Source organism: Lepisma saccharinum, chromosome 22 (assembly GCF_977018435.1).
Source record: "Lepisma saccharinum chromosome 22, izLepSacc3.1, whole genome shotgun sequence".
Taxonomy (NCBI): Eukaryota; Metazoa; Arthropoda; class Insecta; order Zygentoma; family Lepismatidae; genus Lepisma; species Lepisma saccharinum.
The window spans coordinates 8023889-8095977 of NC_139250.1; positions in this window are offsets into that span (position 1 = coordinate 8023889).

Here is a 72089-nt window from a genome sequence, read left to right on the forward strand (position 1 = left end):
ATAGATTACGTAATCTATGTAAACAACATGGCGAAAGGTGATAACTTATCAAAGGGCGCCGTGGAATTAAAAGAAAATTATACTGCGTATCAGTTGCTCATGTGTGAGTAGAACTTTTCGTACTCTTTCTTCCAAATTCGAACAATATCTCACCTAGAAAGAAACCTAATATAGGAAATATTCTAGTGTTTTATGTTAAAAAGACCATTCTTGCCTCACTACTGCCATCTGTTGTTGTTTCTTGCATACAATTTATCTTCTTCCATAGTTGATAATGGAAGAGAAGAGAAATTTTGTTGTAAATATGATTCTTTTCATTTCGTTAGGGACCAATATAGTTGAAAGTGTCACTTTCATTTCATGAAACCCTTGAAAATGCACTTTAGATTGTCTACGTAGTTTATGTAAACTACAACCCAATGTAATTAATGTATGCGTAGACTACGTATAGGCAACGCATGTAGACGTAAACTTATAGTCTAGGACACATCACTGGTGTGTAGTGATACATTGATTTTGACGTCAGTACGCCATTGAGAAAAACGAACTTATAACTGTCACGTTGGAGACAGTCCGGGATTGATCACCACATGAGAGCCACCTCGGTGGCCTAAGGCGTTCCATGCAGTGGCGTATACTGAGTCCAAGATCTGGGCTATCTCACTATGTCACGTGGTCCTAGGCTATAAATAGAAATACATGTACCAACTCCTAAGAAATCAGGTTGACAACTCATAATAAATCAGGTTGCCAACTCATAAGAAATCAGGTTGCCAACTCATAAGAAATCAGGTTGCAAACTCCTAAGAATTCAGGTTGCCAACTCCTAAGAAATCAGGTTGCCAACTCATAAGAAATCAGGTTGCCAACCCATAAGAAATCAGGTTGCCAACTCATAGGAAATCAGGTTACCTACTCATAAGAAATCACGTTTGCCAACTTCAGAATTAGCATCATCATCTCACTGATATGAATAATATTATTTACAATTTCTGATCGATTTTTCTTCTGTATTTTATTCTCTAGACTTCAGGCTTCGCAGATAGCTTAGCTAGCTAGCCCTGGTTCCATGGTCGACTCACGATCTCGACACCGAAGGGAATCGAACCCGGTACCACTCGTTTACAAGGTAGAGCGGGGAAATTTCTTAAAATTTCTCAGTAAGCTGATGTGGAACCTCGAACCAGTTCCACCATGTTCCCTTTCATCAAAACGACATTCGAGGGGGTCAGGGGGGGGGGGAGGTCAAGACAATCGATCAAAATGTTGCCCTTTGCACGGTCACCTCTTGTCCGGCGAGACCTCTAGCGGGAAGAAAAGAAAAGAGTGTGTTGTCGTTCACAACATAGTTTCTGCATTCCCATTCACGACTCTTTGAAAGCCAGTTGTGACAAAACACCACGATCCACTCACGAACCCACCAATCATATCCGACCGAAAATTATGTTCACAACTTTTCAACAAGAGAGGCGATCACGAAAGAGCGTCGCCTGTCAACAAGGTATTCGGGAAAGGGACGTGCTGTCTCTTTGGTATCTATCAACAGCCTTTTCTTCATCTTTCCACCGCTGGACGCTGTGAAATCTGTAACTAAATGCTATCGCGCTTTTGTTATCAAATGACAATGAATTTGTAGCGTGTGTAAGCGGTGAAATTATTTTCCCTCAAAATTGGGATTGATTATAAGGAAACAAATGCGATAAAAGAGGCTTCTGTTGTGGAAAATTTGATTGATTGATTGATTTAGTTTATTTTACTTCGCGTTTTGTGCCTCTTGGCTAATTTGCGAAGATGGGGATGAGTGATGAAATGATGAAATTGATGAATGGACATTCACAAACAACCAGGATTCGAACCCGGGACCCTTGGTGTTGTGAAAAATGGTAGCCTTGGTGTCACCTGAGGTGATGCTCCTATGGTATAACATGGTGCCAATGAAACAGCTGGGGGATGTTTTCCAATCTGGGGGGATACCATCCCCCCGCATCCCCCTCACTTCGAGCACTGCCATCAAACATTAGACTAGTGAAGGGATGATAGGGGCCCCAGTTGGAAGACCTTCGATATTGATGATTTTTCAACGTACGTACACGTTCCATAAGGTAGTCCTGGGGTGTAAGGGGTACCTTCCACGTAGGCGCCCAACAGTCAACCTCACTTCCACGTAGTGCACCCTGGACTAAAGACTAACGAGGCTCTGGCGACTGGTCCCATGGCCAGTATAATTTTGTTTGTGTTGTCCTGTGTTTTGTCCTTATTTGTGCAGAGTGTTCTTTGCAGGCTCGGCTTTTAACGAAAGTCAGAACATTTTAATATTTTATGATTTTAATTAAGCAACGTTAGAGTTGTTATGGGAAACGGTAAGGGGCTGGACCCCGTATAGTGTGACGGGTGCAAAATAGCCTTAATGCTGACGCACCCATAATTTTAAAATAAAAAAAAAATCATCATAAGGTAGTCCTGAAATGCTTCAGCTTGTATAGCTTGGTCGATGCACTAGAACCCCCTTTGTGATGATTCTGACATGAAAATAGTTGCAAAATACATACCAAGTTACTACACTCTATTCAAGAGAAATATGTTGAAACTTTATTTTCTCGTTCAGATTCTTATGCAGATTTAAAAAGAAAATGGTAGAAATCAAGCTTAGAAAGCTCATTTTTCACAATGTAACTTCAAATGGCTGGTAAATTTCGCCGCGACAAATTTTTCCCATACTTCAACCCCATGCAAAGAGAAATCAATGGATTCAGATCGTGGATGGTGTTGGTCTCACAGCATTCCATACATATCTTTCCTGCTTATGTAGTGCACTATCACTCCCGAAAATGTACCCAAAATGAAAACATTTTTTCAGAACCTTACATCTCACAATTGACTTCAGATTTCATTGCCTTTAGCATCAGTCTGAACTTGTCTTTTACGTGTCTAGCAAGTTTAGAAGATGACGCACTCAGACTCCATTCAGAAATGAGAATTTGTGTTTCTGAAGCAAACAAGACGTTAATATTTATACTACGCAATTCTTATTATTGATTCTTGAAATAATGACCAGACTGTGCGCGACCTAGAATGGTCAGAAATGAGCATGAAGACGCGACGTTGCAAAAGCTTTGCATCAAGAGATCACTGTAAGCTTCTGTAGTATGAAGCTGCTGAAAATATCTCCTGAAGTTACGGGTAGCTCGACGTTTGGAAATAAAATATCAAATCGTGGATACCTAGAAACCCTCTTTTTCAGTGCTCAGGTAAAATATGAAAACTTTTTGTCGACCGATTCTCGAGATAATCATGACCAATAGTTATCCCGTAAGCTTACGCAGGCTTGAGAAAAACACTCAAATTATCGCCAAGATCGCCTTAAGAGCAGCAGAAATTACTAGGAAGTCGGTACTTTGCATTGTTGGCAATGTTGCCATGGCTTTCTCTGTAGATCTGCACGAGAAAAAAGAAAACTGCAACAATACCCAAGTAGGTTGTCATGTTGGAGAATTGGTACATCGGTCTACATGCACGCCTCGCCGTATGCTGGGATATTTTTCGAAGTGATTGAGAGTTGACGCAATCATGGTGATTCCACTCTGTGTGGAATTTCTCTCTCTCTCTTCGAGATCCTTGCAGGCACTGATCCAAGACATTCCGGCCATCAATCAATACCTGACTTCCCAGCTGGAGAAAAGATTCCAAGAGATCCGCAATAATAAGCTTCGGAGTCGTGAATAATCATCGGATGACTTTTGGAGTCTGCAGAACAGATGTGCTTTCCGAAGCCAAGGTTACAGCAATTAAACTCTTCGACATCGAGTTAGTGAAAGCTACATTTTGGAGTTAATTGGAAGAGATGTTTTGAATTTGAGAAGTTGAAAACCAAGAATAAAACAAAAATGAAGCAGCTAAATGTAGGCCTAATACAATCGGATATTTTTACAGAAACCTTAGCTTAAGAAGCTCCATAACAAATTCTTTGTAGTTATCGTCCTTGTGATTTCCGAGGAAATTCTTTACAATTTCTTGGAGTGATCCCCCATGCAGCCACCTCAGCTTGATTCAAACATGCAAAGGGCTGGACTGTGAGGCACAGGTCTTCTAGCTGAAGGGATATCATAGTATTTAACAATAGATGCCTAGTTTTCGCAGTTATTCCAGAGATTTCTGTAATGCAAAAAGTAGTACTCCCTTAAGTCAGTGGTTCCAAAAGTGTGCGCCGCGAAATGTTCTAATATTTTAACTGAAATGATATGATTGTTCCAAATATGTGCATATTTAGTACTTTTACATATGACATGTTTCTGAATTTGAAGTGCGTGTGTATTTTTTAACTTAAGACAAGCAACCAAACCACATTAACTGCGCGTTACAAGTTTTAGATAGGCCTACATTCTGACTGGGGCGGCGCGAAAAAATATTGAAACACTAAGGGAGAATTCACACCGAAGAAACACGCGACATGCAACATGCGACATGCAACACGCGACTCGAGTGTTTCACACCGAAGAGACAAGATGCACGCGGCAAGCGACACTGGTTTCTTTGCTCAGTTTGCATGATGGTACCGATATAATTGCATTAATCAGTTTATTAGTCACCCGAAAATAACGTAACAAGAGACATTGTTACATGTAAATTGCGTTAAAACGAAAACTCACAACTCAAATATGATATTGGGATTATGATAGTTGTCAACCAGTTTCAACAGAACATTTCGGTGCTCAGTATAGTTGATACGAGGGCACGGTATCGGGTCGCGGCCCGGCGGTTGAAAAACAATGCACTAGAGTACTTTACCATGTTGACTAATATATTTTGGACTAAAGTGCCTCCATAAGCTGACTTTTTCAAGTAAAAGCAGTCAGGTAAATGGCCAAAACACGGCCTCTTTTCACGATGTTGAAGGCAAATTACAGCCGATAGAAAACTGCATCAAAAAACTTGATAAAGCGAAATGAACGTTGTGTTTAAATCTTAAAACACTGTACATATCGATACTTTATTATATCAACAAATTAGAGGATCAAACATATAATGCCGGTTGGGCTCTCTTCTAGAGTCTAAATACAGATCGTTGGAATGAAGCATTCGCTGCGCATGCTCGAACCACAAACTGAAGCAACACGATACACGGTATTGAGAAAACGGCACAGTCCGAGAGACACGTAAGCGACCCGCGACACGTGCATCTTGCCGTGTCTCTTCGGTTCGAAAGGTTGCATTGATTACTGAGTGTTGGCTTCCAAGCAACACGTGTTTCGTGTCACGTGTTTCTTCGGTGTGAATTGTCCCTTAGGGTGCCGTGAAACGAAAACGTTTGGGACCCCTGCCATAAGTGCTTGAACGGTTCTCTCCAAACCATTGGCACTCCGAATGGCATGTGACAAACCCGTTCAGCCACGCATAACAGCGTCTCACAAGAAGCACAGCAAATATGATGGGCCCAAGATTTATCCTGGTCACCTATTTTACAGCCAAAATGAAGTTCATATGGTTTCCTAATCAATTCAGTTATGTTTCTTTATGGAGATTTCGAAGTTGACTCACCGTAGACATAAGAAAAATTGTTTGGGTGGTTAACACACTTGAGGCATTTCTAAATACATACATACTAGAGTACTGCAATGAGCGTTTCTAGCTCGAGCGGCAAATAGTTTGCACGGGCAACGCTAGATGGCAACCAGAATGGATAGTTCTTCCGGTCGAGCGAAAAACGACCGCTCGAACCCTATTAGTAAACGTATTTCCTTCATTTGTCTATGGTAGTAGGCTCTCAAACATGGATCGTGAAAATGAAAAATAAGTGAACATGGTCTTCATCATAGATGATTATGGGCTGAAACTACCAAGGCTGACATTTTATGTTTGTACGATTATTATCACATTGAAATGATGTTCGATTGAATGTTATAACTGCACTTTACTTTCAGGCAGAATATGATTATCCTTTTCGGTAAGTGAACAATGATGTATACGTACTTCTTGCATTGTGATACGATTTGTAATTGCTTAGGCACGTCTGTCAGCATGTGTATCCATTTTACGTTTCGGTCTGTAGATATTGCGTACTTTCATATGTGCTGTATTTGAGTCTTACATAATATTAGGTTAGTCAAAAAGTAAATGCAATGTTTTTCTTTTCTTCCGTAGGTTGGCTGTACAGCTTTCTGCGCTCGCAAGCCGATAGATAGTATCGTTGTCTTCGCCTGTGGCAGGTTACAGCGTCATCACTTCAGTTCGCTCTGCAGTGTTGCCAAGTAAACATGGCTGCGCCACTGTCCGTGTGCACCACAGAAGAACAGCGTTCTGTAATCCGTTTTTTGTGGTCTGAAGATGTACAAGGAGCTGAAATCCATAGAAGACTTCTAGCCCAATACGGTGACAATGTTTTACCGCTGCGAAGTGTTTACCAGTGGATTGAAAAGTTCAAAAGCTGTCACACAAGTGTGAAGGACGATGAAAGAGCAGGTCATACAGCCACATCCACTAGTGATGACAACATTGAACAAGTCCGTGAGCGGGTTCTGAATAACCGACGAGTGACTGTTGGTGAAGTGGCAAACCATATGCACGTTAGTCATGGTTCTGCATATGAAATTATCCATAACAGGCTCAACTTTCATAAAGTCTGTGCGAGATGGGTCCCTAAAGAACTCACTGACGAGAACAAGCGAAATCGTGTGAGAATCTGTCAGCAATTATTGGACAGACATGCTAACGAAGGTGAAGCCTTTTTGAACGAATCATCACTGGAGATGAAACATGGATCCATCACTTCGAACCTGAGAGCAAACGCCAGAGCATGGAATGGAAACACCCTGAATCTCCATTGAAAAAAAGTCAAGCGTCAACACTCTGCAGGAAAAGTGATGCTCACACTTTTTTGGGACTCAGAAGGGGTAATTATGGAACATTATGTGGAAAAGTGGACAACAATAAACAGTGAACGATACAGTGATATGCTTTCGAACAAGTTGAAGTCTGCAATTCGAAGCAAACGACGAGGTCGATTGTCGGAAGGCATTCTTTTGTTGCATGACAACGCGCATCTCCATACCGCCGCCAACACCGCTCAAACTCTTCGGAATCTGGGCTTCGAGGTGTTAGAGCATCCTGCATACAGTCCCGATCTCGCCCCATCGGATTACCATCTGTTCGGTCCACTTAAAGATGCCTTAAGAGGCCATCGATTCGACACAGATCAACCGGTGAAGGAAGCGGTGCATACGTGGCTTGCTGCTCAACCGAAAACCTTTTTTTCTCAGGGTATCGGAAAGCATGTGGAACGTTGGACCAAGTGTATTGAAGTGCAGGGGGACTATGTTGGAAAATGATATCATTGTAAATTTTCTATTGTTGCTGTGAAAAATAAAAATAAAATGATTGCATTTACTTTTTGACTGACCTAATAATATACGGAATTATTATTTAGAATTGTAATTGCATAGAGCGGTTTCCTTCCATGTATAGGTTTTAGGTTGACAGTGAAGCTTATTAGGCTCTGAAATACGGGACGTTGTCAATCATTCCACTACGAGTGCGGTACGTTCGAGCGTGGAAGATTCGAACGAGTTTGAGCGAGCGAAAGTGGTCTGATGCAGTACTCTAATACCCACTGTATATAACACAAAATATGTAGAAATTAGTCCAACAAACTTATTTATGTCACAAATGTAAGAGAACTGGATTTCAACTGAAGTGTTACCATTGCTGCTTAGTCTGATGGTAATAATCCAGTGTTTTATCATTGTTGTCAACAATGCCAATGTTGTCCACAATGATAGGCTTGCGTAGAAACGTTTAAGCAAAGCAAGTCACTTTCTTATGTTTTGGATTCATAATGCTTATACTTTTGCCACAATAATAGTAAAGGTAAAGTGCTCCCCTGTGCTTAGCACCATGCCATGCAGGCGTATAGGGGGTGTGGGAGTAACGCCCCACACTTTCTTGATCCGGTCGTGAGTGGGGGTGATGTGATCAGCATCACGCCCCTGACCGCCTTTGCCCCCCAGGGTTTCCCACAGGTACCCATGTTATTCGACGCTGGGTGGGCGCCGGGGTAGCTCCCAAAATTAGAAAAGTTTCCGGATTTGAAGCGGCCGGGGATCGAACCCGGGACCTTTAGCATGGTAGTCAGACGCGTTACCGACTGTATAATAATAGTGCTTAATGATAAAAATGTGGTAGAAAAAATGTAAACCCATTACAAAAAAATGAAACCCAATAGAGAAACACTGATTTCATATTCAGAATCAGCATACCAAAAATCATAAGAATCAGTGGAAATTATTCATTTAACAAATTCAGTGTTGGCCAATGTTATAAGATAACGCCCACTGCGTGTATTGAAAGACATAGTTTGTTTCTTAGTTAATAGACAGGATATGGCTTGACGTTGGGGCAGTTACAAAAACAAACGAGCAGAGTCTTACTCGATCCTATCCTGTTCGGGACAGAATGACAAACCGATATGAACCATCATTGCTGACGAACTGCGACCACACATGGGGGGATCTGCTTACGATGTTAAAAGTCCGATACATTATTTGCATTGCAAACAATGTGCAACGGAACAATGGCATGAGAACATGCATGTGCGGAGTTCACATGTGTGCATATGTAAGAAACGGAGCAAGGGAACTGTGTGTGTGTTCAACAGATGCTCATCCTGGTCGTGACGTCCGACTCCTCGACAAACATTCCAGAGCAATTAGAACTATTTTGTTCCTCCTTCTTATCCTTTTCTAAATCTTTCGTTCTCTCTCTTTTTATCTTTTTCTTTTACCGACATGCGGTCGATGTCCCCTTCAGCACATTGTCACTGTCGCCTTAAAAGTTTAGCGCATGCGTGTGACAACCATTGCCCTGGACTCCTTTTCTCCATTCATCGCCTCTGTCGCTGTTGCAGTGTTGCCATCCCTTGAGGACATATATCCCCCATCAGCGTGCATTTCTTTCGTCTAACTCTTGAATGACGAATATTATTGCCCAAACTACCTAGTTCTAGCCTCGCTGTGGCTTTTCTGATTGACTTGATTTATATTGCTTCGCTTTTTGTACCACTTTCGGCTAATGAGGACGAATGCACACTCACAAACATCCATGGCTAGGCCAGGATTCGAACTCGGGACCCCTGGCGTCGTAGCGCCACGGGGCTTTTCTGAGTGGCTACTTCCCGTTTCAGTGAATGGCACATTAGCACAAGATTTCAGGCTTGACAGCTGTTGGTTTGACAGGTTGGTTTTTATTTATCCTTGGCTTCTCCTATTTCTTCTATTTGTCCTATTTTTCAATTTTGTTTTTCCTGTAATATATTTAGTCAAAATGTATTTGCTAAGGTAGGGTTCCGCTCATTCTCAATCTCGATCTTACTTGGAGACGAAGTAATAAGCACCATGCTATAGCCTCCCTTACCCCCTTGATTAGAGGATGTGTGGACTCCAGAGTCGCAACTCCGAAAATCGAACCCGGATATTTCGCTTGACAGACAGACGCACATCGACCAGACCAGCGCGGTTCCTAACATCTTTAGTGTAGTATGAAATCATCGTGTTTCATAGCCATACAACACCAGAGGTTCCTGATTCGAATTCTGGCCAGGGCATGGATGTTCTTTGTGAGTGTCAATTTCAAATCATTAATCATCTTGATGGTCACGATTAACCAAAAGTGGCAGAAAGCGACGTCAAATGACCTAAATCAATAAATTCATTCAATCAATGTAGTATGAAATCTCTTGTACATACAGGATGTCCCGTTAGTCTGGAACCATTGGAGAAGAACAAAACAAGTTCACTTTATGAACTTATTATTGTACAAGACAGTTCAAGAATGTGTACGAAGCTCCCACCAGCAAAATAACTTGGATTCGCTCCTCCTTAGTCAGTACCATTTTTTACATGTAACAGAAAAAGGGTAAAATAAACAATACCTATGGTTCCAGACTTTTGGGACACCCGGTATAATACAATTCGAAAATTAAATGATTTGGAAATAAAGTTAAAAATTTCGGATTTTTTGTCTCCTTGAAAAATTCTAACCGAATTTCCACTATTTTAGGTTAATTTCTGTTGATATGGAAACACTTAGTCGGAAGATGAAAATGAATGGATTTTATTTTTTTAACAGAAACGACTGGAGAAACAAAGGAAAAAAAAAAAGATCTCAAGGCATATCCTTCTGCACTGATCTACATCAAACCTCGGACAATGTCGATTCATAAATATTCATATCTATCGTCTTTTTACTTTTATAACCGGGTTTATCCACACGTGCTCTGTCAATGAGAAAAGGGGGGAATTCCCTACTCTTGGCTGTGGACCAACCTCACTGAAATCGCCCTGCTAACAGTTTCTGTCAACATCCTTGAATATTCCTTTGTGTACACTCTTCCGAGTATTGCGAGAATTGTTCCCCACACCCAAAGGTTTAAGACGCGGCAAAGATCATAAATGGAAAAAAAGAAAGATGGGCAATGGAGAGCTTGGAGTACTTGCGTCCATCTGGATGTGTACCGTTCGTACTGGGTCATAAACTAAACATTCCTTGACAAATGTCTAGCTTTGTTCCCTGTAAGGACATTCAATAGATAGAGCCAGGAGTTCTATGTGATATTAGCTTTCAAAAGTGTGTGCGTGTATGTATATTGATTGAGTTGGCGTTTTAAGTCAACTTTATGCACAGATAGGCTAATCGGGGATCCGAACCACAATGGGCCTCAACCGGGGATCGACCCAGAACCCCTTGATTACAAGACGACGACGCTACCACTGCGCCATCGGGGAGGCTGTATGTATCAAAATATGGAGTACTAATGCAAAGTGGTATGAGAAAGTAGTTTTTAAAAAAATGGTAATATTATTTACTGAACAGTTCCACGCACCAGGAGCATCGTTACCCTGTGGGTTCTAGCCTTCTGTGAATAGGGATGGCCGCAGGATCCGGATAACGGATATCCGGATTTCAAATTATCCGATATCCGTTTCGTATACAACGGATAATTCGGGTCTGGATAATCCGAATATCCGGATACTTTCTATGTGTTTGGAAAATATTTGCTACGCACCCAAATGCCATGATCAGTTGTATATAGCGGACGATAGATGGCAGTGCGCGGCAAACGTCGGAAGGACATTGATTAAAGCAACAATGCGAAAGGGACTCATACGAATGTGATTGTAAATATTGAAATTAATTACGAATGTTCAATTTGTGAACTTATAACAACAATGAATTTGATTAAGTCGGCAGAGATAAAAGATCGCTATACATGTCATATATGGCCATGTAAGGAAAGGAAAGAAGCCAAATAACGATTACGATTTCGTGTCTAATGTTTAGCAGGAACGAGTTTTTCTGTTAGACCTTTGGTTGTTTGTCCCGTGGTGGCGCCCAAGCAGTCTCGAGTTGCGCATACATTGCAGCACCGAATCAAGGTTGAGCGCGGGATCGGCGGCACCCTTTTATTACCCTCTTTGGATTGGTTTAGGCAGTGTGTCAAGCAGCGAGTCGAAGGCGGGATAATAGAGCTTTGGGAGCAGATGCCTAAGCAAAGAGGCAAGGGAGGCGGGAAAAAGACACGTGAAGACCATCTATGTAGAAGAAATACATCTGTACATAGAAGAAGTTTACTGTAGAAGAAGAAGCCTATAGCTAGAAGAATAAGTCCATATATGTAGAAAGAAGAAGCCTATAGATAGAAGAAATACATTTGTAGATAGAAGAAGTCTGCTGTAGAAGAAGAACCCTATAGCTAGAAGAATAAGTCCATATATGTAGAAGAAGACGCCTATAGCTAGAAGAAATACATTTGTAGATAGAAGAAGTCTGCTGTAGAAGAAGAACCCTATAGCTAGAAGAATAAGTCCATATATGTAGAAGAAGACGCCTATAGCTAGAAGAAATACATTTGTAGATAGAAGAAGTCTGCTGTAGAAGAATAAGCCAATAGCTAGAAGAATAAGCCTATAGCTAGAAGAATAAGCCCATACATGTAGAAGAAGAAGTTTGCTGTAGAAGAAGAAGCCTATAGCTAGAAGAAATACATTTGTAGATAGAAGAAGTCTGCTGTAGAAGATTAACCTTATAGCTAGAAGAATAAGTCCATATATGTAGAAGAAGACGCCTATAGCTAGAAGAAATACATTTGTAGATAGAAGAAGTCTGCTGTAGAAGAAGAACCCTATAGCTAGAAGAATAAGTCCATATATGTAGAAGACGCCTATAGCTAGAAGAAATACATTTGTAGATAGAAGAAGTCTGCTGTAGAAGAATAAGCCAATAGCTAGAAGAATAAGCCTATAGCTAGAAGAATAAGCCCATACATGTAGAAGAAGAAGTTTGCTGTAGAAGAAGAAGCCTATAGATAGAAGAATAAGCCCATATATGGAAGAAGATCGTACATAAGAGGAAAGAGGAAGAATTCGGAAATATAAAACATTCGATGGAGATTGTATAAAATTAATCATGTGTATGGAATGTATTCATAACCTGTTTTAAGAATATATGTCGGTTTATTTCCTTTCGTAGTGGATAAACATTGTGTTTCCTTTTATCAACCTCTAACGTTTGTTGCTCAGGTTTAATAGCCCCAGGTATCTCATGTATCTACCCCTGTTCTGAGCTGGCAAGTGCCACGAAGAGACGTGGCAAGTAGTAGTAGTACAAGTAGTAGTAGTAGTAATAATTGTTGTTGTTGTATTAGTAGTTGTTGTAGTAGTAGTAGTAGTTGTTGTTGTACTAGTAGTAGTAGTTGATTGATTTGGTGTTTTAAGTCCACTTTATGCACAGAAAGGCTAATCGGGACTGGACGTACAGTTTAAAGTGAGATCCGAACCAATATGTGCCTCCACCGGGTATCGGACCTGGGACTCCTTGATTACAAGGCGACGACGTTAGTACTATAGTAGTAGTAGTAATACAGTAATTACATTGCTATGTATAATGAAATCGTCTAGATTTTCTGTCTCTTTAGTTAAATTACGACGTTGATTGGGCATTGGCCTGTTGGGTTCAATAAATAAATAGATGAAACAACTGAAAGCAATGCTATGTTCTCCTTGCGACCCACGTGGTGAGTATGCTGTAGCTATTAAACCTCTGAACCTTGCTCTCAGATAACAAGACGAATTCGGTCTGCAAAGATGATATGGTACAGCCATCGTGCCGTCAATGCCCTGTACGGGAATCAAATCTGGCACCCTTGGAGGCTAGCTCCAGTCATTGCCGACCTTCTTCGGTCACCGAGGCGGCCTGCAGGCACTCATTGTAATGGAGTTACTGATTCCCTGGAACCTCATTGTTGACGTGTTACCTGCATTCTTTTAGTCCAGGCGCTAGTATGTCTCTGGGTGTTGCTGGAATGTAGAAGGGCGCTGTTGTAGGGCTCACATGACATAGCACTCTGAGGACAGGGCTGACTTACGACCGCCTTTTACTAAAGGGTTGTACACCGCGCTTGGGAACTCGATGGAGAGTGATTCGCCAGGATAGGTATCTGGGGGACACAATGGGTGGATGATAATGTGTCCATTTGTCTTTCAACTGCGTTCTGTTCTCCACACGACGGTCATTTCGTCACCTGTCCAGGGAGGACCAAACCGATAAGATTTCTTGTATTGAAGTTCCGGTGCGGCCCCTCGGGGAAAGCTTATGGGGGTGTGAACAAAAGTGGAGTGAAGATGTGTGGAGAAAGGTTCTTCAATTTGGGAACTGTTGTGAAGTTCCTATTCTACGAATCTACTCCTTTACATACAGAAAATAACATGCATCATATTTAAGGTGTGGACTTGCTTGATTTTGTCTTGAAGTCCACTTTACGCACAGAAAGACTAATCGGGACTGGCCCTACACTTTAAAGTGGGATCCAAAGCACTGTGCAATATGCCTACCCAGGTATCGAATCCGGTATTCTAATGTGTGAAATTGAAATACATCGATACAACTGTGCGTATCATTTTGGTTCGTGGTTCAACAAAAATGAAGTGTTATGATGTATGATGACATATGATGTATGTTCTTGTACTATAATAAAAACTTATTGCATTGTCTTGCATTTATGCATTTAATCTAAAAGGGATGAGGAGACAGGTGAGTGGAGAAGGTTACATAATTTAGAACTGCACAATTTGTATTCAGGTCCAGATATTATTAGAATAATTAATTCAAGAAGACTTAGATGGGCTGGCAATGTGGCGCGATTGGGAGTTTACAGGATTCTTGTTTGGAAACCTGATGGTAAGAGACCTGTAGGAAGGTCAAGAAGAAGATGGAGGGATAACGTTGAGATGGACCTAAAGGAAATCGGTAAGGATGGAAAATATTGAATTGATCTTGCCCAGGATAGGGCCAGTTAGAAGGCTTGTGTTGCTGCAGCCATAAACCTTCGGGTTTAAGAAGGCTAGAGAGTTAGTTAGTTACAGGATTCTTGTTTGGTAACCTGATGGTAAGAGACCTGCAGGAAGGCTAAGAAAAAGATGGAGTGATAACGTTGAGATGGACCTAAAGGAAATCGGTAAAGGATGGGAAAGATTGGATTGACCTTGCCCAAGATAGATGCACATGGAAGGCTTGTGTTGCTGCAGCCATAAACCTTCCGGCTAAACTAATCACGATTGCTAGTATAATCGTCTGTGGTGTGGTTCGTGTTGTGTCGTCGTCCATACATGTTTGTGATTCTCCCTATCTTATCTCGTCACCATTCATTATCGCGATTAGTCAGAATTAGCAGAAAAGCGACTTAAAGTAACTAAATAAATCCATCTTCCATGATTCTAGGGGCCTCCCCGATGGCGCAGTGGTAGCGTCCTCGCCTTGTAATCAAAGGGTCCCGGGTTCGATACCCGGTGGAGGCACACAGTGGTTCGGATCCCATTTTAAACTGTAGGTGCATTCCCGATTAGCCTTACTGTGCATAAAGTGGACTTAAAACACCAACTCAATCGAATCCAATCCAAATGCTACCGTCAACACCGTGGTATGGCATTGCCTAACTCACACTGAAGCGGCAAGAAAAGCAATTAGTAAATACGAGTATCAGAACACAGTGTGGGCATATATGCCATTGGTCTGTCCAGCAGTAACAAGACAGTTAAGGGTTACCGTGCGGCTTCTCGCAGAAAACCAATCCCGCTTCTCAAATTGCTCTCAACGGCAGTTTCCAGAGGGCGTCCACGTCGACACCAACCACCCCACGCAACGGAAAGACAAACGACGTGCGAATCGGCAACACCATCGAGAATGTTACATTGAGGTTCCCTATATATCACGTGATAGGAGGTATAGATTTTGCAGCGGTGGCGCCACCCATGAGTTATCTCGAAGATGAGGCAATTAGTGTTGAATTGCACGAGTTGCCAACTGCATAAAATGAGCTAGCAACTTGTAGGCTCTTCGTCATGGCTCTCGGGTTTAATGTGACTGCTTCTAGGATTGGACATTGCCAGATGGCGTTGCTTTACGACCCGTGTGGACCATTTTGAGGTACTGTTACTTTGGTACCTCCATCCGAGCACGTGTTCGTAGATAACAAGGCGAATTTGGCCTACGCGAAGATGATATGGGACATTTGTCAATGTGTTTCACATGGTGTTTCGTAAGCAGTACTCTTATTGTCGGTATAAATATCGCTGGAAGTGTTTAACATCAGGTGTTCCTCTTCTCTTAGGTCAACCACTTTGCTAGTCTTTACCGCGGAGTTTGATTTGAGTTCATATTTTGTTATTTACCGTCGTTTTCCTGCCACTTTTTGCCAATCGCGACGATGAAGATGAGTGACCATATGAGGAAATTGATGAAGAGACGCTTACAAAGAAAACCCACGCCCAGGCCTGGATTCGAACCCAGGACCCTTAGCATCGTAGCGCGCTATGCTAACCACTCCGCCACGGAGGTCGGCTATTGGGCGGAGTGATTAGTGCGACGGGTTACAGTAAGCCTTCACGATGGCGCACTGGCACTGTCGGCTCGTAAGTAAGGGACCAGAGTTCGTTTCCGGCTAAACTCACGTCTCACAGTCGTCCGAATCCCCCTGGAAACTATACACCCAAACAATTTAAATTCTGAGTTGCCATCTCATGGTGTAACGCAACACCCAATCGACTGTTAAAGATATCTGCACCTGGAGTTGTTCGACAGTCAATGCGACGCAAAAAGTCTAAATACAACTTTTAATGTTACATGGTGCCGAAACCTGGGAATATGTTCGATCTCTACTTAATATAAGTAACTAGCTTTGGGAAGAACTCAGCACTGAGCTCTTACTTTTAATGTTATAAGACAAGACACCAAAGACGGTGCTGAACGACACCAATTCCGCATTACCAGCAACGGAAGTGTTCATTTGTAACAGACATTTCACATAGAAATATAAACATTTAAGCAGAGTAAGAGAAGATAAAGAAAGCCAGAAAAAGAAACAGGAAGAAGAAGAATGGACGAATAGAAGGGGAGCGCGAGAAGATATAAAGAAATCAATAAAAGGAAAACAGAGGAAATAGAAGAATAGAAACTAGAAATGGAGAGGGAAAAGAGATAAATAAGAACAGAAGAGGAGAGTAAGATAAGAGAAAGAAAGCAAGAAAAACAGAAACAGAGGAAAAGGAGAAACGAAATATAGAAATTGCGAGCGAAGAGAAAGAAGTAAGGACAGAAAAGCAGAGTAAGAAAATAGAAAGAAAGCAATAAAAACAGAAACAGAGGAAAAAGGAGAAACGAAATATAGAAATTGAAAGGGAAGAGAGAAGTAAGGACAGAAAAGCAGAGTAAGAAAATAGAAAGAAAGCAATAAAAACAGAAACAGAGGAAAAAGGAGAAACGAAATATAGAAATTGAAAGGGAAGAGAGAAGTAAGGACAGAAAAGCAGAGTCAGAAAAGAGAAAGAAAGCAAGAAAAACAGAAACAGAGGAAAAAGGAGAAACGAAATATAGAAATTGCGAGGGAAGAGAAAGAAGTAAGTACAGAAAAGCAGAGTAAGATAAGAAAAAGAAAGCAATAAAAACAGAAACAGAGGAAAAAGGAGAAACGAAATATAGAAATTGAAAGGGAAGAGAGAGAAGTATGGACAGAAAAGCAGAGTCAGAAAAGAGAAAGAAAGCAAGAAAAACAGAAACAGAGGAAAAGGGATCAATGAAATATATAAATAGAGAGAGAGGAAAAGAGGGAAGTAAAGACAAAAAAGGGGAGTGAAAGAAGAGAAGGAAGGTAAAATAGATCAGAAGAAAGAAGAATCGAAAAATTTAATTATTTACGATAATATTATGAGACGAGAAAATGGGCAATAAAGATGACCAAACAGCCACGAGCTTCTGACAGATGGTTCAGTGTTCGAGTCCCGTCCGAGGCACGATTGTATCTTTCTGAGAGTTTCTACATCATCACTCATCGTCATCACCACGATTAGCCAAACGTGAAACACAAGGAACGTAAAATAATTTACAAATACAAAATTCTTAATTTCTTTACAAGTAGGTCAGTCCATTGCTGCAATACCAATCCCCTTGTTCGGTAGCTATTTCTTTTGAGCAACATCATAAACAGCCTACAAGCTACATTGCTCCTTTTGGAGGGGGGGAGGGGGGGAAGTGACCTGACCGACCTCTTCATACAGTGAGAAAACATATACATGTTTCCAGTTTTCCAAAAAAGCCTTAGGTTATTCTTTGCTTTGTTGAGGCTCGAGACAAACTGGACCGTGTCCCCCAGACAATTTCGGCTTTCCAGCGAGCCTGGAAAGAAAGGCTGTTCCAGATCTTCAGAGACATCTACAGGCAAAGGTGTAAATCACTCCAGGAGCAAGAATACCTGCTGCTTGATTCATGACGCGAAATGGAGGACACAGCATGACAGGAGCAAGTATCCATAGATTACGAGGATTGGAAAAGAAGAGACACAACGCTGTGACATAAGTCTCTTCTCCGAACATCTGGTACCCATGCAAGCAGTGTTGCCGAAATCTCTTGGCAAAAGTTCCCTTTTTCGACTAATATTTCCCTTCAACTAAAAAAAATCTTATATATAAGGTGTTCCGTATAGGACGCCGAATTTGAATCGAGTGCTATTGTTTCGAGGTTGGCGGACCTGTTCTTACCAATGTTGGTATCTGTTGTCATGCCGATTAATGTAGCCTCAATTGTTTTGACTCGTTTGTTGTGGTTTCCTAACGAAAATCCAGGAGCGTGGAATCCATCCATCCGCTGAGAACGACTGTGTGGTGTGGATTTTGGCAGGTGGAGTGTGATCTTACACCCTGTGATTTCTTCTTATGGGGGGTTGTGAAATCACAGGTGTACGCCAACAAACCACGAACCCTTTTGGAACTGAAGGAAGAAATCATACGGGTGATTGGAGGCATCGGGACAGACATCTGCGAGATGTCAATAATTTTGTGGAGCGTATAAATGCATGCAGACTCAGTAGGGGTGGACATATGCCTGGCATTGTCTTTCATACGTAAATGGGAGATGTTACTGCTTATGTGAAATGTAACTATTTTCATGACATTTTCCCTATTTTTATTTAATTTTCTAATTCGGCGTTCTATACGGTTATACACCCATATAATACTGATAATAGTTCATTTTAAGTGCTGATAATAAATAATTAATAATATAAATAATTAGTAACTAATATTTTCATTGGTGCATATTCGTATTTACGACAAATGTTGAACAATTTTGAATTCTTACATAATCAGAACAGATGTTCCAAGTTCGAACCTTGGCCAAGCACGAATGTACAATTGTGTTCCACCCATTTCACAAGGCTATCAACCGAAGATATAGGAAAGCGACGTAAAAAAATAGTAATTCCAATGTACAGTCACCAGCAATAAACAGGGTGTTATGTGTATTACCTAACTCTGCACGGTGGTAGAAGTTGACATTGAAAAGTTGCTATTAAAATCCATTTATCGCCGTAGGGTTAGGCAACACACATAACACCTTGCAGGGAATCAGGATGTAGGTGTCCCATTTTTAATGCCGGTGAGTGTACATAAAGGCTTTAACTCATGGGAGTGGGAATAAGAAGTGACAACAAAAAAAGGTGAATATGATTTAATTTGATTTGCTTTATTTTACTTCGCTTCTTGTGCAACTTTTGGCTAATTTGCGAAGATAGGGAGATGAAATTCATGAATGAACACTCACAAACATCCATGCACTGGCCAGGATTCGAACCCGTGACCCCTGGCGTCATTGCACTATATGCTAACCACTCCGCCACGGGAGCCGGCAAAAAAGTGAATATGGAATTAGAATCTAATATAATGTGTACTCTTCAGTCTGATGTCTTCAATTTCCATGAAATGTTGGTGTTTTTGGCTTAAAATTCGGCCAGAATTTACCTCCAAGAGGGAAATTTCCCTTCATTTGGCAACACTGCCTGCAAGATACATTATTTGTGGTTCCATGCAAGGGCTACAAATTGTCTTTCCAGTGACGTAGCAGCGTACATCATAATTGACAAGCTACACCGACGGGTATCCATACTAGTGAAGAAAAGATGTTCGCTAAACGAACATTAAATGCGTTGTTGACATTGAGCTTGGAGTAAAAACTGGTCTTTTAGATTCAATTACCGCTATCATTGACGTACAATATGTTTAACGGATAATGTTTCAGCACAGAGACCTTCTGGATTAAAGCTTGCGTTAGAACTACTTCAAACGACCCTTGATCCGTCCCGCTTTGCCATTTGCAATACTGGTTTCTATTTCGGAGAAATTCTACCATAAATTAAGATCGAACTGCCAAGTATGCCGGCATACAAATTGCGCGGTGAAACGGTCATTTGTTTGGACGGGCACGCAAGTCGTTGTTTACTGTCTGCAGGTTGGAAATTGAAAATCTAGTCCTTGCACTTATGGTGAATGTATTTGCATTTGGATGTCCAGAGCGCCGAGGTCGATTATCAGGTTGGTCCATTATGTCGCTCACGTTGAGCACAATTGCAGGTCATTATCTTAAAGCGTATAGTTCTTAGAGAGGTAAAGATACAGTAAGAAATGTCATAAAGAGACCAAAGGAGAGAGTAAACAACACACAGGAGATAGAGGTACAGGAATAAAAAACAAGTGAACATGGTCCGTCGACCCCTCTGGCGTTTGACATAGCCCATTTCAAGTTACCAGGAAAACAGAAAGTTCGCTACTTTCATTGTTAATAACAATAATAAAGTACAGTTAAAGGTCTTTTCTACTGTTACGGCGGGCTCCCTACATGTTGGCAAGGGAAGTGCGGAGCGGGGAATACGCTGCAGACAAACTAGACAGCAGCGGTGGCGCCGATAGTTACGGCGTCGAGTGAAGGAAGTTCTGCGCACACATCGTTCTACGGACTGCTGCGTTTGTGATGGCGCTGGATTGGTTGCTTTCCCGCTCCCCACTTCACTTGTCAGCATATAGGGCGCCAGCCGTAAGACTGCAAGAGAGCTATAGTTACTATAAGGACAGACAAAATGCATTAAATTGAAAGTAATTGTTTCCCAGTTTTCAAAATTCAATATATTAAGAGTTTCATATAAGGCAACACACTACATAAACACTGTGTCTAAACTTTGTCTTAACCCTTAAAGCCTTTTTTAACGGGGTGCGTAAAAGTTAATAACAAAATTGAATAATTATGCATTTCAGTGAAAACATGTAAAATAAAAATATGGAAAAACATCCAAGGATGTAATAATAATAATGGTGATGAATAATCTGGAATAAAATTTGTTTTTATTGGTTTATAAAAATTATTATGTTAAAATAATAATCATAAACATAATAATAATAGGGTAAGCGTGGGGAATTGGGAGGTAGAGTAAGGTGGGGTAAGAGTGCGCGGCGGGTAAGACTGCGCACCGGTTTTTCGAGGTGAAAATCACACACAGTTGGCACCACTGCGCCACCGTTACTTCGTCCAAGATGGTAGCTAGCTGTGGACAGTGGTGAAGATGCGTTTGAAATTCGTTGTGCTGAGAGAGGTAAGTGAAAAGATTTTGAGGGTGTTTGCTATTTATTTTGGTACTTGGTGTTTTGAGTACAACGTCACTCTGAATGTATACAATTTACGATGTTGATGGATAGAAGAAGTTGTGTTAATGCCGAATCCACCTGCTTATTAATTTCCATTGCTTTGTCCAATGGCTGGGCAGCATCACGTGATTTGTTCAGGAATGCAGCACGGGGCACGACTGCGCACCGGCGCAGTTTTACCCCACAAGTGTGTGGCTTGCAGGTGCAAGTGTGTGGCTTGTAAGGCCCAGCCATTAGATAGATCATTTTTTGGTCCACTGAAGTCGTTTCATTCATCTGAGTGTGATAAGTGGATGAGTAACAATCCGGGTCGCCCAATCACAGTTTTCCAAGTGGCAGCCTTCCAAGTGGGAAGGCAGCTACAGTTGGGAATGCCCTTTCAATCAAGACATCTTCACTGAGGACGAGTTTCTTCCCTCTACTGTGTATCAGCTCCAACTCCAGGTGAGCAGCCTTCAACAAGTGGAGTTAACAATACTGGACCATCCACCAATGACGTGCCACAGCAGGCAAATGTGGCTCATGCATCAGCTCTGGATCTTCATTCAAAGTCAACTTGGAAGCCTCGTTGGCTGAGAAGAGTAAGAAGAAAGTTCAGGAGAAACAGAAACTGAACATCGTTGTTGAAGAAGATGTAGCAAGCAGAAAACGCCAGAAGAAAGAGTACAAATGCCCAGGTTGTAATGAAAAGTACAGCGATCCTCCAGTAGAGGATTGGATCCAGTGTTCCACATGTGACGAGTGGTGGCATGAAAATTGCACCTCGTATGAAACAGGAACCTTTATTTGTGATTTGTGTTAGCGATTCCTAACCCAAGTGAAGGACGGAATTCACTGTGCCTACTGTAAGAATGCCACGAGAAATGTATCCCATATGATAGAAGAACTTCTTTTAGGTGATTTGTGTTTCTTTTTATACAAATGTGACTGTGTAGAAAGTGCGCATTCTTACCCGAACTTGATCGCAGTCTTACCCCGCGGTGCGGGTAAGACTACGCATTTGCATGGTCACAGTTTTGTAATTGTTTCATGCAGAAATATTGTTCATTCAGCTTTCGGAAATTTACTGTGAGTTAGCAAAGGATAGTGCAATGTGTATTGATTTTTTCATGCGTGTCTGTAGTTTCATTGCTTGAATATAAAATTATGAACTCAAACTGCGCAGTCTTGCCCCACCTTACTCTGTGTGTTTAAAACGAAGCTGTGTAGACTCTGATACTTGTTTCAAGAATTTGGACCCAATTTATTATCTTGAAAACCTTCAATTACCATCTCTTAAACACATTTTAATTTTTTTACCTCCTTATTTTATGCATTAACAAAATTAGAAAGTAATTTACAACACAGTTACTTCCCTGGGGTTAATTTGGAGGTATACCTAGAACTTACAAGATATTAGTGCTACAGTCTGTGGACAAAAGGGTGTTAAAAATAAAGGAAAAACTACATTTTACACTGAGTTTTAATAGGAGAATTTTTTAAAAAAAATTACAAAGGTTTTTAAGAAAACTTAGCATTGGTCTCAAAACTAAATAAAAGAATATCATCCCAGTATTCTAGGGCTTTGAAAAACCTACTGCTTACAGTTTATATATGTAGGTAAATGATAATACATACAGTAATTTTTTTGGTACAACCTAGAATTTTTAGAGTATCTCAAAACTTTGAAAAACATGTGGGTAATTGGGAGGTAGGTTTCTCCACTCCTTAACCCCCCCACTTTAAAGTGCATGTATTAAGATTTTTAAAAATGCTTCATACTCCTTGGAGTATATTTACTTGTTTTAAGGCTAAAAATCAAACAATTTCACTTGACAAAAAATTAGTGTTACATTTAGTTAAGCCAGGACAAACATATTTTTTCTCTTTTAAAGTCAGAAAAGTGCTGTAGTCGAAACAATATTTTTTTACTCGCTGGAGAATTGAAGCAAAAATGCTGAAAAAAATACAATTAGTACCCAATGAATAAAACTATCATTCCATGTACTAGTTATTGTTTTATGACAATACAGGAAATTAATAAAAATAAAATACAATTATACCACCCACCAATTCCCCCCGCTTACCCTAATTATTATTATTATCATATCTACTATTCAAGTTCTATCAATTCCCTGACACCTGCTACAAAATGTAATGTAATGTAACAGATCGAGGAGGAAGAGACAGAGAGGATCAAAATATTTGAAAGGGAATAGAAGGGAAGAGTGAGACAGAAATATGGATAGAAAGAAAATACACAGAAGTGAAGAAAGGGAAAGACGGAGTATAGAAGAAAACAGAGAGAAGGGACTCAAGAGAGGGAAAAATAACATTGAAGAAATAGAAAAAGTTACAAAAAGGAAGCAAGGAAGAGATATGAAGGGAGGACAATGTCCCCACGTCAGAAAACAAGGAAGGTTAAACGTTCCAAAGGTACAAAGAGATGGAAACTTATGCAGAAGACAACGACAAACTTAGAAATGCAAGAAAAAGAATCGCATATTAGTCAATGTCACAAAACGTCTTCCGTAAATATGCAGTAAAATAAATCAAATCAACAATGAAATGAAACCAACAATAGCACGAGAAAAAAAATAGATTTTCGTTATTTATCGTTGCTTTTCTGCAACTTTTGGCCAACCGTGACGATGAGGATGAGCGATGATGTGATGAAGATGATGAAAGGACACTCACTAGAACTCCGTTTTGGTGTTAATGCGGAATTTGTGTTGCTTAGCACCATCTTTTGTGTCTTGTTACACCATTTGCTGCCAAACCACACCAAGTATAGAAGCTTTTAACACAGTTAGGTATTGTGTTGCCCCAATTAAGGGAGGGCCTCCCCCATGGCGCAGTGGTAGCGTCATTGCCTTGTAATCAAGGGGTCCCGGGTTCGATACCCGATGGAGGCACAAGTGGTTCGGATCCCACTTTAAACTGTAGGTCCAGTCCCGATTAGCCTTACTGTGCATAAAGTGGACTTAAAACACCAACTCAAAACCAAACCCAATTAAGGGTTTACACCAGTTTTGCATATATTTTTAGAGTGTACAGAGGTCGGTACTTTACTTCGCTTTTCTGCCCTTCTGGCTAATCGCGACGATGAAGACGAGTAATGATATGAGAGGACACTGACAAAGAAAGCCCAAACCGGGATTCGAATGCGGGACCCCTGCGGCAACCTAGCGCGCTGTGCTAACCACTCCGCCACAGGAGTAACGGAGGCATTGGCCACTTAACACATTTAGCCTCATATCGCTCTAACCACTACGCTGCAGAGATCGGCTACGATAAACTCCGAACAGACATCACACCCATCCCCATTCAATGAACAACTGACGTCACGTGTTAGTACAAAGGTCATTGCGCTTATGCAGTCGACACCTCCTCAATACACACTTATCCATTGAGGACAGTGCAACAGCTCTCAAGCAATAAATCCCGGCTTAGAGTTATCACACCCGTTATCGAATAGGCTGTATACATTTCCAGAACCACCCCCGAAGAGAGCATAAGAATTGGCAAGAGGAAAAAAAAACAAAGCGAGACAAATTTGCATACAAGGAAGAAGAGCTTTGTCTCTCGAACGGCCAGTCGTGGACAATTGGACGCGCAATTAAAAAGACATTCCGTAAACATTTCCAAGCATTATTTACTAACAAACATAAACGTCGTCATTATTTTATGGCCGATATAAACCAGCGCTCGCCGTTTCAAAGGTATTCCTCTTCCAATTGGACCAACAGTCGCATTCAGGTTCTTAACAGCGGGAACCTTCCATGAGGTTTGTCCTAACGTCGTTCAGCAACGGACGACTTTAAGGAAAGTTGTACATTGTAGATCCTAGCTTGGTGAGCTGATGGCCCACACTAGCACCGGGGTTCATTGGCCCTCGTAAAAACGGTTGGAAACGAACTAATGGTACTTGGATGAATGGTGCACCTCGAAGGCTCCAGACGGCCAATAGCAAAGGGCTGTAGACTTTGGAGTGGATAGGTACAGGTTTATACCTCGCATATCCTATAAAGAGACGTGAACACTCCGATAAGACATCAACTTAGGTTTTGCCTAGTACAGAACCGGAATTCATGATTTTCAAACTGTCTTTTCCTGTTAACAAAACACTGGCGTACGCAGAATTTTTTTTCTAGGGGAACTGTAAAGATGTTTATTTCATAGCTGTGTTGTGTGTGATGCTGGATACACAATAAAACATTACGTAATTACCATTCTTAATTAGGGCCTCCCCGATGGCGCAGTGGTAGCGTCGTCGGCTTGTAATCAAGGGGTCCCGGGTTCGATTCCCGGTGGAGGCACAAGAGGTTCGGATCCCACTTTAAACTGTAGGTCCAGTCCCGATTAGCCTTACTGTGCATAAAGTGGACTTAAAACAACAACTCAACCCATTCTTAACCTTTGATTTTGATGATTTTAAAATACAAATTATATTCGGGGGTCATTTTAAGGAGAGTTGCACTTACAATTTGGTTTTTCCTGCATTATTTGCTGATTTTATTTTAAAATTTTGATTTTCTAAAAATTTCGAGAGGGGCTGTAGCCCCATCAGCTCCCCCCTTTCGTACGCCAGTGTAATTGCATTTCTTTGAGTCTAATTGGCGCAGGAAACACTGCAGGTTGACAGAGCATTTGTATAGGGAACTTATTCTTGGAGATAGTATATTTTCAGTTCGTGTTAAAAAGTTGTAAGAAATGAGTGAAAAAGTTTTTAACAGACATACTACGTACGTATTTTATATTTTCCTGTAAGGATCCTGTATTCAGTTTTGTTTTAAACCCGCATCACACGGAACTGGATTTCCAGTAGGAATGCCCTAGTTGGCGTTGGACTGGCTACCAATTTGCTAGTTTTCGCCTCACACGATACTTATCACCGTACTTGTTGATAGACTTTTGTTCCCATAAGACATTGCGCAGAGCAGACAATCTTTAAAGATGGACTAGAAATTTGCTCGTAAAAAAATATTGATAATCAATGCGTACCAATCAAGTTTTTTTTATGAACTCGGGTATGCATATTCATACATGAGATTCACAGGATTCATTCCCACACAAGAAAAGTTAAACATTTATTAATACACTTGTACATAATAATAAAGATTTTAATTTTCAGCTAATCATATTTGTCATGTACACATCTCATCTCTTTGCATAAATACCTAAATATTAATGTCATCTTTTTACTTTTTTCCTTATCGAGAAACGAACACAAAAACATGTAGCACTCGGAAACCACAAACAAGAAACGCTCCTTTGCAAACTCATAGATTATCCTCACATGACCAAACTTTCCTCCGATTGGCTGTTCCACAGAATCCAGTCGTGGAAACCCAGTAACAATTAGAACATGTCCTATTCCTTCCAAACCAGTCAAGCAGTCAGCCAGGCATCCATCACATCCGGACAGGTAGCCAACTAACTGGATATCCAGTTCCGTGTGATTTGGCCTTTACAAATGTTCTCTCCCTCCTTCCCGCCCTTTCTCACACACATGATGGTAGTCCACTATACAATTCACTCTTACACTTTTAAGCATTCTTAAGGGGCTCTTTACACCCAGTTTTTAACTCTAAGGCAGCGGTTCCCAAAGTGTGTGCCGCGGGGCCATGGCTTACAGGGGCGCCGCGAAATGTTCGAACATATTCACTGAAATGGCACTTACTTGTTAGTCTGCACATGGTTGTTAGATAGCTATCGTATCATCCTTAAGCATTCCTGTGTAGTTCAGTTATTCTACAGCCGGCAGAAAAGTTAAGAATGTGCCAACTAAAATAGGAGGTATTGTACATTGTTAGGTGCGATGAATGGTAAGAGGAGATGGGAGGATTCAATTGAGGGGGAATGACCGAATGCTTGGAGCATGAGAAAAGTTAAGAAGTGGTGGTTTTTGAGAGAGAAGTTAAGTTGTTGCTCTGGAGATTGAGAGAGAAAAAGGGTTGATCTTATGGAAAAGTTTGGAGCGAGTCTGTCGTTTAAAGTTCAGGAGGAACACTCAGTTTTAGACTCTCACGATTTTCAGAACAGGGAGATGTCATTTGGAGCTAAGGTATCGACAACCAGTTAAATAGACTTTCTGTGCGTGGGAAATTAAGGAGCAGCCATCTGACGAGGTCTACTGCACGAGACACGTAAACCCTTTTATTGATAATGACCGTGCCGGTTCAGTCGTAAAGGTATTTAAACCAATCTGTGCTTGTCACCTTTCATTTCAGTGTTGTGTAGATTATATTAATTGTATATCCTTCGCATCCCCTACGGAAGCCTAAGCTACCTGTTGGGAAGTAACGCATCCCATGGTTCGATCCCGGTACCATTAAAATACACCATGGTTTGGTATTATTCATGGTGGTAAACTGCACTCATGAGTCTTGTTTTACGATATGACTGTTCCAAATAAATGCTTATTTAGTACTTTTTACACATAAAATGTTCTTGAATTTGAAATATGTGTCTAATTTTTAACTTAATGCAAGCAAACTAACAGCACTAACTGGAAGTTGCAAGTGTTAAGCCTGAATCACACGGAACTGGATATTCAGTAGGAAGGTAACAGTTTCATACATCGGAGACACATTTCTTCAATTTTACACACGAAACTACTTACCAAAATGAGTTTCTCCAAGGTTTACAACCTTCGTCGATATATATTCTTCCTAAAACTTCATCGTACAATGGAGCAGAACAATAAATAATCACTTTTCATGTAATAATATTGCGCATTTTGTGAAAATCGGCAACATCATGCCTGTGTTTCCAAGATGTACCTGCAGATGGCTCTAGCGTCGGAAGTCACGATCTCGCTAGTGGAATCAGGGTTTCCAAACGTGCGATTTTTTTCGAGAATCGTGCGTTTTTTTTTTTTTTTTTTTTTTTTTCGAGAAACGCGCGGTTTTTTGTCGATTAATGAAAATGGGTTTTCGATGAATTTAGGGCTGAAAATGAGTGTTAATGGAACCTAACCTAACAGGCCTAACCTAACCTCGTGTGAATGGTTCGTGGGGCTACCCGTGGATGGTTTTTGGGGATAACGTCAATGGTTTGTGGGGCTACCCGTGGATGGTTTTGGGGCTAACGTCAATGGTTTGTGGGGCTACCAGTGGATGGTTTTTGGGGCTAATGAGGAATGGTTCATCAAAATGTACAATTTCCAGACGTGACCCCCGGTTCTTTACAACTTTCATGCACAATAGAGTTGGAAACATTGATATTCGAAAACAAAAGAAGCGTTATCATTCGCCAAGCAAGCGATATCGCACCGTGACGTGCTTTCCGTAGCATTAAGGAAAATGGTTTATTTTAGCAGAAAAAGTGTTTGTTTTGGTGCAAAAAGCATAATGGCACCTTCCACTATGTTCCGCAATACATAATTGGTAAGTACTAACCACGAGAAAGACAAAATATCCGATTTAGATGTGTATCCGATGTATGAAACTGTTAATCAGCAAGAATGCTCTAGTTGACGCTGAACTGGCTACGCATTTGCTAGTTCTCGCCTCACACGGTACTTGTTACACCGTACTTGTCGATAGTGTTTCGTTACCATAATGGCGGCCGCGTGAGATGTAAACAACGTATCACTTCACACTTTTAAAAGACGATAACTATTCAACCGAGAGGAATATCGCTTCGTATTAAATGGTTTTAGGTAGAGAAGAATGGCGCTGATTAAATACATACTTTACAACGTTTACTGTACACGTATGGAATAATATTTTAACTTTTTCAATTGTAAACACCGTGCACTCACCATAGACGGTGTAACTCGACGTGCCTTTCGTGCTGTATGTATTATACATTGTAATTGGAACAGCTAACCGAAATGATCCATGAAATGCTTTCGTGTAAAACTGTAAAGAACTGTCTGTTATAAGATTTTTTGGAAACATTTACGCTTTTCATAAATATCTAAATATTAATGAACTGAACACGAATGCACTGCACGCCATCTCTTTACTTTTTTTTAAATGGAGAAACGGAGAAACTATAACATAACCAGCCAGCACTCGGAAACCACAGACAAAAAACGCTCCTTTGCAAACTCACAGATTATCTTCACATGGCCAAACTTTGCTCTGATTGGCTGTTCCACAGAATCCAGTCGAGGAAAGCTAGTAGCAATTAGAACATGTCCTATTCCTCAAAACCAGTCAAGCAGTAAGCCAGGCGGCCATGATTTCTACCTAGAAAGTCAGTTCAGCGCCAACTAGGGCATTCCTACTAGAAATCCAGTTCCGTGTGATAGGGGCTTTAGATACGCCTACATTCTGACTTGGGTGCTGCGGAAAAATCTCGAAACATTATGGGCGCCGTAAAGTTTGGAAACCTCTGCTCTAAGGTAAGGAATTTTGATGGTAACAGTTTACTATGGAAGTGACGGATTTCTTCAAATTTACAAGAGGAAGTACTTACGGAAATCATTTTCTGTAGCGTTGTAGAAGTTTGTGAATGTAGTTTTGATCCATTTTAATGCGAATGCATGTTGTTTTCTGCGAAAATCTCTGTCCGACACGCTGTTTCTGCTGCCGCCATTTGCTTTCTGCACGAAACCACAATGTTCCGTGTGTTAGATGACGTAAAAACCGTAGTCAGTGTTTCAAACTCGCAGTGTTTTAACTATAACATGACGTGTCGATAATTATTTTTTTTTTTAACTATGCTTGCCTAAACTAACCTAACCTTACGGAAAATGGTTTGTGGGGTTAATGAGAATGGTTTTTGGGGGCTAACGTGAATGGTTTTTGGGGCTAACGTGAATAGTTTGTGGGGCTAACGTGAATGGTTTGTGGGGCTACCGTCAATGGTTTGTGAGGCTAACGTCAATGGTTTGCGAGGTATTAGAATAATTTCAAATCCGGGCACGAAAGTAGGCATTTTCCGGTGAACAAGGTTGCAACACTGCATAAATCGACAAAACACTCGCACAACGCGCGATGAACCAGTACACTATCGCCATAATGTGTGTTACAGAATCGAAATAATAAGTAACAGTAAGTACCCGTAAATGTAAGAAATAGACATTATCTTAGTAAAGAAATGTTCCGCATTCCAAAATAGTACGTTAGCAATGTAAAAAAGTGCGAAATAAATTATTTATAGGTGTCACCCCCAAAGTAAACTAGTACCATTTTGTTAATAGAATTTGCTCCGTATATTCTGAAGGGTGCAAAATTGCCAAGTGTGCTGAGGATCCCAAAAAAATTCAATTCATTTCATCATTTCTCATCATTAGAATAAATAATGCTGGTAAAATCATTGCAGCTATGTGGGATAAACGCTGACAGAAGCATTAGTGTGAACTTCTCTTAAGTCTCTTTAGGTGCCAAGAAGAGGTACACCAATCCAAAGTCACGTGTGTCTATGTCAGCGAACTCCTTCCATCAAATAACATGTGCTGGAACAAGAGTGCCACTGCTTACGGGTGAAGGACTTCGAGGAGAACAATGTCCACTTCTTGTTCGATCCTTCGGAGCACTCCACACGAGCTGAAATTGGGAGGGCGCGTCCCGATCTTCACATATGTCACATATGACGTCACCGTCGCCAATACTGTTGGCCCCTAGAGAGCCACATTAGAGCAGAGGAGAGGGAAGGGGGGTTAAACACATAGACGTAACGAGAAGAATGCCTTCGACTATTTACCAACCTAACCTCCTGTGCTTTTAAGACGTAAAACACCATCTATTTGAACTAACGGGAGTGTCGCGCGTGCTGGCATGCATACAGATGGGGTTTACGCACTTTTGTACGCTTACGCGTAATGACGTTACACGCATGATCTGTTTCTGTCCCGGAGCAGGTCTTGTTCTCGTTCCATTGTGTCGTTTTCTTCATTGCTTTGTCCTCTCAGGTTACCACGCTCAGATTTCACCAACGGTGTGCTTTGAAAGTGTTCCTTGTGGCATAGGAACTTGCTTTGCTCTCTTATGAATGCTTTAAGATAAAATTTTATTTCTATGGCGGACTAACAACATTCTCTCATGGAGAAGGATCACATTTTTTGTTTTCACCTGCATGGTTGTATTTTAAGGAATTTTTTTAAGGTTCAACCCTTAAACGAGGTTCCATTTCAGTTAATTTTCATGAGTATTTCATGAAAAATATACCCAAAGTACATGCCAAAAATTACAAACTCTATGCAAGCATTTCCAAACTATATGCCAAATTGCTAATTGTGTGCAAAATATTTCCAATCTGTTTTTAAAAAAGTTGGAACTATGTGCAAAAAACTATATAAGCAAAATGTCTCACAAAATATGGAGAAAAAAATTTCAACTATATGGAAGAAGAATCCCAACTACATGCAAGCAATTCCCTATTATATACAAATATTGTCACTATATGCAAAGAAATTCCGAACTGTATGCAAGAAAATTTTTACTGTGTGCAAAAGTTTTCCAACTACATTATGTCAAAAAATCCCCTATTGTATGTACAGTGTCTCCCAAGTATATGAAATGATTGAAGCAGTTTTCAAACTCTATGTAAATAGATTCTCAACTGTACATAGAAAGTTAATTTACTATATCGTATCATTCTAGTTGATTCATTGATACGATAAAACAATTTCCAACTGTATGCAGAAACCTTTGAACTAAAAGATATGCTGATTTCCAACCACATGTTAAAAAGAATCACCATATATGCAGTGGTGGCGATTATTTGGGCTGTCTCCCTTCACTTTTTGCCACATTTTCCCCTTCCCCCTGCACTATAGCCTTTAATTATAAGCTTTGTTTACTAAGAAAAAGGTAAACTGGCCTTGCCCCCTCGATTTGGTACCTTATTGCCGCTTCTGCCTACATGTAAGAAGTTTCCTAAGTGTATGAAAGAAAAATTGTCAACTGTATGGAAAAATATACACAGAAAACTAAATGCATCATATCAATTGATGCACCAGAATGCATCGATTGATGCCCTAAAGTGTGTTTCATGGCTTCTTCAAAGAATCAGATTCACATTTGATGCATTTGGATGCATTTTTATATGTCGTGAAAGAAACACCAAAGTTCATCATTTGATTCTATTGAGGATTTCCTTCAGTCGAGATACACTTCAATGCATCAGCTGATGTTCCTTGATGCACCTTCCTGCATCTTTTTGGGTGATGCACTTAAACGTTTTGTCTGATCTACAGAGTTTATGTAGCTCAGACGAAACGTTTAAGTACATCATCAAAAGAGATGCATTCTGGTGCATCGAGACGCATCAACTGAGGCATTGAAGTGCATCTCGACTGAAAGAAATCCTCAATTGAATCAATAGATGCACTTTGGTGTTTCTTTCACGACATATAAAAATGCATCCAAATGCATCAAATGTGAATCTGATTCTTCGAAGAAGCCATGAAACACACTTTAGGGCATCAATCGATGCATTCTGGTGCATCAATCGATATGATGCATTTAGTTCTCTGAGTGTAGCCTTCGCTGTAGCGTGCACTGCTTCACTCTGCTCACTCGTTTTCCCCTCTTCTCTTCCGCTATGCACGGCTTTGCTCCGGAGACAACCGGGACAGAGTATGCAGGCAAACAAACTATGTTTAAAAAATCCAACCATATGTAAAAAAAACGAAACTACATACATAAAAATAATATCCAACTGAAATTGTTTACTTACTTAACGTCGCTTATTTATATCTCCAGGTTAGCAGCAACGGGAGGGATGACAGAGAGATGGATGAGAAGAAGAGAACAGAAAAGTAGAGCACGACCTTCGTTAACAGCACCATCCCAGCATTTGGCTCTGGAAGAAATAATGCCAAATTATTACAGAGAAGAAAACCTCTTCAGAGGAACAATATGGACATTCATGACGATTTGCACGAGAGACTTTCGGTTGGACAGACACTAAATGAAATTAGGTGCATGGCTGTCACAGCGGGGTTGGAAGAACCGTGGGTAATGCAAACACTCTCGTTGCTGGAGGAGTTCTCAACAAGTTGTCTTAGGCGACACCCACCCGACGCTCTCCATACCAGAGTGAAGCAGGATGGAAGTTTTCGTTGTCACACGCAAAGATGATCTCAAAGCAGCTCAGTAGCATGCAAACTAAGGCAAGCGCTATAGAGGTCAAATTGGAAATCCCTAGTCAGCAGCAGGGTTGGAAAAAAATCATGATTGTTATTCTTTTTTAATCACTTTTGATGATTTTTTAAATTTAAATAGATTTTTTTGCTTCTCCTGGAAGCGGCCCTGAAACATATTTGAACAGTTTGATTAAAACAATTAAATTATGTGTAAGTATACATTTTTCTGTTTCTGATGCTGTATGTATGAACCTACTATGGAGATATTTGTTGAGTGTCTTAATGAAACTACTTCAGTAACTTTTCTTCTAGTGAAAATAAAACATTCTGGATGTACAGGGTGGCGCACGAAATGATACCCCATTTACTTTTTGAATGAAATTAATATTTATGTATTAATTTTAAAATATTTTTTTTCTAGCAAACCTTAATCCATGGAGATTTACTGCCAGAGGCTGTAGTTCACTGAATCTTCACCGTGGCGCTAGCAGTCCAGTGTAGGAAAGGCTCACGCCAGAACATCGTGCAGCAATAGTGTTGTTGTTCGCGGAAACCAAAAGCATTGTTCGTGCACAGAGACGTTTCCGCGCCCAATGCAACACATGTTGGGCTCCAAGCAAGAGAACAATTCACAAACTCCATGAGCAATTGCTGGTTCAAGGCACATTACTGGAAACGAAACGGCCGCGAGTGAATAGTGTCCGTACGCGGAAAACATCGAAAGTGTACGGGTCGCTATGCAAAGAAGCCCCAGTAAGTCCTGTAGAAAAGCAGCTACCTAACTGGGTATATCGAGACGCTCTCTGCAAAGAATTCTCAAAAGTGATCTTCACCTGTACCCCTATAAAATAACAGTTGTGCAGGAACTGACACCAGAAAAGATTCAGCGGAGACTGGTATTCGCTGAATGGGCTGAGGGACATATGGATGTTATCAACAATACGTGGTTTTCGAATGAGGCTCACTTTCACTTGGACGGAGTGGTGAATAGACAAAATATGCGATTTTGGGCTACCGACAATCCGCAAGTGCTCCATCAAAAGGAAAGCCATTCTCCCAGGATTACAGTGTGGGCCGCTATTTCAACGCATGGACTCATTGGACCATTCTTTTTCGATGAAAATGTTAACAGTGAGCGTTACCTGGACATGCTTCGTAATCAATTTATTCCTCAGCTTCTTGCGAAGGATTTGCCATTTAACACACAATGGTTTATGCAGGATGGTTCAAGACCGCATACTGCCAATGTGGTCTTGGATTTCTTGCACGACATCTTCAACTTCCGCGTCATTTCAAACACGTTTCCAGAACGCTTTAATGGTGGTCAGTATTGGCCTCCCAATAGTCCAGACCTTAATCCCTGTGACTATTTCCTGTGGGGATTCCTGAAGGAAAGGATTTTTCCAAAACATCCAGAAAATCTCATGGTTTTGAGAACATTAATTACGCAAGCTTTCACTGAAATTACGGAAGACATGTGTCGGAGGGTGATCAATAACCTAACTGTTCGTTTGACTACAGTTGTGCAGTGCAATAGTGGTCATATTGAGCATGTTTTGCATTGAAACATTTTTCCACATTGCTATGTTCACTGCAATGTATGTTCTTTTGAAAAACGTTGCTTACTAAAGTTTTTACACTAAAAACAAATGGGGTATCATTTCGTGCACCACCCTGTACTATATAATTGTAACAATTATTTTTTTATAGTCTTTGTAGCCTAATTCGTGGCGATTTCTTGAATGGTAGTTTGCAAAATGACAGCTGCCATGTTCACTTGAAACTTAATGATAATGGCACTACTTACGGTTTAATATGATTAGTATTTTGCATATTATTCTACACAACATTTTTGCTATTTTTGCCTATAAGAATTATTGAACTTTAAATCAAGAGAGATTTAAGTGTGTTTACAGATTACATATTACATTTCCTTTCGTACTAGCTTCACCACATCAGTAGAAATATTTTGCTTCATTTCTTAGAACCTGTTTTAAATAAGGTAATTTTTCGGAAAAAAAATCACTGATTTAAAGCACTTTAAATAAATAATTTATACAATAATGTACATAAGGATTTTGTAGATATCTGAATCACTTTTTGGGGAAGTTCATTAATCTTGTAATCATTTAATGGTGTTTATTTGACTCTAAGAAAGGAAACAAACATATGTACTGATGGTATGAAGCTCCGTATGAAAGGAAATGTAATTTGAAACTGTAAACGAACTTACATTTCTCTTGATTTAAACTTCAATAACTTTTATGGGCAAAAATAGCAAACAGTAGAAAAATATGCAAAATTCTAATCATGTTAAACCATGAATAGTGACTTTATTTTCACTGGAAGAAAAGTTACTGATATTGTAGTTTCATAAACACACTCAACAAACATTTCCATAGTAGGTTCACATATACAGAATCAGAAAAAATGTATAGGCCTATTTACATATATTTTTTTATTCGCTTTACTCAAACTGTTCAAATATTTTACAGGGCCGTTTACTAGAAAAATCTTTCTGTTAAAAGCATATACGGGTGATTCAATAAAAACGAGCCCCGCGTGCACTTTTTGTGATATCTCCTACATCCATTCACTAATCACCCTTATTTTGGAAGACATGGCAGAAGCAACACCTGTAAACACAACGAGACCTGAATGGAAGCTCGAGCAAAGAATATACTGCGTGAAACATTACTACGAGACAGGCTCGTTCAAGAAAATCCAGGAGACTTTCATGCATCAGTTCGAACGTGAGAAGGACTCCTCCAAAAGCAGAATACAGAACTGGGTGGACCACTTTGAGAAGTATGGGACCGTGGAGAACCTCAATGCAGCAAGTGAAAACCGTCCAAGCCACTCAGGACGTTCCAGGAAGTGTACAGCCAAGCTGGTCGAGAGCGTGAGAGAGTCAGTTCAGCAAATCCCTAGACGCTCTGTGCGCAAGCGAAGTCAGACCCTCTATCCGTCACTTATGAGAAAGTTCTGGTTCCAGCAAGATGGAGCAAGCTCTCACATCTCAAACCTGTCCCGAGATTGGCTGAAAGAGATCTTTGGAGGCCGTGTGATCAGTCTCAAGACTGATTTTGAGTGGGCACCTCATAACACAGACCTTAGCCCCCCAGATTTCTTCCTTTGGAGCTATCTCAAGGAGAGGGAGACCCAGGACCATTACTGAACTCAAGGAAACCATCAGTGAGGAGATAAGAGCCATTCCTCGGTCTGTTTGTAAGGACGTCTTGGACAACTTTGTGCTACGCCTCAAGCAATGCACGGAGCTAAATGGAGATCATCTCGAACACATGCTCTAGAATGCAGAAGAAAAGGCCAAAGACTTTCATGTTTAATTTGATGTTCTAAACACATTAAACTAGTTATCACTGAAGTTGCATTTAATGCCGACAAAAAATTAAGACATGAAGCCTATCGAAAAATGGGGCCAGTTTTTTTGGGTCATACTGTATTTACATGTATGGTGTCAAAAACCATACAAGGAATTTTAGCGTGTTTTTTTTTTAAAAAAAATAAAAAAATCCGATTTAAATCCAAAAATTCATCAAAAATATTTTTTTTAAATAAAAATCATTATTTTTATTCACCCAGCTCATAGCCTTCATCACGTTTCTATAACTGAGCCAGATGAGCTCAGAGGACCAAATAGTAGGTCAATGTATTAATTATAGGATTCGTGGAAAAGCAAGGTCACAGGTAGTAAGTCGTTAAGACATATACAATCCCCAAAACACCACGACACCTTCTGGGAAGCGCATTGACCTTCTGGTGATACCAGTATATGAGAGGGTTAACACTTTATTTGGTATCCTTCGCATCACCAGTCGGCTACCATCAACTACCATCACGTACGCTGGATATACGGCCTTGAAGGTCGAAGGTTTTAATGAGTGTTTAGAACGGGAAGCAGTGATAGAAACAAAACAAGTCGTTACAAGTCCAATATTTTTCGTTCTTTAGTGAGTCGTTATAACCCTATCAAAGGCCATCATTCTCAAGTAAGTAGCAAATGCAGGCAATGCAGTCTGTATCATTGTCCTCATCGCAACTGGTTAAAGGAAGGAGTGTGTTGGTGGAGGTTGTAAAGACAGAAATGGTAAAAAAAAAAAAGTTAATGTTTGGTCACTTTGTGTGCATGTTAAATTTGTTAGAAGAATTTGTGTGTTCTGTACTTTCTTTCTCGCTTCTCGCCCTCAATCCTGTTTATCTCTATTCCCTTTCTCCTCTCCCTCTCTCTCTCTCTCTCTCTCTTACACACACACACACACACACACACACACACACACGCATGCACGCACACACACATTACAGTATAAACAATCATCGTGTTAAAATGCTTTGCACCACTCCATGAAGGCGTATAGAGGGTGTGGAGTTAAGCCCCACACTTTCTTGAGCACGGTCAAAGGTGGGGGTGATGTGATCAGCACCACGCTCCTGGCCGCCTTTACCCCGCAGAGTTTCCTCCAGGTATTTATACAATGGTGGATGGGCGCCGGAACCGCTTGTGTGTGTGTGTGTAGGGAATATTATCTTAAGATTGCAATTTTAAATTTACTCTGTAGGCTTAGAAAACATGTGCAAATATTTGCCTTTTTTAAATTTTGAAAAATGAAGTTTCTCTAAATCTCAAATAAAATTGCAAAAAAATGTGAGATTTTATTTTCATTTTAAACCAAATCTGTTCCATAATAAAAGGAAGGTTATTGCAGAACTTTAAAATTCACACACAAATTGTAATATAGGTGAAATAAGAGCCGAGAAGAAAGCATTAATAAAACCTCCTCCAACTATTTTGGATTATTGTATCCATTATTGAAATTCAACTCAACAATGGACTTTCTCAAGAATTTAAAATTATGAATTTTGAAGTTATCTGCCAAAAACGATAGGAATCCATGACATCAATGGCCAGGTCGCTGGATGTGTCGCTGAAATATCCTACAGCCTCTCTGCGTGGAATAAGACAATTTTAGGGTGGACTTAAGACTCCCTCCCACCTGGAGAGCAAAGACTTGTTTACCCACAGTGCATCCTTCAGCAGTTCCTAGCGAGTAGCATAAAAAATTAACCATATGCAGATTAGCTCACTTATTGTCAATCTTTGCAAATTCGTTCAAAGGTGTTTCAGAGTGTCTACAATTCCATAGAACAAAATTTCAGGTTTCCCAGACCAAGAACAAAAATTGTCCAGACTAAAGACATTGATTGGGGCAATTCATGTATTTAGACAGTACTACATAAGTCACTATATTTTAGGTAACAACACTCTTAGAATTCCACTTAGCTAAGTTTTTAGAATATTCACTTCACATGCAAAAGTGATAACAAAAAGGGAAACTGAACAGAAATTGACTTTTGGAAAGAGGCAACAGGGGTGAGCTCCTATGTAATGCTTGCACGTTGACTTATGGTTAACAAATAATTATTTTTAATAAAAATCATAACAATTATGGCATAAATGATACATAATTATTGCCAAATTTAGTAATATTGTGTGTATTAATGCCAATATCTACAAAACACAATCCAAAAATTGCAACAAGAAAGTGGTAAATTCCATTAGCCAATTACTGTACTGTATGTACAGAGTGGTCCAAATGTCTTGTTACCCCGTTAAGTTTCAGTGAAGTTGTGTAGTTACATTTCACCCTCCATTTCACAAAAATGATGGTACTCATACTGACATGTGGATGCGTAAACATCCGTCTTGGTGATAGTGAATTCATCAAATGTGTCTGTTTATAGGAACACCTTATGCTGTATTGGATTATTGAGTTATATTTTTGTAGGAGTGAGAAGACATTTGGACCACCTTGTACATTGTATTTATATGGGATCATCGCAACATAGAACTCTCAGTGACTGCAGTACATGAAAATAGTTAAAGACATGACCTTATATTATCAAGATCTTTCCGCGGCGCTCAAGTCATTTGACACTTGCAACGCTCAGTTAGTGTTGTTAGGTTGCTTGCCTTAAGTTAAAAAATAAACACATATTTCAAATTCAGAAACATTTTATGTGTAAAAAGTGCTAAATATGAACATATTTGGAACAATCATATCACTGACTTACAAGTAAGTGTAATTTCAGTGAAAATATTGAAACATTTCGCGGTCCTTTTGTAAGCCAGCCACGGCGCCTACTTTGGGAACCGCTGTCCTAGACTATTTAACATACAATTTCTAATGTAACTACAGGTAATATTCTAACTAACTAACTCTTAAACCCGAAGGTTCATGGCTGCAGCAACACAGGCCTTCCATCTGTCCCTATCTTGAGCAAGTTCTATATACTCTTTTCCATCCCTACCGATTTCCCTTAGGTCCATCTCAACGTTGTCCCTCCATCTTCGTCTTGGCCTTCCTACAGGCCTCTTACCATCAGGTTTCCCAACAAGAATCCTGTGAACTCCTCTTTCCTCTCCCATTCGTGCCACATGGCCTGCCCACCTAAGTCTTCTTGATTTAATTATTCTAATAATATCTGGACATTAACTATACACTGAAATGCCCCAGGCCGGTAAAGGCTCAGAACATTCCAGGTGCCTAATTTAATATCCTTATTCCTAATGTAGATCTTATCCTTAGTCCAGGGACCTCCCAAAGTAGTCCCCACCCGGAGATCCGAACGGGGGACTATTTTACCTCCGGAATATTTTACCTTGGGAACATCCATGGCCTTATATTGCTGTTTCTTGACATTTTTTTTTACAGTGCAGAGTTGTCAGCTCTACGCCTAACCCCCAATATGAATGGAGGAACTACAGGTAATATACAGTGTATGTAATTGAAGTATAGTTTGTCCACAACACATTTAAAATTTCTTGCTTGCCCTTTTCTTCTTTGTTCAAAAACTACTTTTAGTGCACTATTACAAAAGGTTGATTCCAGAAAAACAGTAAATTTCCTGACATTTCCATCACTTTTGCAGAAAAAGGTTTTCCAGAATGGTAGGCACTCAGTGTTTCCTTTTCGCAACACGCACTGAAGATGCATTTTTCCTGACTGGCATTGGAATAAGGCAATACAATGGTCCTGTGGCACCAACTTCGCAAGTACACATGCATAAACCTCCCGCAGTTTGCGGCGTCCCGCACGGTGCAAGAGGTTAATTCGTGTTGGCGAACAGAATCGCCCCTGAATCCTTTCTTTCCCCCTTGCACTTTATTTTACAACAGTGAAGGGCCCGTGACCTTATTACATATGGTTACCTACCGGATAATGAGTATGCTCGTTTAAAACACGTAGTACGTGCGCGTAATAACAAAGTTGGAGCATTGTAGCGTTTGAGGTACTACAAGAGTTCCAATCAATAACCTTTGCAGGTGACTAGATTTATATGGTTTATTCTTCATTATTTTTTTGTCACTTTGGCCTAATCGCGACTATGTGGATTAATGGTGATTATGATGAGAACCACACATAATGAGCAACACAAATCCCTGGCTGTGGGTTCATGTCTTAATGTTTTTTGCCTCCAAAAATGCAGTTTCAAGGGTGAACATTTGTTACTCTTGCTCATGTATTGTGTGTGAGACTCACTAAGGATGATAAGGGACCTTTGATTTGCCCAGTCTGTGAGGTGTAATCCATATTCTTCTGGTAACAAATTGTGACATGTAACTTGCTTGTTTCTTGGTTTGTAAACAATGTTATTTCTTTGTGCAAATGTCATTATGTGAATACAATGTAAGTGTATCGATATACTTATTTACCTATAAAACAACATTGTAGTACTTTCTTTACAATTTCTGTTTCTTATTTTGATGTGAAAGAACAAAATGTATTACTAGGCCATATTGGATACATATGTACCCAATATGGACTAAACGTTACTTCCCTACACCCATGTTATTATTTGGAACTGACTCCAATTTTTAGTAAACGTCCAGAAATGTTCCCTCTTTTGAATCTTGCTACTAGTTTCCGACTTTGTACACCAAGAAATAATCGCATATCTTAGGTAGGCCATATTGGGTTCAGGTGCATTACCCAATGGACAATACAAACCCCTGACTGTGGGTTCAGGTGCCAAAACGTGCTTTGCCTGCAATAATGCAGTTTCAAGTGCGTACTACGTGGAAGAGAGGTTGATATTTGAGTACAGCTTCGGAAAAGATCATCCCATTAGATTGACACATGGACATATCACGTGATGTTGATTGTTGCAGCGTGGTAGTAGAAGACTATTCTAGGACGATCCCTGTTACCTTGTGAAATTCCGTCGAAACCACTTCTACTGCCACGCACGTGCAGAATAATAAACCCATGACTGAATATAACTTTATAAGCATATAAGCATAAGAACACAATATTTGATGTGAAGTTTTGAGATATTCCACAAACGATATATCAGACATTGTTACCAGAATAACTGTGACGTAACACTTTCGGAAATATAGACTTAGATCTGGAACTTTTATAACTAAGTGTAATGGAGAAACAATGAAATGAAGTAGATTCCAGTGAACTTCAACATTAAATGAAAAACAATTGTATAAGTAGATTCGAATGAAGTTCAGCAAGTAATGAAGATTTATATGGTAACTAATTTCAATTGAAGGCCGTCTCGATGTGAATATATCTGTGGGAAGTGGATTCGAATAACGATAACAGAAAATATTTACATACTTTTGGTAAATAGAAAGAGATATAGTTCAGTATAAGTTTATTTTTTTAAATGTGATAAATAAATAAGAATTATTTTCAATGTGAAATGAGGACAATCATGGTAAGCTGAGTTAAAAAAAATCCGCTTAAAATTAAGACAACTGCGTGTCCTTTTCTTAGACTTTTAGGAGTGTTGAAATTTGCGAACAGATCACAACACTACCTTCGGCGATCTGCAAACATACGTTGCAAGTTGCCTACATCTTCTGACAACTCTTAATCATAAATTACACGTGCAGAGTCTGTGGATATTTCGTCTTCCTCGAGTCGTGTGGAATGGGCGAGACGTACACAAGGGTGATCTTGCGAGTTCTTGGAGAGAATGTCACCGAGGTCTGTTCCTGGTGCATGCTATGGCGGGCCGTGGAGAATTCGGCACCGTTCGATGCGAGGAAAGGGTTATAGGTCGGAGATGGAAACTTTCGCTTCCAGGAGAGTGAAGGCTGCTGGAGCTCTGGAAGGAGGGGCGGTGGAAATTGGTATTATTTTCGAAGGAACTTTCTACTGCGAATAATTCTGTCAATAGCCTTGTTTTTCCAGGACAGTAGAGAGAGGTTTGCAGCAGAATGGGTTTCCAAACCAACGAAAAGAAATAGTAAACATATAAGGGAATTTAAATGAGAAGAAAGTGTTGAGAATCAGAAACAATTACATAATGCATTCAGCGGGAGGAGCATTGGGACACTAGCCCCTCCCGAGAGAGATAATTAAATGTTATGAAAATCGATATTGCTACATCCCAGAACACAAAAACCGTGTGGAACCCTTCAAAACTTCCTTTTCTCTTCAATAACATTATTTCCATGCAAACAAATAATAGAAATAGACCAAAAGGATCTATTGGACATTGTAATATTCTGCCACCGGAAATCTATCCCGGACCCTCCCAATGACGTAGGAGTTACAGTGTCGGTTTGTAATCAGTGCTCGTTACCCAGTACAGGCACATTGGATAATGATTCTGATCTCACTTTAAACTGTAGGTCTTGTCTCGATTATAGCCTATCTGAGCAACTTAAAACAAACTTAGGCAAACTTATCTTTTTTTTATAAAAATGACATTGTTGTAGAAAAAGCGAAAGCATTCTTGAACGTCAAATCTTTCCAATGTTTGCGACAGTTTCACCCGAGGAATTCAATTCTCAAGCTTAAAAGCTTCTGTAGTTCTTTGTTACAAGTACTTTGGAACTGCTATTACTTCTTTTTAAAAAATACATAGCAGTTGTAAACTCAACAATTTGTGCCATATTTTTAATTATCTTGATGTGACGTATTGGGGCGGCGATGTCGTTTGGTGCCAGTCCTAAAAAAAATAATGTGAAACTGCCTATGGTTTAGCACAAAGGTCTCCAACTCACCGAGCTATTGGCTTACTTCTCATATTTGAAAATGCATGACGAGCTACCAAGTGTGGAATGAATCATTTACGATCCTTTGTGTATATATACATATGCATAATAATTTTTACAGCATTAAGACGTCAGTGGGCCTAGGGTTCGAGTCCCGTATGAACGGCTGTTTTCTTTTTTAGTGTCCCTTCATCAATTTCATCATACCATCACTCATCCTCATCATAGTAATTAGCCAAGGTGGCGACGCTAAGTAACAAAAATAAAAATATATATAGGCTAAACACAGTAAAATTTGTTTCTTACCATATGAATGAGAAGGATGACACTCACTTTGACCACAATATTTGTTAGGTTGGGTGAATAGGTTGTCACAAATATTGGAATGAGTTGGCCATATGTCTATCGGCAAAAAGCAGATTTTCTGCCAAAGTTTCCCGCTCTTATCAACAGCCTATTCTAGCCAAAGCCCTCACGAACTACTGGAAATGACACCGCGAGCAACCGGTATTTCGCAATCGACGGTTTGTCGATCCCTGGTTTAGGAAATTGTTAATTTTGTAAAAAAAAAATATCCATCTCAGTTGAATTGAAGATGTATAAACATTGACTAAAGACAGAACGTAGAAAAAACATATTGATGGTTGTACGTATGGTGTCAGAGAGAAGATGAAGTCCAAAAAGATCGCAGATACAAGATTTGGTGATGGTCTTAGAAAAATTGGAGTTCGAATTTTGGAAATCAGCTTCAGCTTCCCCCCTTTTCCAAGACAATTACAGCTATCGTCCCCGCCGTGACATTAACGTACAGTTTCTAGCCCTTTGAAATGAGTGCCTGCTTTTCTGGTCGATTTATGTAATAAATGTCTCCTCTTTGTACGTCTTCTAGGTAGACGACAATGGGAAAGTTTGGAATGGTTAGCACATCGCGCTATGACGCCAGAGGTCCCTGCTTCGAATCCCGGATTAGGCATGCGTGTTCTTTGTGAGATGTCCCTTCATTAATTTAATCATAACCTATCATCACCCATCATCATCGTTGCGATTAGCCAAAAGAGTGGAAGAGGAACCAGAGGCACATCCACGAATTTTTGTCTTTGGGGGGCAAGTACCAGGATATACGCCCAATAATAATAATAATAATAATAATAATAACAACAACAATAATAATAATATTTTAATAATAATAATAATAATGTTAATATAGTATTATAATAACATTATTATTATTACTATTATTATTATTATTAGTAGTAGTAGCAGTAGTAGTATCAAATACGTTATTACCCTCGTAAATTTGTAAAAGCGAGTAGAAGTTGGTGCTAAAGCATTTGTGTTCGAAGAAACGATTTGAATTATTTTTTCAACATGTTCAATTTCCAATTCCAAATAATTATAATTCATTTTTACATTAACATGTATAACTTTCATGCACGATATTATGCTTCACATTATGCAACATGGAGTGACGTGGACACTGAATTGTGTACAATTGTGTTCAAAGTTCCTTTAATAAATGTATATACAACATACATTACACAACCAATTCATCCATCAATAAACCAACAGCAAGATTGACATAGCCTAAATTGTCTCTCAAATGTACACGTTCCCTTTCTTCAAAAATTGTTCATGCATTTAAAACAAAATCAATTAAGACAAGTCTAATTTCTCTCTGGTAATTTATAATAATGTACATTGCGAGCGAAGCGAGTAAGAAAATTTTTGGATCCAATTTTTTTGCAGGCCGAAATCAATATTGATTTAAATGGTGCAAATAATTTCACGGGACGCCAATGCATTCCCGTTTTACAACTTTTGTGCCTCCCCGATGGTGTATGGTAATATCGTTGCCTTGTGATCAAGGGGTCCCGGGTTCGATACCCGGTGGAGGCACATGGCACAATGGTTCGGATTCCACTTTAAACTGTAGATCCAGTCTCGATTAGCCTTCCTGTGCGTAAATCAATCAATCAATTTTACTACTTATTTCCATTTAGATCGTTCGGTACCCAGAGTCGACTCCCGCTGCCCCCTACCTGCAGTTCTGAACTTGATAAGACCAAGAAAGCAGGTATTGCGAGCGAAGCGGGCAAGAAACTTTTACAAGAAATATTTTTATTTGCATAACATTTTAAGTTGTGGGAGGTAATTGATTGCCCCCTGCAGGCACACTGAGCCATCAATGTTTGTCCCCCCCTTGACCCCCCTAGAACTCATTTCCGTCCAAGGTTGGGGGGGGGCTACCCCACCTGTGGTTGCGCCACTGAGAGGAACTACGCTAAATACCAAAAAAATATATATCAACAAGAACAATGATGGGGAAAGTTAGAGGACGGAGAATGAGGATTTTTCTTATTTGCTTTATTTTACTTCGCCTTTTTGCAACCTTCGGCCAATCGCGAAGATGAGAATGAGGGATGATAATGAAATTGATGAAGGGACACTCACAAAGAACACCCATGCCCATTGTCCACGGAGATCGGCGAAGGAAGAGGAGAAGAAATGAAGCATTTGCATTTGCTTGAAGTGACCGAGGTAAACAAACCACTGACACGCCTCAATCAAGATACCCAGTTGCGGAACGGAACTTGCGACATCACGAATTTGGGTCTCTGCTATGCGCTCTGTGGACACATATAATGCCATACGATCATGTTGAAGTATTCAGTTCGTCATCGAACACACCTAACCCCCGCAAGGAACTGTACAAACTTTTGGAACATGAGGGACCGTGGCCTGCCTTTAATCTCGTTACTGAAACTCTCAACCGATCTGCCTGCGTAACGTTGGGTGTGTCCTTCACCGAATGGAAAGCAGTGCGCAAGATCACTTGAACCCAATCCCAAGCTCTTGATTGGGCGGGGTCCATCGTCCAAAAGTGGGCGTGTGCCATTTCGATCTGATTGGCCGAACCCGGCTTCTGTGAGACCAACAAGTGTCCTCCGTTTACCCACGGTACAGAAGCAGGAGTCTGACATTGTCACAAGTTCTTCTGCGCGTGGCTGCTACGTTGATATTGACGCTCATAGTCTCCGTGGATATTCATACGTATATGGTTATATGACCATTTTATGATCAGAGAGGCCGATCTTCGTGGCATAGTGGTTATCACAGTGCGCTACGACGCTAGGGGTCCCGGGTTCGAATCACGGACTGGGCATCTGTAGCTCTCTGTGAATAATTGTCGCAACATATTGAAAAATATAATATTTGAGAACATTGTCATATATTTAAAAGCAATTGTCCAGTATTCGCAATATGCTCAAAATATATGGGGTGTGAACAGTGTAATAATGCCTATATCTAAAGAATATGTCAGGTATAAAATAGCATTTGAGTACATTACATAGCATTAAAGAAATAATAAGTTAAAATATATAAAGTCGAGTACCTACATCACAATTTTTTTTTCAAAAAAAAGAGTAGAATATTGCATTTGATAAATTGAGAATCACTTTCCATGTCATTCATTCGTCTACCTCATGCTATACAAGCACCAGCAATTCCAAGAAAAGCTTGACTATGATAAGTGCAGTATCACACCATAATAACGGTTGTATCCAGGTACAGAGTGTCAAAGTGGAACCAATTTGACGCACCAGAAACAATGCAGTGAGCCTTTGAACCATGCAATGTCACTTTCTTCTCACCATAACTGCACCTGACAAGTTCTATCCGCGACAACAATGAGATCCGACCCGCTGACGCAACACAGGAACATGTACATTACTCATTAGCCATAAATACATGGCATCATTGTGCTACAACCACTACGTGAAGGAGAACCGACTGTTGTGTGTATATTGCTGTCAATATGGCCACGGGAGTATCAAAACTTGTTGAAATGCAGTTGTAAAAAGGTATTCAACAACTTCAGCCAATTCTTGGAGTAGCCGCGTCATCAGTTCTTTTCAGCTGAGCCAATCAGAGGCACGGATATTCAGTCATCAATGAAACAGAATGGTGATATGGGAAAGTTATAGGAATGTGTTCTGAAACAAATTCATTTGTCTTGATTTCTATAATTTCTATTTCCTGTCTGTCAAACGCCAATAAACTTTGATATGCTGCTAATGCGCATCCACTGGCAAGAAATTAACATATCTCACCACCATAATGTATGAGCATTCATTTCAGACATTCCACCAATATATTCCATTCATCATTATTGTTATTTGGCGCCGCTTTTAATTAAAACAAGAAGACTTAGGTGGGCAAGCCATGTGGCACGAATGGGAGAGGAGAGAAGAGTTCACAGGATTCTTGAGTTGCTGTTTTAAGTCCACTTTATGCACAGTAAGGCTAATCGGGACTGGACCTACAGTTTAAAGTGGGATCCGAACCACTTGTGCCTCCACCGGGTATCGAACCCGGGACCCCTCGATTACAAGGCAATGACGCTACCACTGCGCCATGAGGGAGGCCCTTCACAGGATTCTTGTTGGGAAACCTGATGGTAAGAGACCTAGGAAGGCCAAGACGAAGATGGAGGGATAAAGTTGAGTTGGACTTAAAGGATATCGGTAAGGCTGGATTGATTTTGCCCAGGATAGGGACAGATGGAAGGCTTGTGTTGCTGCAGGCATAAACCTTCGGGTTTAAGAAGGCTAGAGAGTTTGTTAGTTAGTTGGCGTCACTTTTCTGTCACCTTTACCTGATGGCGACGATGAAGATGAGTGACGAATTTGTTTCGATTCTTGTTTTATATCTACTTTTTACACGTATAGGTTAATCGGGACTGACCTATAGTTTAAAGTAGAATTCTGACAACTGTGCAATGTGCCTTCAGCGGGTATCGAATGAAACTGGTGAAGGGGAATTCAGAAAGTGACGTTAAATAACAAACATCAAATAACATTAAAAAACAGAGCCTTACGAGTATCCAGATAGGGCTTGAGAGATACAAGGAAGATACAACCTTAATTTGCTTTTGTTTCTTATCTTGTAGATTTCTGTATGTAGGGTTGCATAAGTTTGCTGCATTTTAGCACAGACCTATTGCTGATCTCTATATATTTTCAACTTTGGGTTAGTGCCTGTATACCTTAAGATGAATAAGTCTTTGGGGTCCACATGCAGTCACTTATGAGCCACTGCGAAGGCTTTTCCACCCTTCTTACTGCGAACTGAGGCCATTGTCTAACTTTCTCCTCCATTAGAAAACTTACTGGTGTGTAAGCATGCACACAGATATTGAATTTTCATTTGCCGAGTAATTTGTATACGTTTTAGGCTGACAGAGAGCCTCTTCTTCACTGGTGCAAGTTCGTTTAGGAGGCGCCATCTTTGGCGTTTTGAAGCTCACTTGATTAGCCTTGAAGCACTGAGGTCGTGTTGTAAATAACAGTTGATAGGCTATATCATGTAAATTTGACCTGTATACATGACTGATTGATTGATTTGCTTTATTTTACTTCGCTTTTTGTGTCACTTTTGGCTAATTTGCGAAGATGGGGATGAGTGATGATATGATGAAATTGATGGACTCACAAATATCCATGCCCAGACCAGGATTCGAACCCGGGACCCCCGGCGTCGTAGCGTTGATCTGTATACACACAGAACCCAAAACGTGTCAATTGACACATATATTTTGATTTCAATAACACGTGAACGTGCATAAACTGCAAATGATGCACCTTTTAGTGTGTCAAAATACACATAGGAATGTATTATAGGGTATTTTTATGAGATGAAGTTCCGTGTGATGCACTAAAATGCATCAATTTGGAAGATCAGACAAGATCATTTCGAAGATAAGAAAATTACACATTTAGCTGTGTCAATTGATGCATTAAAAGTGAAAGTTTGTTGTCCTCGAAATGATCTTGTCTGATCTTCCAAATTGATGCATTTTAGTGCATCACACGGAACTTCATCTCATAAAAATACCCTTTAATACATTCCTATGTGTATTTTGACACACTAAAAGGTGCAGTTTATGTACGTTATCCTGTTATTGAAATCAAAATATATATATATATATGTGTCAATTGACACGTTTTGGGTTCTGTGTGTACAGTCTGCCCTTCAGTTTTTATTGGACTGTTAAGGATTTCATTTGACTCTCATACAATACGAAGAGACATTATTTTTCTTCCTCCTTAACATTCCCTTAACATGCCGCGATTGAAAGAACAACTGAAAATAATAGTTGCCTCAGCAGTCAGGCAATTAGCGAATTGCCTGACCTCTTCCCAGAACACGTATGGCTGTTCTTTCAGTTCGCTTCCTCCCCCTGATAAGAAATGACAAGAAACAAATGCGGAATCATTCGCATTTGTCCCTATCACTTCTGAACGATTCGACAGTGACGACATCTATGCAGATGTAGCGAAATCATCATAAATTAAGCGAGGATACTTAAAATTCCTCTTACTGCCTCTTGGTCTTGCAGCGGGTGGTCCCAACTCCCAGATAAGCCTTTGCCGACGCCCTGTCAAGATACTCCTGGCGTTCCGTTCAAGAACCAGAAGTTAGATCAAAGAACAAGGAAGATTGGAATGAAGAAGAGGTGGAATTAATGTTGACAGGGCAAGAACTCAGGAACGAAAATCTACTCGGCCTTTTATTGCACAATAATATTCAGCGAAGAAGGCAAGACATAATTTAAGACGAATCCGTGGCTTCTTCTTTTAGATGAGAAGACAAGGTACCCAGAGGTAGGTGGTAGATGACTCTGATAAGGACCGGTCAGGTGCCAAATAAGCCAACCAGGGTAGCTTTCTCTAAATGCTTTTCTAGTGTCGCTAGCTTGAATACAAAGTGCCCCGTGCGCAAATTTGTGGACAGGACGGATAATATAAGATGGAACCAAGATAAAAATATGGTAGACGAGCAGATGAAGATTAAATTCAGAGAAGAGAGAGAGAGGGGGTGGATAGGAACAGGCAGATAGAATGCGGAGTGTAACGTCCTTGCCTTATGTGATTTCACGAAAATCCTTTTATTATCCAGAGAAGACACGATATTTGGAAGCAAAGTAGCCATATTTAGCTCTTCCCTCACGTCATAAATTTTCAAGATAACAATTTCGGTGTTCTAAATGTAAAAGTAACTGTTGATTGCAAGAAAGTAACTCTGTTATAGTTACAGCTACTTATATTTAAAAGTAAGTTAGCATTCCTAAAAAAAGCAATTCTTACTTCAAACTGCCTTACAGTTAGTTACCTCCAATCACCGGTATGTTTACCGTATTACAAGTAACAGCAGCTGGTAAAAGTACCATATTAAGAATTTATGTGTGTATTTTGAAGCACCGAAAGTATCATTACCAGTTCGTGAACTTTAGTGTGTTAACAGAATACACATATTTATGTCAATTAATACATTTTTGATTGTGGTGTACCAGGACTCAAACCGCTAGTCCGTTCGAACACAAAAGCCACAAAAATAAACCAGAATTGATAGGGCCCAGTAACAAAAAATAGCAGTTGGAAACATTGACTAAAATTTGAGCAATGCCTTCCAAAAAGAGTGTTCTCGGCAGATAAATTAACGCGGTACAGAAGGGGTCAGAAACCTGTGACGTTTCTCCTCGAACAGAAGAGATCCGCACTTAACTTAATTTCCAGAGGTGACGCCGAGGCACAAGAGCACAAGGGGGGGGGGGGGGAGGCACCTCGTGGGAGCATGTGCCATGAAAAAGGAAAAAGGGACCATGAACTCAAAATAGAGCAGATGCTGTTTTTGTAATATAGTGTGTGGCATGTCCTATATACCTGCCTCGAGATCAGAAACTTTGAATGTTATTCTGCACATTTTCTTTTAACGGGGTGGTGAAAATTTCATTTCTATTGCAGTTTTTAGGGGCTGGGGGCAAGTTACGGCTATTTCTTTTTTATATTTCCTGGACTAATCGCCAGGACTCACAATCTTGCCAGCGACAGTCCAGGTTCGACTCCTGGAGTAGGAAGAAGTGTTGCTTTATTGAGTGTATCTTCATCAATTTCATCTCATTATCACTGATTCTCTTCGTCGCGATTGGCTTCAATGGACAGAAAATCGGCATAAAAATAAGAAAAATACGAACATCTAGACAGCATCTAATGCAACCCCCCCCTTGCGTAATTGTAGGGGAGAGACGTGCTGTCCTGTTGGTGCCTCTGCATATGATTATGTTAGCCCTAAATATTTAAAGTTAGTCCTACAAAAACTTGACCTTTGTGATAAATTTATTAGTTGGATACAACTATTAACAAGAAAAATGTACATTGAAGTAAATGTTAATGGGTTTCTAATCGGGGAATACAAGTGAAAAGAGAGGTGTTACAAGGTTCACCATTAAGTTCTTATTTGTTATAATTGGTGTTTTAAGTCTACATTATGCACATATAGGCTAATCGGGACTGAATCTACAGTTTAAACTGGGATCCGAACCACTGCAATGTGCCTCCAGTGGGTATCGAACCCGGGACCTCTTGATTACAAAGCGATGACCTTGCCATTGGCGAGGTTACAAGTTCTTATATATTCATGCTATTGTTGTTGCCTTTTCAAAATATGATTCGAACAAAATTGTCAGCTATGAGCGTAACAACCTTCATTAATTCGAATACTGATTATGGTGAAACATTAAATACTTAATGAATACATGCAAAATTAGGTACAAAACTTAATTACGGTAAAAAAATGTACATGTTGCAACTAGAAATAAAACAATATACGAAAGTGAAATTGTAAATAACTAAAGATGAAGTTAAAATATTAGGTATATTTTTAAGAATAAAACACATCTACCACAATCAATATAAAAGGTTTGATTAAAACGTGTTACAACATCAATCGCTTACCTCAATCGTGCAGTATTTAAATATCTTGATATGTTTTCGCAAAACTTTGGTCTTGTAGCAGCACTTTTACCAATACCAAGAACAGTTGCAAGTCGTTTGAGATCGTTAGCTACTGTTTTCTTGTGGCAAGGTCAAGTATTGAGAATTGCTTATCACACAACAGTGCAACATAGAAAGGCAGTTAACCTAGTCCTGAGACACATGGCGTGGAAAACGGCTGCCTTGTTCAACACGCGTAATCTCCAGACACCAGTACAACAGCCAGATAGCTACATGGCGAAAGTGCTTCGATCTATACTGGACACAATTCCTTTAACCTTGCCCATGAACACGGAAGCTACGCCAAACAACTAACCTTGTCTTTGAACACCAATTCTAGACTGTGTTTATCGGTTGGGAACAGGAAGTACGATGCAAAGCCTAAATACACAACTGATAAAATAGAGCAACAAACTTCCAACAAGACGTGGAACATAGAGCATTGTGTGGCAAAATATTTCGGTAAGGCGTTTAACATAATAAGGTTCAATCCTTGTGGTATATTTTAGTTGATGATAAATACGATACAAATAATGTAGATTGCGATTTAGTAACACGTATTTATGTAGTGTATCTAATGTAGAAGATACCATAGATCATAGAATAACTACATATTTACAAGCAAGTACCAAGAGGCAACAATTAAGAACAATGTTAGGTGGAATACGTCGTACTACATCAGTTTGTTATAGTGCACAGATTGTAACAATTCCAGAATTTAGGTACTACCCAAGTAAAGCATAGCTTATTAGCAATTCTATTTACTACATATGAAATTGCAAGAATATTAAATGCATGTAATCTTAAGAATTGTTTACATCGTGTGTTAATGCAAACACCGAAAGAATTATGCAAGGTAAAAGGAAGGTGTATCACAACAAATTTATGTTAACTTAAATTAAACTTGCATATTATTAGATGAATAAAATAGAAAAAAAGAAGGAAAAGCTTGTAAGGTGTCTATCAAGCGGAAGATCCGGATTCGGTTCCAAGTTTGGATGGTTTCAGGTGCAATTTTTCAGCAATGTCGACTCTGGGGTTCACCAGCCTCTAGTAAAATGAGTATCTGAGAGTGGCCGAAGCGTGGTGCTGATCACATCACCTCCGAAAATAACTAAGATTGTGAATATGTGGGACCTATCTCCATGTGCCTTCACAACAAGTTGCAGTATGGAGGTTGTAACTTTATCCTATTTAATTCTATATATTTTAGGGGGGCTCTAAAAGAGGACCATTCAGAGAAAATGGTCCTACTCCATGCGAAGAACAAAATGGATCAATCTGGATTTTTTTTTAATTGCATGAAGGTTAAATGTTTGTGAATACATTGAATTTTCACATTCCACCATTAAAAATGATTAGCATCTGTAGCCTAGGTGCTTCACAAACCAATGACGTCAATGTTCGCTACATTTTTAAAACGTCAAACACATTTTGGTTAATGCTTTTCATGCATTCAGGCTATATCATCATACTCAAGTTCTTGTATTTGTTAGCGGACGTCACAAAGTGCTTCATAATTCCAAGAAATCAGTTTATTTTGAATATTTCAATCCAATTGCATGTGTGGAATGTTCCAAACATTGTTTTAGATTTTAGAATATCAACGTCTTTCTTGAGAACAGAGACGTTTTACAAGTTGCCATTGCTGAGTCGTGCGGCACCTTAAAACCCAGGTTTATTTTATGAAGAGTTTCCCGAAGACCAATATGGCGTCTATGATCAGAGTAGGAGGAAAGTGATGATGTGACACACATATAATCCTTTAGTTCTGGAGTCACGACCAATTGCGAAGACTTGATTATTAAGGCATAAATCACCCACCGCTTGTCATTTCGGCATTGAGACCTTCGAGGGGAAACCATGAGCTCATAAACAGAGGCCAGCATAATGTGCATTTTACCTACCCACTGCCCGCTTGCCGCGAGGACAGGTATACCTGCTCGCCTGCCCACGGCAACGAGTCGACTTGCGTCTTTACCCGGGTTCTTCGTCTTCCAGGCGCTCTGCGCTTACAAGGTAACTGGGCATTCAACAAGACCCGGGCGCCTGCAAAACCTGCTGGAAGGAAACAGCCCTCCGGCAGCGTGTCGCTCCAGGTGTTTCATCACCACGTGGACAGCTTCAGCCAGTGTTGCCTACTTACGTAGGTCGTAAATCCTACGAGGTCCTAGGAGGAGCTCTCTCCTCCAAGGAGAATTTATATACTTAGCGATTTCAGTTCAGCGTAAGCAGTTTTTATCTTATTGCCAGGAAATGCACGCAGTATTACAGCTTCATTTATTTAAATGAATGATCGAGCAAACAAAAATCTCCTCACTGAAAACTAATTGCTTTTCATTGCATGGTGCCTTAACCAGGCACGCAGTGGCGCAACCAGAGGGGGTAGGGTGCATTGCTCACAAGCTTGGACGGAAATTAAGTCTAGCGGAAGGGTCAGGGTGGGGGTCAAACATTAAAGTACAAGAAAAAACAGACTAGCAGAATTTAAGAGTAGCAGGGCTAAAGGGTACTCAAGATGGAATTAATTTTCATATTTTTCTTGCATTTTCCTTCCAGACGGCCAAGGGCACCTGCAGAGGGGGAATGGAGGGGTAATTGCAACCCCTTGATTTCAAATTTTATGAAAGTAGAAATATATTATAAAATATTATCCAGTCTCATCAAGTTCAATGCCGTAGCAAAGGGGTAGCGGGAGTCGGCCCTGAGCGCCGAACGATCTAAGTGAGAAAAGTTTTAAAACAGAGAATGCTATGGCTGCCCGTGATATTATTTGCTATTAATGTTGGTTTGTTACGAGTTGGATGAATTGATTATGTAATACGTCGCTCCATGTGAAAAGAAAATATTGTAGATGGAAATTTTACATGCCATATGTCTGTACATTCGGAATGCATTTATCATGCACTTTCTTTCTTTCAAAAACAGTTTGTGTGCTTGTTTTCCATTATTAGCTAATGTGAAATTGACGTGTTGAAAAAAAATATTTCTAATCCTCTGTTTCAACACAAATGCGCGTGAGAACCGACTTCTACCCCCTTTTTGCGTGATTTATGAGGATTATAATGCCTTTCATGCTACTTTATTACTATTATTGTGATTGTTCTTGTTGGCACGTTTATCCAAGTACTTGGCCCTACCCCCCAAACGAGGGTAACGGCAATGGCCCTGGCTGGCTACGGCCCTGGTGTTCGCAGTAGAACAGTGTGTTGTTCGACTCGCGACCTCAGCGTCGAACGTGACATGTTTCAGTCCTGTCCTATATCACTATATATACGTATATTGGTTGTTTACGACATATACTTATGGATCCTGTGCCACGGAAAACCTATTTCAATGTGTGTGTGTGGGGGGGGGGGGGTTAGCAACATTCGTAAATCTCATTTCATTGGTGATGTGGCTTACGAAGCTTCGAGTTCCCTTTTTTAAGTAGTGAAAATCTATTGCAGTTGGCAACACTGCAGAACGGTGTGGGCCAGGTGCAGTTTCTACTCGAAGCAACTACGTCATGCAGAGGGAGGGGTCTGCAGTTGATGGAAAGAACGAACTGAGACCTACTAGGTATCGTAAGACTGCGGGTACCCGGCGGGTCTACAATGCCTGCCAGGAACGATCTGTGCAGGTGGGCATACAAGCTGCTCAAGCGAGGGTGTTGCGCAGGTTGCATGGCATTTCAGGAGCGATGTCTCGCGAACGGGTCTGCTCCAGGTCTTGTGCAGGCCTTTACTCATAAACTCACAAGTGAGTGGGACGTTCAGTCCAGCATAACCGAAATTCCCATTGCATCATCTCTTGACTGCGTTGTGAGGATACGTCGACTGGTAATATTTCATGGATGAGAACTATTATTTATCGTAATGATCTGGCATTCATTCATCGGGGACTGACACCCACGTGAAGGAGCTTTGCAGATGTCCTCCTAAGAGCGGTAGTAGAGATTCCATTGCAGAGTTATTGTTAATCCGCCATTGTTCGCTGGTGCATTTACGGGAGCCGTTTGCATGCTACTGTGCTGGCTTTGTGGTACTTATGGCCTGGCCATTGTGTGGGCTGATTGCCGAAAATGTCCTCGGGACACTCCGCGTCGTGCTCGCAAATGGTGCCGATGCGGACAAGAATTGATTAGTATTTTGGTTTATTAAAGAGGATTGAAAACAGATTGAAGCACGAATATGGATATTTTATGAAGGAAAAGTCCGTTTTGATTGACGGGCATTCCACGAAAAGCGGTCCTACCCTATATGAATAATAAATGAATTTATCTGGACATTATTATTGTTTTTAGTTGAAGTAAGGTGTAAATGTATGTGAAAGAATATAATTTTCACATTTCACCAACAAAAATTGTTAGGATCTGTAACTAACCTATGTGCTCCACAGACAAATGAAGTCAAACTTTACTACAGTTTTAAAACGTCACACTCGTAACATATTTCCCCCTTTTTTAAGTGTATACAAACCATTTGTTCAGCAGCTTCTTTGTATGTGCAGTCTTCTAACCGATGTAGCAGTTAAATTCTGACGCTTTATTACGTACAAAAATAAGAACCTCATCTAAGTATAAGCATTTGTATGACAAACTTCTGTTGTTCTTGTTATTACCAACTTTGTTCTAATTTCAACTTCTATTCATCCAATAACTCGCGAAAATAAAACAAATGAACACGATAGTTACAAGGCTTGGGTATAGAACAAGTAGTGTTCACAGTTTTATTACTCTTTTGCTAATGTTCAGATGGTTAAAATATAAATTAATGGAGAAGAGGGGTTAAAAGCACGAAATCTTAAATACTTTCGAACTAGCCACCAGGAGCCGCCACCTGACTGAGAACCTGCGTCGATTGCGCATCTAAAGTAGACGGAAAGTTTTGTTCTTGGTAATCGCTTCTAATGTAATGGCCAACGATGTGTTGTGTGTTTTACGTTTTGTGCTAATTTAACCGATTTTAAGTGTAATTTCTGCTATTTACATATTATTATAAAAGAGTACAACACACGAAGACGGTGATTTGGTAAATATTTTAGTATTTTATGATAATGGCAACTTTATAATGATTGATATTTGTACGTGAACATTCAATTTCATTCTATGCTACCGGTTTCGTGTTGGGACAGGTTTTTGGACATTGCATTGGTGTGCAAATTTTCTACGGTACTAGTATAAAACATCTTAAATATCAAAGTACACTTTGTGTACAAATACTAATCAGACTTAACCTATTTTTTCTTATGAGATTTTAAACACATATGATAGAACTCTGCAAGATATGACTTTATGTTAATTGCACTGAGAAATTGATTGTTTTCAATTGAACTAAATTACCACGAGCTACAATGTGAAAATATTTAAACTTTCCTATTACTACCATTTGATTCGTGATTATTATGTGTTAGTGTTTGTTCATATATCGTCCAAGGAGGTTGGTGATTAGGTCAGTGAAAAGTAGCTTTTTAACTTCACGTGTACTGTGCAAGTTAAGTTTGCCCTTGCACGTTTACCTCTTCGCATGCACCGTACATAAGAAAAGGGATTGATCATTGAAGCATAAGCAGTTGAAGCTCGGACCAGTATTCGCGAGAGTTGACCTACTTTTCGTTCGAGGTTAAACGTTCTGATTCCGTATTTACAAGTTATGAATTTGAGGTAGCTTTGCCTCGTTATAATAAAAGAAGCCTCTATTTTATTGTTAATTGATTGTGATGGCGAATTTTTACATGTCAATGTCTCGAACTACAAAATCCTTTTGCGTTGTCTAGATGAAAACAGTCGGTAAATGTCTGTTATATCGGAGATACATTTCTTCATTTTTACAGAAGAAACTACTTACGGAAATTATTTTCTGTAGTATTTTGAAAGTTCGTGGAGGTATTTTCTCACCGTAGAATGCTGCACGACAAGAAATAAGCACTTTTGATATAATAAACTTGCATTTTGTGCAAAGCGACAACATTATGCCGTTGTTTCCATTATGTACCTGCAGATCGAGAGCACAGATCGAGAGCACAGATCGAGAGCATGCGTGTTCGATAACTTCGAACACAATGGGTAACTTATCTCGAACACAATGTGTTCGTTACGATGCATGTACAGTGGTGGAAAAAAGTTCTTCCCCATAAGACTTTAATGGCAGTAAATAATGCCGGAAGGGTAGGCAACACACATTGCACCATTAGGTGATCGGGTGATTCTGTCTGTCTCAAGAGCAACTCGTCTTTCATGCAAAAGCCAACAGGCACAGGAAATGTAGGAAAGTCACGTGACTTGTCAGGTGGAATGTTGTTCGTCAGAAAATCGCCTTTTCTCAACCCAGGTCGCAGAACCGACAAGGGCTACACGTTATATCTCCGAAAATGATTCACTAAAAACGATGAACGAAACGCTAAAACAATTCTTGCCTTAATTACTGTATGCGCCGCAGTAGCACAGTCGTTAGGGCGTTTTATTACCATGCGAGAGATCTGGGTTCGATCCTCGGCGGGGGATAATCGGGATTTTGTCCACCTGTTCAAGCTGCTTCGGTGCCCACCCAGTGTCGTATAAAGTCGGTACCTGGAGGAAACTCTGGGGAAAGGGGGGGGGGTATGGCTGCCAGGGGCGTGGTGCTTATCACATCATTCCCACCTTCGGCCTGATGAAGAAAGCGTGGGGCCCTAACTCCACACCTCCTATACACCTTCATGGCTTGGTACAAAGCACGAGGTAGGACTTTGCATTTTAATTTACTATACATCCCAATTTTGTCGTAACAAAACTTCCCAATCTCTACGTGGGCTTCCTTCCAAGCTCCGTAGGGATGTGAATAGGCTCCAATCTTTCTTGACACAATTCATACATGTTATATTTCCTTATAAGAACAACAGCCGATATATACATTTTGTGTCTTTTTTTGGCGGGGAGGTATAATCCAAACATGTGAGGTGATCCTTTTCCCACTACTCACTCCATTCTCAGAAATAAATCACAATTCCAAACACTGAAAATGCAGCACTTTCTACATCTTAGCATGCAAATATCTACATAGTAGCAAAGTAATGTGTGGAAAGAGAAAAATTAACGATTTGTAACGGCACTCTGGAAATCTTTTAGTTTATTTTTTTTTCCAATTTGAACTAACATTCATAACATTCATTAACAATTCCAATATTGACAAAAGTATAGCTTAGGCGTTCTGCTACTTTCAATTCTTCATTATCGTAGTCACCGTAACTCTCTCTCTCTCTCTCTCTCTCTCTCTCTCTCTCTCTCTCTCTCTCTCTCTCTCTCTCTCTCTCTCATCCTTCCCGATGGCGCTGTAGTAGAGGAGTCGCCTTGTAATCAAGGAGTCCCCTGTTCGATACCCGGTGGAGACACAGTGGTTAGGATCCCACTTTAAACTGTAGATGCAGTCTCAATTAGCCTTTGTGTGCATAAGGTGGACTTAAAATACCAAATGAAAATAAAAATAAAAATCACCGTAACTCTCTACAAAGCCAGAGGATCCATTTTTGAAACCTGTTGAGGCTTAGATGTAGCATTGCATTCGTATCATTACCCATCATCTTCGTCGTCGCGATTATCGCAAGAGGTAAAAATGCGACACAAAATAACCCAAACAGAAGCTTGGAATCAATCTGAATATTGGTTACGTTGGATACGTGGTAGAATTGTTTTAAATATCACTTCCTGTGATGTAATAGGGTTTTTGATTAAGGACCATTTGTATAATGCATATCGTTGATGCGAACAATAAGTAGTTTCACGTTCACCACACTCTTCGGTTGTTTAGAAATCGTAAGGAAGAAGGATCTCTAAATTTCCGCTTTCACATGTCAATGAAACGTTAAAATTTCAGTGTAGGTCACAAAAGAGATTTACATATTGATATGATATCTTTTAAACACCACGAAATCTAATTCCAATAGAATACGATACTACTCCTTACTTTCCTGTAAATGTTCACCATTAGTCTGGCGAAAGAAAGTAACTAAGGTTTCCGTGTTTCCTTGAGGAAAGATAAGGCGCCTGCTTATAGCTGGCAAGCACCAACTGCTTCGATCAGTGACCTTCACTGGCAGAGTGACTCACAGCAGGCCTGCGCTCGTTCCAGTGTGCGTATGAAACAGGTATTTTATTTCGTTCGTTCCAATCCACAGTTATATCAAGCTAACATTCTAATATTTTCGTAAAATATGTAGTAAACAAGTTGTATACATTGTGGTTTTCTTGAGTGTTGTTGCTTGCTATTTACACGCGGGAGATGGGGGTGTTGTAAACATTTCTGAACCCAAAGGTCGAGCACGAAGGAAAAGTTGTGTAAGCATTGGAGGTTGAAGAAAATGCTGTAATAAATTATATCGAGTAAAAACCGTTTTCATCACACATAGGGCTATCAGATCACTCTTCAGCGCAAAGTAGGACAAATTGTCTCAAAATGTTGGACACGAAGGCATTTGCAGTGAATATGTAATAGGTTACTAGGACATCTTAGCATACCGTATAATGAGAATATGACAAATCTTCAGCTCAAAACTTAATGTTGAAGTGAACGCTTGAGTTTAAAATTCCTCAACTGCTAATTAATAGCACGGCTGTATTTCATTTCAACTTGTGTATGTAAGACAGAACGTTTTTCGTCGATGTGGGGCCAGGAAGAGAAAACAATCCATGAATTCGGGAAGGAAAAAATTCACAATTTTGTAAGCAAAGTCTGGAAGTTCTTGTTTATTAATATGTAAAAAAAACTACTATACACTGGAAAAAACCAGAATTGTGTGCCTTATTTCTCCAATAAGGAGAAAAATTACTTGTTACTTCGAACAAATTACCGACACTTATATCGATAAAACTTCACAAAGTAAGCATTTTTATACATATATCCTGACTTTTTCGGGTCTAGAAAATCGTGAAGTAATTTCTGAGCTTGGATTGTAATTGTTTTTCCGAACATCCAGTAGCAACTATGCACACTCTTTGATTTAAGTATACTTCTCCAAGGAACCACGTTATCTTAGACTTCCCTCCGTTTTTCTGTTTCTCCATCTAATTTGAAGTTACGTGATGCTCAAAATACGTATAAGACATTTGAGATTTCTTTCAAATTCCTTCCGGAGGCCAGACACAAATATAAAATGTAGGACACGTCCGGAAATAAGAATGATTCTTATAAGTCTTTTTATTTTCTTATTTAGCGTCGTTTTTTTCACCTCTTGCTAATCGCGACGACGAGGATGAGTGATATGATGAAATTGATGAAGGGGCACTCACAAAGAACACCCATACGCCCGACGGGATTCGAACCCAGGACATCAGACATCGTAGCGCACTGTGCTAACCACTCTGTCACGGACGGAATTCTTATAGCCCTAATCGTTCCTCAAGCATATTTCCTATCTTTAACTACACACGAAACATAATGAACAATCTAAATAAACAGGTGCCAGTTCACACTCTAACCGTAAAAAAACATATGCATGTGAAAATGCAAAATAATATTTATTTTTAGGTAGTTCTGACTTATTATTGTATATTAAAGCAATATGTTAGTGATAAAATGACGGAAGTAGAGGAACATCTCCAATGAAACACTCATGCCTTATGGATATTTTTATTTCTTGCCGAACAAGGTTCCGAGTTCGAGTTCCGACCAAAATGGATTCATTGTGTATGTTCATTCATGTCTTTAATGTTATCATAAATCGTCGTCATGAATAATTTAACTTCAGAGGAAGAAAACTGAGGTAATTACTAATAAAAACAATAACAAAACAAATTTGATCTTAAAGCCCTGGCTTTGCGCTACATATTCCACCACGGGGATCATAGGCGTGCGCCCATGGGGCCAGGGGGAGGGCAAATGCACCCCTAATCATGGACGTCTGCAGATTTTTTCCACGAAGAGACAAGCAAGGTATTTTTCCATGGGGCATATTACCCCGATAATAGTGTTGCATTATCGCATTCCTGCATCCTCATTATAATAATTAATGTAAATTATTATGACTGAAATCAAATTATACATGTGAAAACGTACTTTTTGGTTAACATTCGTTTTCTAAGGGGAAGATGTGGCAATCCTTGCTTCCCTTTTAGACATCTGTGCCCCTATATTATTATATTTTCACCTAGAAATTTAGGATAGATGAATCCTATCGCCGTTATTAAACTATATTATACTCTTAAAAAAAATTAAGTATTTTCAAGCCGATGAAAGTTCAAGGCAACTACGGGGGAAGGGGGGTGCAGTGGCGAAACCACAGCCCCCCACAACCTTGAACGGAAATCAATTTTAGGGGGCAAACATGGAAGTAAAGGAAAGCAAGAGTAGCAGAATCTAAGAGTAGCAGGACAAAAGGATACTCAAGATGGATTTTGTTTTCACGTCTTTCTTGCATTATTTCTTCTAGACTGCCAAGAGCACCTGCGGGGGGGGGGGCAGAGCTGCAATTGCCCCCTTGATTTCAAATTTTATACAAATATAAATACCTTTTGTAAAATGTTCTTGCTCGCTTCGCTCGCAATGTCCGCTTTTCTTGCAGTCTAGTAAAGTTCAGAGCCGTAGGTAGGGGTCGGCGGGAGTTACCCTGGACGCCAAACGATCTAAATGAAAAAAATTGTAAAAGAGAATAATATGGCGCTCCATGAATATTTTCTCCATATTAAATCGACATTGTTTTTATTTTGCAAAAATTTTGATCTGAAAATTTATTGGTCGCTTCGCTCGCAATTTGTTTTCTGTAATGCATTTTGTATTACCGAGGAGAGAAGTACAGCTGCTAAAAGGTTTTCTCTTAAGTGCATGAACAATTGTTGGGAGGAAAACGAACTCGCAGATTTGAGAGACAATTTATATGATTTTTACTGTTGGTATATATGTATATATATATATATATATATATATATATATATATATATATATATGTGTGTGTGTGTGTGTGTGTGTGTGTGTGTGTTGTGTATATATATATATATGTATGTATGTATGTATTTATATGTGTGTGTGGGGCGGGGGGAGGGGTGTATATATAAACACACCCATCAATGCAATAAAATTTAAACAAGTGAGATGAAATTACGTTATTCTTTTCCGGCCTGAAATATAATCAAGGCTATCCCCCCCTAATCAGAGGGTCTGCGCACGCCTATGACGGGGACTGACACTTTACGTAGGTGTAGACACGCTTCGTACAATTTGATGATATCGCGATTACGTAATGGATGGGCAGCCACTTAACTGAAGCCCCCAAAATTCACATTTTATTACTAAATTCTAAATTAGCATAATATCCCATAGTTTACCTATTCATAATATGCGCCGCTTTGGTGCACTTTGTGGATTGTGCATTAATCAACACCAAGTTAATCGCGGCAGGCAAAGTGGAGGGAAAATGACAATGAAGAACAACGAGGGGGCCCTTGGTTCCCGATTAATGAAACTTTGTCTACATGCAACTGAGTCGCTGCGTGAAATCGCTGAAAATGTCATTTATTAATTTCTTAATTTTGCTTATTTTATATTGCTTTTCTAGCACTTGGCGTCAACAAAGGCGATGAGGATGATTAATGAAGTTATGAAATGGGTGATAGGACATGATGATCCATGTCTTACACAAAATTCTAAGTTGGGACTAATGAATAGCGATTCGTCTTATCATTAGTCAAGTAGTTGTTTTTAACTCCAATCTTTTTCAAGGACTTCTGGGTTGACAGCATGTGTGTTGCGCGATGATGATTCGACGAAAACCACCATTTCAGTGAACTTTCTTGACAATGACTCTAATATCAGTAAAGAGAACATTTTCTTACGAATAGCTGTTGTTAAGAAACCAATTCCTGAAACTTTTTCTGGTGTTCTCACGGCACCCAGCTGTTGTTTGTTATGGCTGGGCCTGGGGGTATGACTAACGCTGCTGTCAATACTCAATCATTCCCGAGAATCCAGGTCCGCCAGGCAAACCCAAGCGACAATTTTGTTATTTGGGTTGCATAGACAACAGGCTTTAAGATGTTACGATATCGTAGGTCTCGTGGCCCAAGAACTACTTTCCATGACTGTACACTCAATTTGGCGTGTCCTGAGAATGTTAAGTCTATATTTATTAAATTATGTTGCCCTTGACTTCAATGCTCCTTTTGTTGACACTGATTTGTAGACCCGCTCGCCATTTTAGTGTTCAAGACCCAGTATAGTTCTGCAATAAATAAGCGATGTTGTAAAATGCACCAGTAAATACTTCTCTCCGTGTCAAGTGCTGTGTAAGCTATGTACCTGGTTTTGTTTTATTAGTAACACTGCACGCTGCGTCACAGCCTACATATATTTGTCCGATTCAGTACTTGTCACATATATGGCTCGTATGCAAGGTCGCACCTTTCAGCGCTCTTTTCAGTGACGAGAGGTGAGCAGTGACTTCACTAGAGAGATCATATTGAAAGGGTTTCCATCTTCAGAGACAAGGTTCTCCCTGCGGAGGGTATTCTTGCGCCAGAATGCCCGTAGGAGGCAAAAATAATCACATTCTCTTTGGAATACCAAACTCCCGATGGCGTAGAAGAACACATGAACAGAAAGAGCACACGTTATAGATTCTTCTCGTGTCGGAAAAGTCGAAACTCCCATTTGCTTAGCCATAACTTAAAGTTGAAGTTCATTCTCTATATGGAAAACATGGAATTCTGCAAATACTTTTTCATCATATTTTTCAAACCGTAATAGCCTAATCAAGTTTGAAAACCGCTTCCACCTTTAACATGGAGGGAAATTCATATCCTCTTGTACCCTCTTGATTAATTTATTTTGGCTTTTCCAATTGGAATCATGCTTTAAAAATCTGTCCCCATAAAACCTCGCAGTGCCGCAAAATACTACTCTCGCCTAGCGTTAGAAAGGGAGAATTGGTGAGATTTTTTTTTGGTGAACTTATAACCGCAGTAGCCGGCCTCCGTGGCGAAGTGGTTAGCGCAACATTCCACTGCGCCATGGGCCCCAAGTTCTTTGTGAGTGTCCCGTCATCAATTTCATCCTATCATCACTCATCCTTACCTTCGCGATTAGCCAAAAGTCGCAGAAGAGCGAACTGAAATAAACCAAATTAATTAATCAATTATAACTGAAGTGTTTTAGCCCACCCAATGTTTTACAAATGTTGGCGCCCCTGGACGCCATAGCCTCGTTAGTCTGCAAAGTGCAGCCCAGGGTGTATTAGGTGGAAGTGAGGATGACCTTTTGGGTGTTTATGTGAGTGTCACCACTTACACCCCGAATGGATCAATCTAGGATGTTCGGGAAAAAAACTCTTAAGTATATATATATATATATATATATATATATATATATATATAAAAAAAAGATTATACAGCAAGACATGGACGTCCTGAAGGGTGGCAAGGGGCGGCACGGCCCCCCTTTGAAAATGAATATTCACCTAAGAATTATATATTTCGCACGCAATTTAATTTCATTCAGAGTAATTTATGTTAGTGTTGCCCACGAGACGAGACTTTGGCCTGTCTCGTCTCCTGGAAATGCTGTGAAATGTTGTCTCGTCTCGAAAATATTCGTTTGTCTCGGGACACATGATCAATCTCGTATCGTCTCGAATTTTTAAAAAGCCTGTCCCGTCTCGTCCCGTGGGCAACACTAATTTATATTAAATATTATGCGTGTGTTGAAGAAATATCCCTCCCTGAAAAAATCCCGCGGACGTCCATCGTCATTGCCTTGTAATCAAGGGGTCCCGGGTTCGATACCCGGTGGAGGCACATAGTGGATCGGATTCCACTTTAAACTGTAGGTCCAGTCCCGATTACCCTTAATGTGCATAAAGTGGACTTACAACACCAAATCAATCAATGAGCAGACAGTTATGTCAATTTTTTTAATAGGAAACATTAGAGACATGATATTGGCCTACATGTTGGGTCGTCACTGTTAAAAATCTTTACACATACCAAATATAAAATTACGCTTATAATATTTTCTGCGATTCATTCAGTCTGACTGAAAAAAACAAGAGAGACACTTGTGCCGTAAATGCTGCCTCTCGAGCACCCTAGAGATGTCAAGCGAAAGCTTCTTCGTTGAATTTGCACCCGAAAGAACAAGCCAGAACACGTAGAACCTGGCAGAATCGACGTACGCCATTCTGATCCCTTGAGTCAGTATTTCAAGACAATCGGTCTTCCGACAATGACGTCTTCGCTCTCCCGAAGAGCCTTTGACCCACCTGTCACATCATCTTTTCCCACGGTCCCTGGAGGAAAAAGGGTCGGCCCTTTTTATTCGCGCCAAGAACGCCTGACGGATCCGCTAGATTACACCTCTGTCCCTTGCAATATATGCAATTACTTTTCGGATAATCAAATGTATCACCGGACCTCCCTTGGCTTTTCTCTTTCGACCTGGAATGTCGCGTTTCTTTCTTTTCCACGAACGACAATCTTCAACACTTCCTGGTGATACTTCAGGGTTAAGCCACCAGGTGGTGCTAAGGTTTGCTTCCCTTCACCATAGTAATTCCTGGATGGTTCGTGTCCAATGTTTGGAAGTTACTAGTAACTTGCAATGCAGTTAATATGGGCACAACAGTACATGGGCTATTTTTGCCCATCATGAAAAACTGGGAGAAGCTCCTTAACTAAAATAAAATTGAGGACAAGAAAATAAAATACAGTATTTGTTAAAACTTCCTTACTCCAATTTTAAAAATAATTATTTCATGTGTAGAGAGAGTTGAATATCATAAATAATCATTTTTAATAGCGGCTGTGTTATTTTTTTTAGCTCAGTGCCCTATGACGCCAGGGGTCCCGGGTTCGAATCCCTGCTCGGACATGAATGTTTGTGTTTGTCTGTCAGAATTGATATGAGGTTTGTGTGGTGAAATCTGCCATAAAAAAATATGCGTCTGACTGCCACACAGGAGACCCGGGTTTCATTCCCGGGGTGGGTTGGAATTTTCAGGCCTTGTTTCGGCATAAAGTGGCTCTGGGCTAACCCAGCCTCAAATCAATGAGTACCTGGGAGCAACCTTGAGAGAGAAAGGCGGCCGGAGTGTGTTACTGATCACACCATCTCCAAAATGGCCGAAATCGAGAATGTGTGGGGCACTACCCAGGTTCAAATCCCGGCCTGGGCATTGGTTTTCTTAGTGAGTGACCATCAGCCATCTTCGTCATCGCGATTAGCCAAAGTGGAAGAAAAGCGAGACTAAATAACAAAAATTAAATCAAACATGTCTTGTTAATTCTAAGAACTTTCCAACTATATATTCTTTCTTCTTGGAAGAATGGTTCCGGTACTCTTGAATTTGATTTATTATTACTACTCTGTTCATTATATGAATTACTAAAAATATTGTGCTATACACATTACACACATTTACTTCGTTACAATAAAATATAATTGGTTTCTTTCTAACCTACATCAAGATGCCGGTACCGCGTACCATTGCGTACCATCAGAAAAAAAGCATCACTGCATTGTCTGGGAAAACATTTACTTCAATACGGGACCACCATTACTGCAAACGACAGATACTTCTCCCACCGCAACGAACCACAGTTCGCAGTCAGCAACAGCCTCCGCCAGGCGAACCGCAGGAACGAAATTAAACGCTTTATGGGACCCTGAAACACGACCATCGAAAGTGATTTGAACGCCGTGGCAGGGCAGCAGGTGCACCACGGCAGTCTTGTTCCGGTGCATGAGGCGAGAAACTCGGTCGATTACCGAGGGGTCATGCGTGTCTCTGCACCGAGTCCAAGGTGGCACCTTCGAACCACGCCCCTACCGTGACCGAATACCAGGGCCGGGAAAATGACTTGAACGCCGTTGACAGCACGTCGTACCTAATTCCGTCGATCGCTCCGAGGGTTTTTGTTTCGCGTAAGAGACAAAAGGAATCGAACTCTGGATCTGTTTGGGTGCGTTTCAAGGGCATGGCCGGAAGATCCCGCAACGGACTGTTCAGATGCGTTTCTGGCATCCACAAATTGCCTTCCGTGCTGTCCATGTGACTGTCATATTATCTTATTCATCCTCATCTTCACCATTAGCCAAAAGTGGCAGAAAAAAGCGAAGTAAAATAAAGCAAATCAATCAAAAGTGATCTTCATTCGATTTTGGGTAACAGTATGGTATAGTGAAAACACATTTCTTCAAATTTACAGGAGAAACTACTTACGGAAATGAGTTTCTGTAGACTTTTGGAAGCTCGTGGATGTGTTTTCTCCCTTCGTTCAACTTATTCGGCCGGTAAATCATGTATTTTTCGACATTAATATATCTCCGATGCACGAGAGCTCTTGCCACCATTACCGTCGACTACGAGAATCAAATGTTCCTTGCGTTCGATTATGTAACCCCCTGTTAGTGTAGCAACCACGTGGTAGTTTTACAAGATGACGTGTGAGCGGTTTTTTTTTTCAATTTAATTTTCTATGTTTGCCTTACCTAACTGAACCTAACCTAACCTTCCATGAATGGTTTGTGGATCAATTTTCGCTTAAAAACCTTCTGTGAAAAGTTTATGCGGCAATTTTCGGTTAATAAGTTTGGAAACACTGCATATCAGCTGACGATAGACAACGTGAGTCAAGATTTGCCCGCCATATTGTGTGTAACGAAAGCGAATTAGCAACGAACAATAAATACTTGTAATGTGAAAAATTAAGCTTTTTTCAGTGTAAAAAGCAAAATCCCACGTTCAAAAATGTTCCGCTATGCATAACAGGTAAGTACAAATGTAAATAATTAGGAAGTAAACGAGTGAAATGTGTTTTCACTAAACCATACTGTTACTGTCGATTTTGTTATTTTTTATTCACCAGTTGGGGTTGGTGGGGATTATAACCCCCCTTCGGCTCAGTAATCCTAAAAAAAGAACATCAAAGATAGGAGAAATTGGCGAAATGAGGGCTGACTATCAGAAAATGTGTACATAACCCCTCCCTCTCGAAAATCCTGGGCACGCCACTGCTCACATCATCAACCTTAACTCTTTAAAAAGAAACAATGTACGAGAGAAAGCAAAAAGGAAAATATTAATCTCTAAATGTTTTTATCCAGTAGATTTCTACATACAGGAATGCATAAATTTGCTACATATTAGCATGGACCCATTGCTGATCTCCATATATTTTCCAGTCTGCCTGCATAACTCAAGAAGAATAGTATTTGGAATACAGGTAAGCCTCTATGAACTGACGCCATTGTCGAAATTCTTGTCGATTCGTAAACTTGCTTACTATACCCATAGAGATAGAGGTTTCATTTGCCCGAAAATATCTATAAATTTTAAGCTTCCAGAGGGGAAGACACCAGCACTCTTCAATGGTACAAGTATGTGGAGGAATCGTCATCTTTAAAATCACAACAGTGTCGTTTTGAAGGTCACTTGTGGTCGTTTTGTAAATAACAGTTGACACCTCATGTAAATTTAAGTTCTACACAGTCTGTCATAAAAATTTTGTCATTTGTAAAATAACCGAATTAGAATAAATAGATTGAAAGTAAGAACTTGTGTCCTGTCCCAAACATCTGAGGTTCATCAAACGTGGCCCTTGCGTTAGACATGTCAGGCCACCCCAGAGGAACCTAAGACAATAACAACAGACAGAGGAGATACAGGACACTACACTCTGTTGCATTTCAACTTGGACGGCATTGCTTGTAGCAATGCGGACTTAAAATGGTGTCAGGTGTTCCCAAACAATCGAACACTCGTGTCGAGACGACTTGTGTTTTTTCCCCCTTCGGTCCTGGTCTTCTGAGCGATCCGCATCACGTTTTCCGTGTCACGACGGAACGTCCGCTCCATACCTGTCACTGGGGGTCAGAGCCATCCCTTCCGAACCGTGATGTCACCCTTTCGCGTACAAGAAGTCTTCCTGACGTATTGACAAATGAAAGATGAGGATCGAAGCGTGTTCGGAGATCTAGCGTTGAGATTGTGGAGGACGTTGTCTCGTGTCCAAGAGGGTTATCTGTCGGTTGCGGTCCTGTAGTGTCCATGGGTGGGAAGAATACTGTGGGCGGGAGGTGGTGGGTTTACCCTATCGAGCTCTGAACTCCAGTTGTAACACTGGTCTAGAAAAATTGGCATAATTATAGAGCAAAGATTCAAAGTTCGTTATACAAGACAAACGAAAACCTCAATTACATTCTTTTCATTCTTCGAGGTACGGAATATTAGCTACCAGTCAATTTACTACAAAGTAGGCCTATAGTTAAAGTCGTGATTCGAATAAAATGAGTACATGAAAGGAAAATATCTTAAAATAAATATGTCTACTCAATTGGAACGTACACCAGCATGTTCCCACAAACCATCGTGTGGTTGAACAACGTGTTTGGACTAGGGATGGCCAAATCCGTTTAAAATTTTTATCTGGATTTCAAATATCCTAATATCGGATACTCTGATATCCAGATATCCGAATTATCCGAAATGTTAAAATGTGTGCATTATCCGGACAGTTTTATCGTATATCCGTTTTTCGTGGTATCCACATATTCCTTTATTCGTTATTTTCGTATTTCACTGTACGTATTTTATACAAACCCTTCATCAAATCTGTTCTAACTGGATTATCCGAATTATCCGTTGCATTCGAAACTGATATCGAATAATTTGAAATCGGAATAATCGTTATCCGGATATTATGGTCATCTGCTTGGACTGTGAGTGGCTGATTTCGCATACGACACAGAAGCAAGTTGCAAAATAGAACTGGGCTGCCAAAATGATTGGCTCAGAAATTAAGCTTACCCCTCTGGTTCACCCATAACTGGAAGTTGATTGAAACTAAAGCAGATAGATCAAATCTGAAGCATTGAAGATCAGTGCAGACCGGACTGTATCTTCTCACCCTTCTGGAGGGTGAGGAAGGGTGTGTGTGTGTGAGAGAGCAAAACACAACGTAATGGGGAGATTTAGTCATGAGGATGAATGGAATGAAAGCGTGGACGTTTGAGAAGAAGAGAGTAGACGATCCGCGAGGTTGTAATCAAGGGCAAAAGGGAGCCGTGAGATGAGTGCTGGTGACGTGAGGTTCATCAGGAAGGGAGACGTTTGTGAAAGTGAGGAAGAGATAGAACCATAAGATTGAGATCAACCCGTTAAGTTAGAAACTTCTAAGGGTGAAGACGAAGTTTATTAATGAGAACATGTGAAGATCCAATCAAACCGTGAGGGCAAAGTCGAATCACCAGGGTGGTCCACTTCTTGCTTCTTAGCTAATGGGAACTGGGCCTACAATTTAAGGTTGAATCCGAACCGCTGTGCGATGTGCCTCCACCGGGTATCGAACCTGGGACACATTGATTACAAGGCCATCGTGGAGACTCCAGCAGAGTGATGAAGTTTGAGCCAGAATATACATCATTGTTGAAGCCTCGGCAAGTACCATTATGCACCCACACATACTCTTCAGTAATAACAATGATGCTACGGTCCAGTTGTGGACAATGGCGCTTGGTGATAGAAGAACCAGATGCTCCCCGATATAAAACTTAATGTTCCATTATCTTCCCAACACACAGGGGTCGCAGAGAGATCCAACCAACCAGGCAGTAGTTATGGTCATACCCGACAGCAATACATTAACCTGTTGGTCGGTGCATAATTTTCGCTCCCAGGTAAAGGGGACATCCCTAGAAGAGGGCGTACATCATAGAAATGTGGCAGGTTAGGTGGGAAGTATAAATCACGACCTTCTACAGCTAGACACTTTAGCTCACTTCCCATAAGTTTCGAGGAGACAATGTCTCGACCTAAACAACAGAGATCCATAACTATAAAAGATGTCCCTTGTATGTTGTTCTCCCCCCCCTCTCCTCAATACATTTCGGAATCTGGTTTCGGACGACAATGCATGTTCCTCAGGAGGAGAAGAATGCGATCGTCTTGTCCATGTGTGTGTGTGTGTGTTGTCAAGGCATACACCGGGCCTTTTTTATATTGATGGCTTAACCTCCCCTCTGGAATGTCCGTGGGAGTCCATATAGCAGAATTTCCAGCACAATGGTGTTGCGAGCATCTGGATGAGGAATGCATTACATAGATGTACGTCCTTCCCTTTCCGATGTTTATCGTCGGAGTTGTTTGTATGCACATTCAGAAATGCAAGTCTTGTGATATGGAAAAGAGTTGCACACGGTTGTTTGAACATAAATTTTGCTGTAATTTGCTAGTGTTAAAGCTTTGGTGTG